General features: G+C 38.4%; 1 protein-coding gene and 1 pseudogene across 1 annotated transcript; both read right to left on the minus strand.

The window, feature by feature from the left end:
* Positions 1 to 27,885: 27,885 nt before the first annotated feature.
* On the minus strand, positions 27,886 to 49,539 carry LOC149253545 (uncharacterized; annotated as a pseudogene).
* Positions 49,540 to 69,639: 20,100 nt separating this feature from the next.
* On the minus strand, positions 69,640 to 70,903 carry LOC149253546 (F-box/LRR-repeat protein 4-like). Its single transcript, XM_089459954.1, has one exon. The coding sequence runs from the start codon at positions 70,724 to 70,726 to the stop codon at positions 70,019 to 70,021; it is 708 nt and encodes a 235-aa protein (XP_089316080.1). The 5' UTR covers positions 70,727 to 70,903; the 3' UTR covers positions 69,640 to 70,018.
* Between the last annotated feature and the right edge of the window lie 1,186 nt (positions 70,904 to 72,089).

Here is a 72,089-nt window from a genome sequence, read left to right on the forward strand (position 1 = left end):
TTATGGAGGGCTACATAAGAAAATTAAGAATGGAAAATCAAATAAGTAATAAAAATTGAAACTCGGCAAAAATTTTAACTATTAAGGATGAAAGGATTTTTTTATGCTCAATAAGAAATTAGACTAGTAAGGTAAAAACACAAAGATACGGCGACCCTCATAGAATTTGAAATAAAGTGATAAAAAATTCTTAAATGTGATCGTCATTGAAATAAAATAATGTTTGTAGAAACTCTCTCTCATTAAATCCTCAAAGAAATTTATCAATTTTCAATTATAATTTTGAATAAAGTTATGATCGATAAATTATACATAACAATTATAAATAAAATCAAAGAATTAGTCTTGAATAACCTTGGCTCTAAACTTGACCTATCTCTAAGTAGAAAAATCCCAAACATTGTTGGAAACATCTTTTTTGAAATAATAAACCCATTAACAACTTATAATTGAATGAATGGGCCAATATTGGTTTCATAAACAATGCCCAAATCTATATGCCTTCGTAGATATAGTAAAAATGTGGAGAGAAACAATTGGGTTTGAAAAGTCCATTCATGTATAGAATCTAATATTTTAAGGCCTAACTTTAGTATCTATGATCAAAAAATTCTTTGGGCATTTTCCTAGCACTACCCACTGAGTCAACCTTTTTATATTAAGTGGTCAAGTTTATGATACAATACAACATAGTTGCAAGGTGATTCACTTGGATTTTCTTTCTTTGACCATGGTTAGGATGTAAAACCCTAAGCATATAAATAATAGTTCTCATAATTATGAATTTAATGTAGATATTATCATTGTTTCATGTATAATAATGAAAAAACCCTTGTACACAATCTTATGCACGTACTCAATAGTGAATTTATACATTGTTGTACATGTTAATGCATCGCCAATTGTTTGTTGATATGGAAAAAGTGGATCAACAAACTAACACACTCAAATTTAACCACTAATTGAAGTACTTCAACTCAAAGTTATTAGGAACCAATGTCCTCAACACAAGTTGGGAGCACAAACACTAAGCAATGTGAGGACCAAGTGAAAATCTTGTAGGACATTGGTCATCATAATCAATGATCACAGTGGTTCAATTGTTGAAAATAGCAATAAGAAATGTTAAAAATAGAATCTAGAAATTCCAATTTAATTTGTCCCTGAATTAAATTGTAATTCTATTCTCATATCAACTTTTAAATAGTTAATTAAGTTTAATTAAATTAATTAGCTTAGGAATTTCTAGTTGGAAGTCTTTTTGTAGTCATGTATCTTTTCTCTCTAAATTTTAGGGGTCTGTTGACGGTGTTGGACCCGCCAACATGTCAAGGGGATCTCCCAGGTAAGAAGTCCCAATTAGATCTTAGACTGTTTGGTGTAGGAGTCCCAGCAGTGGGTCGTAAGGTAATGCCTTGACCGCAATGTCGCACAGAGGCAAGTAAGATAACTCTGTCAATAGCAAGGTTGTGATTGATGCAGTGAGTCAAGGGATGTGTATGAGAGGTTCCAACACTTCAAAGGAGGAAAGGAGGTGAAGGTGAGTTCCAGGTTGAAAGGGATCAGTCCCAGCTCGGCTAGGAACACACAACACAAAGGACATGCATAGCTTTCGGCAGAGCAGTTGACACGGATGTGGCAGTCACAACATACAAGGTAAGATAACACGAACAGCACTCACGGATCAGTCTGACACAAGTGTGTCAGTTGATATAACAAGGTTCATGAGAAAGGTCTGCCTGGTGTCTGGAAGAGCAGTCGACACGGATGGTGACAGCATTAACAACATATGCAACACATTAACAACAAGATTCATATAATTGCATACAAATCAATTCATATACAAGTACATAAGTTAAACAACATATATCATTAAGGCAACCGAAGCAGTCCAACTACAATAACAACGTATGCATGAAAATGTGTTGGCTTTTATTATATAAAGAAGTGTAAGTCACAATCATACAATACACCATGTAAACCTGCTAGCCCCATCAGTAAAACGTTATAGCCACATCCGCTTGCTCCTCCAAAGAGATGAACTAGCTCTTTGCAGTGGAGAAGCCAAGGCGCATTACAATATTGACCAAGTCTTCTTCAAGATAGTCTTAGTAGAAGCTTGCCTGACCAAAATCCTATACAATGAGTTATGAGGGACTATTTATAGCAAAGGGTGGGGTGACCTTTAGCATTCCCCTTTGTGACAGTTCAACTACCCTCATGAGCCTTCACCTACTCTATGATTGCGACATCCAACTGTTGACACTCGACTTACACTTGACATGACTCAACATTACAATGCACATGTACTCATGTGAGACAACATGGCTTGATCAAGCCTTACGAGACATCACTGACACTCGATCTGCTGTGGTGAGACCAACTCTTTGACATGCTTGTGATGGTGAAGCTGGTGAGTTGATGCCAAGCATGGTCGTCCGTGATGGTGTGCATGCACCTCATGGTGACATCTTGCTGAAGCGAACTCTTGCCTCCATTGCAACTGGTACATTGGTTCGGCCCCTTCATCCAACTCGTCTTCTAACATGCGCATGGTCTTCTTGGGTACGGTTGAACCAGAAACACATTGATGCATAGTGTCCATGCTGATCTTCAAGTGTGTGTTGGTGATCATGCGCATCAACTTGTCGAAGTGCATTTTCAGCCCCAGTTGGACTTGCTTCTTTTCTTCGCCTTGGTGAGTGTGTTGAATGGGTTCGATTGAATGCGTGCGCTCAACAACATGCATGTTGCTGGATCCTTTGCATGCGATCAACAACACTGCTCACCATGTTTTCTCTGTGTTAGCTGCTGGGATGGATCCTTAACTTGTACTAGCACAGTTTCATCCGTGAGTGCATGTTGCGCCCACTGTTGTTCATGTTCCTGTTGCAACTCATTGGTCTGTCTCTATGGCTTCATGTTCTTCCTGAGTTGCTACTTCAACACATGCAACTCCTTTGTTCATCTTCTGCCTTCACACGATCTTCATGTCGCGTTCTCACTTCATAGCCTGAGTCTCCAAAGTTGCTTTCATTATCAGTGGATTTGCTTGATCTTGCAACTTTTCTCTGCCTCTATGTTGTCAACAACCTTTCTCTTACATTCGCTGTGTTCGCTTCATTTGTTGCATTCGCTACATTCAGTGTGTTGCCTTCAGTTGTCGTTCATGATCCTGCTCACTGTGATGTTGTTGCTTGATGTCCTTGTCCATAAAATACTTGATGTCTTCATGAGTAAGTGAGCCCATGGACACTTGATTGACTGCATTCCCAAGCGTGCTTTAAACGGTGTCTTTGTCTCTTCTCTCCTGGAAGCCATTATACATGTACTGCTGAGAGGCAGATGAACACCTGCAATACCTGGAGACATGGCAACACTCATAGCAAGAAATCTATCAGTTGAAAAACAGAATGAGCATGAGAACTGACTTGCAACATACTTGGGTGAATGATCATGAAGGTTGCGCACTTTTTGCCGGGAGGTCGGGAGACCGACTGACAAGACTGCATGAGGCATAGTCCAGGCTACTGAGAGACTGACTGTCTGCTAGAACTACGAAATGCATAGTCCAGTTGAGTAGTTGGCTACTAGGATTGCGTAATGCGTGATTCTAGTTGGGAAAGACTGTTGGCCCAAGGACAAATTTACGCAAATTTTTGGGCCAAGAAGCCACTGACCTCCAGAAATGTGCAATTCAGTCTAGGAGGCCAGTGCTGGGCTAGAATGCGCAAATCTGGAGAGGAAGGTGAGCCTTCCTTCTCCAGATTGCGCAATGCAGCCTTAGTGAAGGCAAAGACCGGGCCAAGGTTGGCCCGACTTGCCAACGGGCAACTAAAAGCAAGTAAGTCGATGAAATGCATGGTGACACTAAGTGATAGCAGAAGTGATAAACAGTGCATGCAAAACATGAATGGAAGATTCAGCAAATAGATCAACATGCATGTGTGTGAGGTCGTTTGCTAGTTGGACGAACGTCCATGCAAAAGCAGTTTCATGCAAGCGACAATGGTGAGATAGCAACGAAAACTGAAACAGAGCTAATACAAGCTAAAATACATGTAAACGACAGCAAGCGTTCAAAGAAATCAAGAAAAAATCACTTACACAAGCGAATACACAAAAAGCGACAAAAATGTAGCACAAGGCATGGGAAGCGAGCTTACCCCAAAACAACTGAGTTGAGTGTGCCAAATTCTCTTAGATGTGATGTGGGATGTCAGAGCTACAAGGTTGATGTGAGGAATGAGCTCTGCAGCGTTTGGTTGATGAGTTTTGATAACATCGAGGTTGTGGCGCAGAAGCGACACTTGGAGGGAGGTTTCTAAATTACTCCTTGCATGTAACCTCCAACTGCTAAACATAGATCCCTGAAAACAAGGGATGCCTTTGCATGTTGCTTTGGGAGAAGTAGCCTATGCATGCAAGTCTGTTTTGCTCGGTCCCGAAGGGAACAAGTCAACTCCGCTACACATGCAAGCGACCGCTCGACTGCAGGAGAAAAATGTGCATTTCTGGATGTAAGTTGCGCTGACTGTCTAAGGGGATTGCGCAATTTCTGGGCCCGGCAACTGACTGCTGCCCAGATTTGCGCAAATCCTTGGCTGAATTGCCTGTTGATGGGAAAAATTGCGCACATCCTGTTGGGAGGGTTGGCTGGTAGGATTGCGCAATCCTGGAGCCCAGCAAGCTGTCAGAGGGAATTGCACAATTCCTGGAGGGAATGGCCGGTTTCCCTCCAAAAATGCGCAAATTTCACTGGGATGATGCTCAGCCTACAGTTGGACCAACTCTAGGTGAGCAGCTTGTGAAGGGAAAAGATCAAATTGTGCTCGACAGGCTGTCTTTGAGCAAGAAAGACATTGAAGCTTGAGGACTTGACGAAGCAAGGCAAGCTACTGTGAAGGTTGCTAGGGAAGCTCCAAAACAGGCTAAGGAAAAATTTTGGAGGGTGATTGTAGCCGCTACAACACTTGGCGACACACTGGTAGAACTCCAGCTCTCTACATAGTCCTTGTTTGTGAAAAGCAAGTCTAATGCCTCCAGAATCATTTTTCATTTTTTAGCTCATCTTGGCTTCACACTAGCTTGATATAAGATGTAGCATCTGCCAGACTCTTGGTCGATTGACACACATTCCAAGCCAAGGCAACATAATTGTTTCAATTTGGGTTAATGGGTATATAGGTGAACAAGCAGTATAGTTAGAGTCTTAGTTTCATCTCTGGTGTTTCTCCACTACCAGCAAACCTGGATAGTACCCCGATGGAGTCACATAGGAACACAAGCATGGCTCCGCTGCCAGTGAGCCTGGTCAGTGCCCTGGTGGAGTTTCTGGCATCACCTCCCTATGCAGGAAGCCTTTCTCTTCTTTTTCCTTATTCATTTTTCATTTTGAATTTTTTACTTTTCATTTTTTTTTAATTTTCATTTTCACTATGCATAGCACTTATTCATTTCAGAGGCAGAAGAGGGATCCCAACTTATTGAGAGCAGAGGAGGTTGTTCCAGCAGAGAAGTGGTTTATTATATCTCTAATGTGCTTGTTAAGGTTTTCCCCCTCACCTTACTATAGTTGAATGAGCTGACAAGGGTTAACCCAAGACAATCGACTAGAGAAGGTGACACTAGTTAACGCACAAGAGTTGTGCTTACACCAAGGTTTGCTTCAAAGAGTACATATTTTCTTTCGACGTATCATGGACTAAGAGTAACAAGTTCATCATACAGAGGCAAGATGACAAATAACCAAGTAGCGATAGTTGTACAAACCCTCTTGTACTTTACCTAGCTCGTTTCATGAGTCACACATGGTTTCATACAAAACTAACCTATGAACGAACGAAACAAACAACAAAGCAAAGCAAGAGCAGAAAAAATGAAAGCAAAACAAGTAAGCAAACAAGCAAGCAGAGCATGTAAGCAATCAAGCATGCAAGTAAACAAATGAAAGCAAACACTACTCCTACTCCTATACTAACAGTGCATGGGCTTGATCACGTGAAGTGATACTTCCAATGTAGCCACCAGCGCATTGGTAGACCCATGTGGGTGAAGGCTTGGTCCGCGAGTAACCTAGTTGTGTGGACCAGCATACAAGAAAGATATGACAATGAAGACAGCCACACTTCATGTTTCAAAGTGCCCACGGGACATAAGTGAGTGCATGTGCATGATGGACAGTCCATGGACTTATCATGGTGCTATGTGACACTATGTGCAACTTTGAAGCAAAATCACACTCTTGACTGAGACATGCAAGCAAACGAAAGAAACAAAGATAACTTGTGTTGCACACGATTTCTTGCAATGTAAGACTCCTTCAAATGCATGAGCAATGGGATCGTGCAGTTCGAGTGGAGGAAGTGTGATCTGTGTGTAAGATGGATCTTCAATGCATACAGACGAGTGATGAGGAGCCTTGGGTGATTGAACAGTTTTATGATCGGAAGTGAGACTAACCCCAAGAGAGCGAGGACCTGACATAACCATCAGCTCGGGCTGAAGTGCCTCAATAGTCTTGGTTGTCTCAACTTCATCATCAGGTAGATTATCATAAACCGGTGGCTTCGAAAGATCAACTGCGATAGATTCATGATCGTGATCAAAAATGGAAGAAAATGGATCACGACCGCCATGATCAAAAAAATTAATGAATTCTTCGACATCCTCATGATCAGATGAATCAAACAGAGGGGTAGATGAAAATCAAATGAACTCATCCTATGTGTTTCCAGAAAAGACAGATGAAGGATCAAGTGGATCTTCAATGAATAACTTATCCTCTCCGTTGTCGAATGATGGACTAGCATCCGGTGAGTCCTGCAAGTGATCAACAATGGGTGCATCCGTAGATGAAGACACACATACAAAATCATGGATGGCAGGTTCACCAAAGAAGCTAGGAAGGAACGGAGGGGGCTCGGACGGAAGGGAGTCATCCTTTGCCAAGTGTTGATGTTCAAGCTCCCACTCATACTCTTCATGAATGACAGCGCATGTTGGTTGTGAAACACCAACTCCATTAGTGGGTTGTTCCTCGTTCACAACAAGTGAAGAGTCCGAAATGGACGAACACAAGACAACATCATCCAGAGGGACACCTGAGTGCGAAGACGGAGGTCGAAGAAAAGAATGCATATGGGAACTCGCAGGACTCACAACCAACTCTGCGCAAAAATTAAGTGGAGTGATGTTGGGGAGGTGTGAAGAATGAACAGATGTGTGAACATGATCCTCAACATCACTAGGTGATGGTGGAACTATTGAATGAAAGGGAGGTGGACAGTCCGTTGAGACAATGCCTACTCCCACATGGGATTGCGTAGTTCCATCAACAAATAAGGTTGAGCGAGGCTTGACATCAAGATTTCTCTTGGGATGAGCAAATTTTTTAAGACAACACTCAAACCAGTCCCAGAGATAAGTGAACTTCATCTGGCTCTTCGGAGCTTGAAATTGTAAGTCACAGAAGTGTTGCCAAAAATCAATAATGGATTCATGCGGAGCCCTCTGTTGCTGTAACAGTTTCCGATCAAGATGGTCTAGATCAAAATGATGGAACGTGTCTTCAATAAGATCACAGAAGTGCTCACATGAGTGCACGATGTCAGCCAGTAGGCTGAGCACCCAACGAAATGGGGATTCACGAAGTGTGAATGCAAGAAGCAGACCGTCTATTCGTTAGTAAACTCATCTTCCTCATAAATCATGGAAAGGAAGTTATGTAAGTGCTCAGGCCAGGCCACTTCGCCTTCACCATCGTACGTGTGAGTGGACAAGAGATTGAAAAGCTTCCCCGAGATGGAGACATCTTCACGATTCGAAAAACACCTCAGGGAAGAAGAATGCAAGACTCCATGAAAGATATGTAGAGGTTCAAAACTGGATGAGAGGACACTGCTTATCATTAAGCCCTCCTTCTAGCGCCAAAAATGTTGACAGTGTTGGACCCGCCAACATGTCAAGGGGATCTCCCCGGTAAGAAGTCCCTAGACCTCAAACCATTTGGTGTAGGAGTCTCAGCAGTGGGTCGTAAGGTAATGCCTTGACCGCAATGTCGCACAGAGGCAAGTAAGATAACTCTGTCAATAACAAGGGTGTGACTAATGCAGTGAGTCAAGGAATGTGCATGAGAGGTTCCAACACTTCAAAGGGGGAAAGGTGGTGAAGGTGAGTTCCAAGTTGAAAGGGATCAGTCCCAACTTGGCTAGGAACACACAACACAAAGGACATGCACAGCTTTCGGCAGAGCAGTCGACACGAATGTGGCAGTCACAACATACAAGGTAAGATAACACAAACAGCACTCACGGATCAATCTGAGACAAGTGTGTCGTTGATATAACAAGGTTCATGAAAAAGGTCTATTTGGTGTTCGGCAGAGCAGTCGACACGGATGGTGACAGCATTAACAACATATGCAACGCGTTAACAACAAGATTCATATAATTGCATATAAATTAATTCATATACAAATACATAAGTTAAAAAACAAATATCATTAAGGCAACCGGAGCAGTCCAACTACAATAACAATGCATGCATGAAAATGTGCTGGATTTTATTATATAAAGAAGTGTAAGTCACAATCATATAATACACCATGTAAACCAGCTAGCCCCATTAATGGAATGTTACAGCCACATCCGTCTACTCCTCCAAAGAGATGAATTAGCTCTGTGCAATGGAGAAGCCAAGGCGCGTTAGAATAATGTCCAAGTCTTCTTCAAGATAGTCTTAGTAGAAGTTTGGTTGACCAAAAGCCTATAAAATGAGTTATGAGGGACTATTTATAGCAAAGGGTGGGGTGACCCTTGGCATTCCCCTTTGTGACAGTTCAAATACCCTCATGACTCTTCATCTACTCTTATGACTGCTACATCCAACTATTGACACTTGACTTACACTTGACATGACTCAACATTACAATATACATGTACTCATGTGAGACAACATGGCTTGAGCAAGCCTTGCGAGACATCACTGACACTTGATCCATTGTGGTGAGACCAACTCTTTGACATGCTTATGATGGTGAAGTTGGTGAGCTGATGCCAAGCTTGGTCGTCTGTGATGGTGTGCATGCACCTCATTGTGACATCTTGCTGAAGCGTACTCTTGCCTCCGTTGTGATCGGTGCATTGGTTCGACCCCTTCATCCAACTCGTATGCTAACATGCGCATGGTCTTCTTGGGTACGGTTGAACCGACAACACATTGATGCATAGTGTCTGTGTTGATCTTCAAGTATGTGTTGGTGGTCATGCACATCAACTTGCCGAAGTGCATTTTCAACCCCAGTTGGACTTGCTTCTTGTCTTCGCCTTGGTGAATGTGTTGAATGGATTGGATTGCATGCGTGCACTCAACGCCATGCATGTTTTTGGATCCTTTGCATGTGATCAACAACACTGCTCACCATGTTTGCTCTGTGTCAGCTGCTGGGATGGATCCTTAACTTGTACTAGTGCAATTTCATCCTTGAGTGCATGTTGTGCCCATTGTTGTTCATGTTCTTGCTGCAACTCATTGGTTTGTCTGTGCAACTTCATGTTCTTCCTGAGTTGTTGCTTCAACACATGCAACTCCTTCTTTGTTCCATCTTCTACCTTCGCACGATCTTCATGTCGCGTTGTCACTTCATAGCCTGAGTCTCCAAAGTTTCTTTCATTATCAGTGGATCTACTTGATCTTGCAACTTTGCTCCGCCTCTATGTTGTCAACAACTTTGCTCTTCCATTTGCTGCGTCTACTGCATTCGGTGTGTTGCCTTTAGCTGTTGTTCATGATGATGCTTGCAGTGATGCTGCTGCCTGATGTCCTTGTCCATGAACTATTTGATGTCTTCATGAGTAAGTGAGCCCATGGACAATTGATCGACTGCATCCCCAAGTGTGCTCTGAACTATGTCTTCATCTCTTCTCTCCTGGAAGCCATTGTACCTGTACTGCTGAGAGGCAGATGAACACCTGCGATACCTGGAGACATGGCAACACTCATAGCAAGAAATTTTTCAGTTGAAAACCATAATGAACATGAGCACTAACTTGCAACATCCTTGGGTGAATGATCATAAAAGTTGCATAATTTCTACTGGGAGGTCGGGAGACCAACTGCCAAAACTGCACGAGGCACAGTCCAGGCTACTGAGAGACTGACTGTCTGCTAGAACTGTGAAATGCATAGTCCAGTCGAGCAGTTGGCTGCTAGGATTGCGTAATGCGCGATTTCAGCTGGGAAAGACTACTGGCCCAGGGAAAGATTTGCGCAAATTTTTGGGCGAAGCAGCCACTGAACTCCAGAAATGCGCAATTCAATCCAAGAGGCTAGTGTTGGGCCAAAATGCGCAAATCTAGATAGGAAGGTGAGCCTTCCTTCTCCAGATTGTGCAATGCAACCTTGGTGAAGGCAGAGATCAGGCCAAAGTTGGCCCGACTGGCCGACGGGCAACTAAAATCAAGTAAGTTGATGAAATGCATGGCGACACTAAGTGATAACAGAAGTGATAAACAGGGCATGAAAAACATGAATGGAAGATTCAACAAATAGATCAACATGCATGTGGGTGAGGCTGTTCGCTAGTTGGGTGAACGTCTGTACAAAAACAGTTTCATGCATGTGATAGTAGTGAGATAACAACGAAAATTGAAACGAAGCTAGGACAAGCTAGAATACATGTAAACGACAGCAAGCATTCAAAGAAATCAAGAAAACAGCACTCACACAAGCGAATACACAAAAAGCGACAGAAATGCAACACAAGGCATGGGAAGCGAGCTTACCTCAAAACAATTGAGTTGAGTGTGCCCACTGCTCTTAGATGTGATGTGGGATGTCAGAGCTACAAGGTTGATATGAGGAATGAGCTCTGCAGCGTCTATTTGATGAGTTTTGATAACATCGAAGTTGTGACGTGCATGCCACAAATCTAGGGGAAGCGACACTTGGAGGGAGGTTTCTAAATTACTCCTTTCATGTAACCTCCAACTGCTAAACATAGATCCATGAAACAAGGGATCCCTTTGCACGCTGCCTTGGGAGAAGCAGCCTATGCATGCAAGTCTGTTTTGCTCAGTTCTAGAGGGAACCGGTCAACTCAACTGCAGATGCAAGCGACCGCTTGACTGCTAGAGAAAAATGTGCATTTCTGACTGTAAGCTAGGCTAAATGCCCAAGGGGATTATGTAATTTTTGGGCCCAGTAGCTGACTGCTGCCCAGATTTGCACAAATCCTGGGCTGAACTACCTGTTGATGGGAAAAATTGCGCAAATCCTGTTGGGAGGGTTGGTTGGCAGGGTTACGCAACCCTGGAGCCCAGCACGCTGTCAGAGGGAATTGCGCAATTCCTGGAGGGAATGGATAGTTTCGCTCCATAAATGTGCAAATTTCACTAGGAAGCTGCTCAGCCTACAGCTGGACCAAGTCTGGGTGAGCAGCCTGTGAAGGGAAAAGATCAAACTGTGATCGACAGGCTCCCTTTGAGCAAGAAAGACACTGAAGCTTGAGGACTTGACGAAGAAAGGTAAGTTGTTGTGAAGGTTTGTAGGGAGGCTCCAAAACAGGCTAAGGAAAAATTTTGGAGGGTGGTTGTAGCCGCTACAACAAGGTCGAGTATGAATTTAAATTGAGTTGTAATTAGATTAACTCAGTTTACTGGGTTATGGTCAGTTAAATTAGTTCTAACTATTTGTGGAACTAATAGAGGACTAACAATCAGTTGGTGCACTGGTGCATCCACAAGTGTTACTCCAGTTAACTGGAGATTCCCTCATGAGAAACTCATGCACGCAAGTTCAGAGAAAGACCCAGCTGAGACTAGAGTGCACGGACAGTGTATTATCAGTTATATGATTTACTAAGTTGTAAATATCATGTATGCAATCAAAGAATGACCTATGTTTGGATTGTGCAATTTTGGAAGCATGAATTCCCTTTAAATACGGGTTATTCATACTAGGAATTACACAAGGAAATAGGGGCTTGGAGAGATGTAGAATAGGCTAAGGATTTGGCTTGAGCTAGCTTGTGAGCTGAGAATTGATTATACTTGTGCAAAGATTGTTCTTTTGAGAACAAGCATTGTATCTTCACTCATATTTCTGATTAATGCAATATAGATAGTAGGGGTTTTGAGTTGTGGCTTCCCCCGAATAAATATTGTGTTATGTGCCATTGATTATCTTCCTCTTGTCCATTACTGTTTTCATCGATCTTTATGGGCTTCCACTATAAAGAGTAAGATTCTTGTCTTGTGTTTTAGGAAATTACATGAGTTGTGAATGTATAGGAAAATCTACATGGTATCGGAGCACGAATTTTTTGGGTGGCGAGTTTGCAAAGCAGATCTGAAAATTTTTATTGAAAATTTTTGAAAACAAAATAGCAGATCTAGCTTCCTTGCAAAAAAATACTCAAATTCAAACAGAAAAAACGTCTGAATCGAAGTTCGGTTGAGGGAGATATCATTGATTTAAAATCAGTGTTTTTTCATAAAATCTTGTGACGGCGGGGCAGATGAAACATATTGTTGTGTGAACCAAGAACATGTATGCTCTTGAGGTACAAGATGCATGCAAAGCCTTGAGGAGAAGAAAAACGTTGGAGACTTGGTGGTTGAGAGGGAGAATGAATTATCTCTCAACATGCAGCCCCAGAAGAAGCCTCAGAAGTAGTCTCAGACAATTGTAGAGCAGCCACAATTAGAGAAACAGAGAGGACACTGAGTGGAGGCATCCACTCAAACAAGACCTCCAATAAGGGGAAATTTCGAGCCAGGTGGGCATAGGGAGCACATGCAGCCATACCTCCAAGTGAGAGGTGGGGCGATGTAAAGTGATAGTCCCAAGAGGGTTGAAATTAGGCAAGGTCCATTGAGAGTTTTATCTCATGGATCATACCTTGCTACGGGAGCCCAATGTACATAGTAGCAGGAGGAATCAGTGGTGGTTGATGCAGTCAGAGATCAAAGTGACAGAGGCTATAACAGTCACATATTGAAGAGCGCATAGAAGGGTTGACAACATTGCAGAAAGACAGAGTCAGCAGAAGCACAGAGTTTTCAATCGACAAAGGTAGTAGCAATGAGAGACTTTGATGACAGATGCATCATATTGATTCAGGTTGGATGTTTTTTTGTTTCTGGAGTTGTTGTAGCAACAACATTAGAGATAAGTGTTGCATGCAGAACATTCCAAAGGTTCAGGATTGGGATCGAGTTGAATTCCTTTCTTGTTGAGAGGGAGTGTTGAAAATAGCAACAAGAAATGTTAAAAATAGAATCCAGAAATTCCAATTTAATTTGTCCTTGAATTAAATTGTAATTCTATTCTCATATCAACTTGTAAATAGTTAATTAAGTTTAATTAACTTAATTAGCTTATGAATTTAGCGAAAGTCTTTATGTAGTCATGTATATGTTCTCCCTAAATTTTAGGGGTCCAATATGAGTTTAAATTGAGTTGTAATTAGATTAAATCAGTTTGCTGAGTTAGGGTCAGTTAATTAGTTCTAACTGTTTGTGGAACTAATAGAGGACTAACAAGCACAATCAGTTGGTGCACTGGTGCATCCATAAGTGTTACTCCACTTAACTGAAGATTCCCTCGTGAGAAACTCATGCATGTCAGTTCAGAGAAAGACGCAGTTGAGACTAGAGTGCAGGGATAGTGTACTATCAGTTGTATGATTTGTTGAGTTGTAAATATCATGCATGCAATCAGAGAAGGACCTATGTTTGGATTGTGTAGCTTTGGAAGCATGAATTCCCTTTAAATGTGGGCTATTCATCATCGGAATTGTGCAATGAAATAGGGGCTTGGAGAGTTGCAGAATAGGCTAAGGATTTGGCTTGACTTAGCTTGTGAGCTTAGAGTTGATTATACTTGTGCAGAGATTGTTCTTGTGAGAATAAGCATTGTATCTTCACTCATATTTATAATTAATGCAATATAGATAGTAGGTGTTTTGAGTTGTGGCTTTCCCCGGATAAATATAGTGTTATGTGCCATTAATTATCTTCCTCTTGTCAATTATTGTTTTCATCGATCTTTATGGGCTTTCACTGGAAAGAGTAGAGTAGATTCTTGTCTTGTGTTTTAGGAAATTACATGGGCTATGAATCTACAGGAAAATCTACATCAGTGAGATCCAAACAAGTATATCAAGTCACTCTTCATTTGTTGCCAATGGAGACAATGACTATGTAGACAATGTGTAATAGTCTTACATGCAAGGCAAGAAAATTTTTAAGTATCTAACATGACTCGAGGTAGCCATAAGCTATAAAATGTATTGGGGCCATTGAGTCATACATGACCGTTAAGTGAGCCCTAGGTTGTACATGTAACATACAATTCCCTTATGTTATATTCACAGTGTTTCAAGGAAGAGAAGTGTTTAGCTTTTCTACAAATCTATTCAGCAATAGTGTGTAAAATTTATTTACATTTTTTTTGTGATGATCTTGTTTATTTGAGCAAATAGCTAATTTAGTTCACATCATTTTGAATTGTTGTCCCATAACAAGATAGATCTTAGTGAGGCAACTATGAATGGGAACTCTTTTAGTTCCATAATAACATAGATCTAAACAACGCAATTATCTGTGGGAGACCTTCTAGTTCCACAATAGCATAGATATAAACAAAGCAACTATGAATTCAAAACCTTCTAAATCACACCAAAAAATTCAATGGATCTAACCTTAAGTATCTAAGCATATAGTGGATGATAAATGTTAAAAGATAACTCATTATTCTCACACATCCAACAAAAAAATTCAAATTTGTGTGTAAGCTCAATTTCATAAAAAGATAAAATATAATATTATCATCCACTTGAACCAATCTAGCATGTCAAACATGTCAACATGTGTTAAGTTCATTTTAATTTTTTAATCATGGTGGACTGTTAACTCATTGGAGAGATTTGGGCTATGCCTAGGATCAAACCTTTCAACTACCACTATACCATCAAAGAGTATATATGATATGCCTATAGGATGAAACCAACTCCACAAGGTCAAACACCTTCCCCACCACCCCAACACATACAAGGGTTATACACCCATTAGTGTTTGACCCTAAATTGTTTGCATAAAAATTCCCCATCTAAACCACAGTCGCAACCCAATAGATATGATTATGTCAATGTTATAAAAAAAATTAACCATGTTTTTCTTATAGGGCTTGCTTGCTTGCTTGCTTTTATATATATGTGTGTTTGTGTGTGAGTTAGAGATAGCTAGTTCCTAACCCATGGGAGTGGATCTATAAATTCATTTTATATAAATTATATGCCTTATACACCCACCTACTTTGGGTGACAAGCTTGGCTAAGCTAGTGTAATCTAGATGTCTATTCAAACTAAGGAAATAAGTTATTGATGTGGGTAGTTTTTATTCAAGACATTGATATAACCTTCTACATCTTTAAGTTATTACTTCTATATAAGAAATGTGTACTTGATAAGGGTAGTTTTAATTCAAGGTATTGACATATTCTTCCTCGTCATTATATTATTATGCCTACTCACTTTCTTTTAAACTTCACACTTCAATAGTTGTTGGAGAAAATAACAAGGACAATATTAAATGGATTCTCCATATTGAACCTCAATGGGTTCCTTGAGGTCTTACAAGACGAGACTTTGATTTGGACACATCTCCAATAAAGGGGTTAGAGGCAAATAATGTTAGTGGTTTGTGGTACATAAAAATTCATATCAACCTCGTGAGGCATCACAACACTAACGGAGGACCTAGGAACTCCACTAACATTGAACAATGCAACTTTAGGAAACGTTTATAACAAAATCCTACTCCTTAAATATAAACACTACTCAAGGGTGTCAACACATCCACAGACCAAAACATAAAAACATTTCACCCATGAACCAAAAACATAACACATAATAAATGCCTTTTCTTTATAAATAGAAACCTTTTGGTTTGGTCAGTGACTCTCTAACTCTCTAACTACAAGTCCCCGTTGTCAATGAATCTCTAGCCACAGGTCCCACATTTATAAGAGTTGATAAGAACTTTGAAAGATGCACCCTAAAAAATACTTGTTTAGAAAAAAAAATCTACAATTAATCACAAAATTATTTATATTCATTTTCTTAGTAAAAACATCACATCCATATAAAGTTGAGCCAATCTCAGTAATAAGGTCGAGGCAATGCCTCATGAATCTCTTTGTAAAATAAGGCTCTAAACCACTCTAAACCATCTTGGAAAAATATTTCTCTTTTTCAATATAACAAATGTATCATGTTTAGAGCTTCAAGTTGAGCCTTTTTTTAAATTTACTCTCAAATGGAACTAATCCAACTAAAGCAAAGATGTAATTAGGAAGGTTAATGAAATGAACTTGAGCAAATAAACATACATTATAAAATTGGGACGTGAGATCATTTCATTTACTTATTGTTTTATCTATTATAAATACATTTTTATCTAAAAACATATCCATTTCCTATATTTCCCTTCACACTTGAATTCATTTTTGTAAAGCATCATCAAAAATATAACGATGCATTATGTAACTCAACCTTAACCAAAAAAAACATCGTACTTTAAAATAAAAGTTCTCATTAAAACAACTTTCTATAAATAAATAAATAAAATCATGCATGTTTTATTTAAAAATGAAGTCTTACATATAATTTAAACATATATAAAATTGTCAAAAACTTTTATAAATATAAAAGTTACTAAGTTGTTACATATAAATTTAAACATAAAATATTTAAACGGAAACAAAATCTATTATTTTTATACTTGTCAAAGTTCAATCAAAATGCTTTGACTCTTAATTAATTTGCAAATTTTTAAAGACTATTTGTAAAGTCTATTAAAGTTATGGTAAAATTCCACATTAAAATTTATTTTTTTAGAAATTGAAAATTAATTTTTGAATTTCTAATTTTTTAATGGAGGATCACTAATTTTAGGCAGTTTAAAATCAATTTATCGGAATTAAAAATTGTCTAAAAAGATTAATAAAAAAAAATTCTAATCTAATAGCCAAGTGTCCTCATAAATTAATTATCCAAATATATATATATATATGAGAATTTTTCCATAATTAATATTTTATTTCTATTCATTATCATACTTATTTGTAATAATAAACATTTATTAACCTATAATCATTCTTGGTTTGTTTTTCATTAATTGTTATATTTTTTCTAATAACCCTATATTCACCAAGAGTTCTTTTATATATATATATATATATATATATATATATATATATATATATATATAATCATATTTATTTTTAACAATAAATATTTATTAATCTATAATCATTTCTTGCTCGATCTCTATTACTTGTATTCTTTCTAATAGCAATGTTCTTTTTAATAAAAATGATTTTTCCCTACAATCTTTAATATATTTTATTAATCATAATTTTTTTAATATTTAATTATTTAATTATTTGTTACCCTTATTTCATAAAATCATATTATCATGTATCAATAGATTATTATCAATTTCATTTCCCCTCTATCAAAATTGTCGTGTTTAAATCATGCACTTAATATAATTAAATTATATAATCACATTCATCCCCTAAAAATTCTCTACTTTTGCATAAAACACTAGTATTATATAACAACTACATATTACATTGGCTAAAGAAAATCATAGACATATAATTGTTTATTACATATAAATTTATAAGTATATAAAAGTATTCTTCATCTAAAATTTAACTATTATTAAATAATGACGTAATTTAGACTTATTATTAAATATATTTAATGATTTATACTACTACGAACTAAAAATCTAAATTGTTTATTACATATAAATTTATAGATATATAAAAGTATTCTTCATCTAATATTATTAAATAATAATGTAATTTTCAAACAAAACTCACTTTTTAATTAGACTTATTAATAAATATATTTAATGATTTATACTATCTACGAACTAAAAGTAAAAATCTAAAAAGTTAGTATCACGTACCATTTCATTTCACCTTGGCTACTCCTTTTTTTAACATTCCCTTTCACTATGTTTTCGATTCTCATTTCCCATATAGAATGCAAGAGTGTTTATTGTATATTATAATTACAAATTTTTTATTTAACAATGACATTACCTGACATTTCGCACCATCTTTGATAACCCAATAATGCAAACAGAAACTATTTCACTTTGAGAAGTTTCACATCACTTATGAGAAGTTTGGTCTTCAATCGAATTTCAAGATACATTTGTAGTATCACATACAATTTCATTTCACCTTGGCTACTTCCTTTTTTTTCTAACACTCCCTTTCACTATGTTTTCGATTCTCATTTCCCATAGAACACGAGTGCAATTTTGTATTTAACAATGAGATTTCTTGAGATTTGGCACCATCCTTGATAACCCAATGTTGCCAATAGAAACTATATTGCTTTGATAAGTTTCACATTACTTTGAGAAGTTTAGTCTTCAATTGAATTTCAAGCTTCATATCACTTTAGAGCATATTAGGAGGTACTTAGGACCCCACTTGAGAGACGGTATTTTAAAGGTCTATCATTGAAGTTCGCCTCGCATTTTCGATTTTGTTGAGAGGCATATTCTACAATCCAATCAATCCAATATGAAGGTGATGTGTGATTTTGTCTATGTTCAAGATGGAATTGACACATATCCCTTTAAAAAAATACTCTAAATAAAAACACAATGTAAGTTATAATAAAAGCAAAATAGATTACAAATATTTGATTAAGTTTAATTAAGAGCATCTTAAACCATCAATAATCTCATTTTCATTGTACTCACTTGGTTCATTGTTAATATTGCAATCCACTATGAAAGATATGTGGAAAATTTATTTCACTTTTCACTCCTAGAATTATAAATAAAATATTTCTCTATCTATGTTAAATAATATAATTTTATATCAACTTTCCATATAAATAATTAAAATAAAACTTTTATTTCTCTTTAAATATTTGAATATAGAACTTAATTATTTGAATATCCTTATTAACTAATATATCTTTTTATGAAATATATAGAGAGTAACTAATATATTTTAATATGAAATATAAACTGAATGTGTGTGAAAGAGAATGTTGACCCTAGTAGAATATTTCAATGTTCAAAAGGAAGAAGTAATTAAAAGTAAACTTAGTTACCTCTTAATAAGAGGGAAATGTGTAATTCATTCAATTATTAATATAAAATATTAATAATAATAATAATATTGAAAATTACAGTTTGAAAAATAAAAAATTACATGGGGTGTGTGTGTATAGAGAGAGAATGTATATATAGTGAGAGATAATCACTATAGATCCATCTTAAGCACTAAAAGGGATTAAATTTCTCAACATGTAAACCCTTTTTCAATTTTTGCATTCCAAAAAAGAGAAGTTTGCATATCATGAGATTTAATCTTTTTTAGAGTTTGGTACAATTGGAGTTAAGATAAATCTAGAGTGATGGCTATTTACAAAGGAGTTCTCTATGTAAAGACACTACTATTTATGGATTCTTAGAAAATACTCCTTGAAAAGACGTTACATGCACTACTATTTGTGGGTACTTAGGAAATACTCCTTGAGAAGACTTACTATTTATGGGTACTTAGGAAATACTCATTGAGAAGACTTCCCATTGCTCATTTTTTGGGTTTATTCATGCCATTATTACTAAAGGTTAATATGCATGGAATAAGTAAGATATTTTTAGAGCTCAAAGCACCGAGAGGAGCACCCACCTTTTGACCTTAGCATTTATGGTCCTTTTCTTGGTTTCTATTTCTCAAGGAAAACATTCAAGATGTTCTTGGAGCCCAAAGTACCAAGAGGAGCACCGACCTTTTGACCTTAGCGTTTATGCTTTTCTTGGCTTCTATTTCTCAAGGAAAGCATCCTCATATACCCTTGAAGAAATACGAATGCTTTGAGGTTAATGTTGGAGACTAGAGGGTTACTCTCACACCTTGGCTATTCATAGAGCAAGGCTCATATACCCTTGAAGGAATACGAATGCTTTGAGGTTAATCAGCGTTTATGGTGTTTTTCTTGGCTTCTATTTCTAAAGGAAAGCATCCTCATATACCCTTGAAGGAATACGAATGCTTTGAGGTTAATGTTGGAGACTAGAGGGTTACTCTCACACCCTGGCTATTCATAGAGTAAGGTTCATTTGTGGAGGCTAATTCCTCGCAGAATTTTGTCTACCATGATTCATAGAGCAAGGTTCATTTATGGAGGTTAATTCGTAGCAGAATTTTGTCTACCATGACGGGTTTTCAACTTTTCCTTATATTGCTCGCAACATAGTTGAGAGTTGATTTTCTTCCCCTTACGTTTATCATTACCTCTTCTACTCATAGTGATGTTCTTTGTACACCTCCCAGGGAATTCAATGAACATTTGAGAGGTGGTGAGAAGAGGTATTTTTCTTCGATTCCTGGATTCATAGCTCAAGTTCTCTTGTTCTCTTATCCTATCAACATATTACTCATTGACAAAGAGGGGTTGCTCTCATCGTGTTCACATTGATTCATCCCTGGACTTGACGACAGAAGGTACTCTGCAAGTGATTTGACATCCCCTGGATGATTTTGCTTGAATTTTCTGAAGCAATCAACATTGTTAATTACTCTGATTTTGCTTACTTGAATTTTCTAAAGCAATCAACATTGTGAATTACTCCAGCTTAGTTGATTTTCTACTCCATCACCAAAAAATTCAAGGCACTTAGATCAAAGTGACGACTTTCCAGATTTAAACGCTGTTTTTTATATTTTTATACACATATTTGCACATTTTAGGGGTTCTAACAGCCGATTTGCAGAAATACCGAGGCAGAATTAAATTATTCGGTGTAAATATGCACATAGCTTGATACCCAAATTTATCACACAGATTTCAAGGCTGATTTTTATAATAACAGCACATACATTTCACATTTTGAAATAATATTTGGCCTCCCAGGTTCATATTTTGTTTCCAGATTATATAGATATTCCCCGTAAGGTTAGCAAGCAGTAACTCTAAGTGCGGAGATGACATTGACACGTTCCCTAGTTACCTTTTAATTCATCCAGTTTGAAGCATTATAGCTATTCTGAAGTCTATATCTGAAACCAAATGATTTTTAATGTTAACACAACTTTGCAACCAAAATGTCCTTCCTCATCCATGTTGATTGCAGGTTGATTTTGTAATTTTTATTGTATCAGAAAATCATCCACAAATTTTCTCAATGCAATCCTGTAAGCTAATTACAACCTCGAGATCTATCACATAATTCCCTTCAAATGATTGAGGATGCCAATGGAATGTTACAGCTTGTATGGGATTCTACAATCAATTCCAACTTTTTTCCACAAATTACCAAATCATATTGTAATCCTCTTTGACTAGTGAGTCATTTGATTTTCACTTTTGCTCTATCAATACAATCATATTATTAAAATCTAATGTTCTATGCAGTAACAATCACTTATTACAAAACTTCCTTACGTTGCAATATTAGTTAAGCAATTTAGATACAAAATATGTTCAAGAATCGTTGAAGAGTATAACTAGTGTTGGTCTTCATAATTGTATTTGATGAATTAAAAAAAAATATTGTAAAAAAAAAAAAATATTTTGAAGCATGGGTTTCATGCTCTTTTATTTATTTTCTAGTTCAAAGTCTCCATTGAAGGCTTCTAGGTTTTGTCTTGAGTGAATAGAGTTATTGTCATTTTTATTAGACCCTTCTTGGGCTTTTCTATCATGTAAAAAGAATTATTTTTCAGTAGTGTCATTTGTCACCTCCACACCAAGTCGGCCCTGTCCTCAAGAAGTCGGTCTGGATTAGGGCTATTCGACCCAGTAGAAGTAGTATATATAGGGAGGTAGCTCGACTCATTTGGAACACACACTCAACAAGTTTGATCTACAAGAGAAAGAGGCTGAAAAGAAGAGGGGTTGAGAAGAAAGAAGGAAGAAGCTAGGGAAGATAAGAACCGAGTCTTTTGGCATCTCTCTCTCACACAAGCAAAGTTACTAGACTGAAGTTGGGGCCGAAATTTTTGAATCAATAACAGTTCCGAAATTCTAAAGTTGGGGGCTGATATTTTGGATTGACGTTGCATTTGAGAAGCTAACACTTCGAGACTTTGGCAGGGATCATCTACTAAAACGAAGGGTTGACTTGGCGATTGAAAGAGGTCTTGGTTCCCCTTGGAAGGGTTTTGCCTTGGCTGAGTGCCTACATCTTGTGTCTCTTGTTATCTGTAGTCTTCATATACATTTAATTTGGTCATTGTTTGACAAAAGATAATTTAACATAGAAGTAAAAGAAACCAACATAAATCACAAGTAATTATCAAAGAGGAGGAATCAAACCTTAATTCCTATAAGCATTGATTTCTCAACGTGGTATCAGAGCTAAGGTGAAAGGACTAATTGAAGATCACTTTGTTGGTTATCAATTAAAAAAAGGAAAAGCAATTTTGGAAGAAAAAATCACTCTGTCAATGGCAAGTTATTTGAAGATGGGACACAAGATCATGAAAATTATAGGAAGTTGGGTTGGAAGGATCATCTACAATCTATCTAGGAGAGTCAAGAGTGAAGGATTCTTCACCGCACTTACAATTATACTTGATGATGACAATGCATGGATCATTGATAGTGGAGCCTCAAAACATATAACAGAAGAAAGTGAACAACTTCATACTTTATCAAGAGAATCATCATCACATGTAGTGGAGCTTGGAGACAACAACAACTATGCAATCAAGAGCCTTGGATCTACATCATTGAAGCTAAAAAGTGAAGTGAAGCTACACCTCAACAACATCCTCTATGTCCCAGGTTTGAAAAAGAATTTACTTTCCATTCCTTGTTTAGAAGATAAAGGAGACAGGATTATTTTTGTAGATGGTAAAGTTTTGGTTTCGGAAAAGGCTTCAAGTATTGAAAAGGCAAGGGTTATCGGAATTCATGAAGGAAGACTATATAGAGTCATAACACCATCTCCTCAAGCCCTTGTTCACATGGAGATTAATCCTATCGAACTTTGGCATAGAATATATGGACATATTCATTACAAGATAATACCCTCTCTAAGTCAAAAGGTAAAGGTCATCCCCAACATCAAGGAAGACCATGGAGTATGCAAGGGATGTGCTTTGGGAAAAAACACTAGAAAACCTTTTACAAATAGTGACACAAGGTCTAAAGGCGATATTAGGCCCCATTCATTCTGATGTTTGTGGGCCCACGCCTAATAAATCTTTTGGAGGCCATCTTTACTATGTGATCTTCATTGATGATCACTCTAGAAAGACATGGCTCTATCTTCTCAAGACAAAGGACGAAGTATTTGAAAAGTTCAAGGAATTTAGATCCAAAGTTGAGACCTTAATTGAAAGAAAGATAGAGATTTTGACATCTAACAATGGAGGTGAATACACTTCAAAAGAACTTACATCATATTGTAAAGAAGCATGCATTAAGATGGAGTTCATTGTTCCCTACAACCCTGAATAGAATGGAGTAGCAAAAAGGAAAAATAGAACCATTAAACAATGCATAAGGACTATGATATTTGATCAAGACCTACCTAAATTTCTATGGGAAGAAGCAACCATGACAATAGTATACATACACAATAGATGTCCTCGTAGAATCCTTGATAATATGACACTGGAAGAAGCATTCACAGGGAAGAAGCCATGTGTAGACCATCTCCAAATCTTTGGATGTCCCGCATATATTCATGTTCCAAAAGACAAGCAAAAGAAAGACCCTACAAAGTATAAAAGGTATCTTTGTTGGTTATAACCTTTCATCAAAGGCTTATTGAATCTACATCAAAAAAAAAGACAAATTGAAGTTAGCAGGGATGTTATATTTGATAAAAACCATGCCTACAAAAGGTCCAAGGATATGCCAATCAAATCTAATGAAAAAGATGTACCTCTATTTGAAGAAGAAGAGCAACATGACAAGACACCTACAAACCAAAAAGAAGGACCAAGTGAGCCTATTCAACCTATAATCATTCCCGCAACAAATAAGAGGCCAAGTTGGTTAAAAGCTACACTTGAAGATGTCGAAGGACATGAAGCAACTAAAGGAACTTTCAGAGAAAGCAAAAGACCAAAAAAATACTCAAGATATGCAACATACATGACAAAGTTAATCGAAGCAGAAACAACTACCTTTGAAGAATCCGCTCATCAAGAAGAATGGAAAAAACAATGCAAGAAGAATATCAATCCATCATGAAGAATGGGGCTTGGGAAATTGTTCCTAGACCTAGTGACAAATTTGTTGTCACTTCAAAGTGGATTTACAAAATTAAACATGTCATTGATGGAAGCATAGGCAAACACAAAACAAGATTTGTTGCAAGGGGTTTCTCTCAAAAGGAAGGAATAGATAATGAAGAAACTTTTGCTCCCACTACCAGATACACTTCTATTAGATCTTTGGTTTCGCTAGTTGCTACTATGGGATGGAATATTCATAAAATGGATGTCAAAACAATGTTTCTAAATGGAACCATTTATGAAGAGGTATATATTGAACAATCAGAAGGCTCTGAAATAAATAGCAGGGATACTCATGTTTGCAGACTAAAGAAACTTCTATATGGCTTGAAACAAGCTCCTAGGGCTTAGTATGCAAGGATGGATGCATATCTTTTAAGGATTGTGTTCATCAAAAGTTTTGTTGATGCAAATATCTACATCAAGATAGTGAAAAATAAACCAGTTGTTATACTTTTATATGTGGATGATTTATTTATTACATGTAAAGCGCAAAATTCTAAAATGCAAGAAAATGTTGGCAACAAAATTTGAAATGAAATATTTGGACTCATGCATTATTACTTGGGCTTAGAGTTTTGGAAAAAACTTGGTGAGATATATCTTGGTCAAGGAAAGTACATAATCAAGATGTTACAAAAGTTTGGTATGATGGATTCCAAGCCTATGACAATTCCCATGATCACAAATCTAAAGAAGTTGAGAAGCTCTGACTCTAGTCTCATCAATCCTACAAGCTATAGTAAATTGGTGGGCTTTTTTATGCACTTGGTGAATACCAGACCTGACATATGCTTTGTTGTAAATGTTCTTAGTCAATTTTAGATGGAGCCTTGTCATGACCACTGGATAGTTGCCAAGCATATCTTGAGATACCTTCATCGAACAATTCATCATTGCCTAAAGTATGATGGGAAAGAGATTAAATTGATTGGTTTTACCGACTCTGATTGGGGTCATAGTTAGAGGAAGAAGCACTGCCAGTAGCTATTTTAGTTTGGGATCTACAATGACTTCATGGAAGAGTAGAAAACAAAATCAAGTTGCTTTAAGTAGTATTTAAGTTGAATATGTTGTTGCATGTGAAGTAGGAAAAGAAGCAGTTTGGTTAAGAAAATTGTTGTCAGCTTTGTTTGGAAGGCCATTAGATCCTACTATGATAAATTGTGATAATCAAAGTGACAACAAGATGTTTGAAGACACCATGATTCATGCAAGGACAAAACATATCAATAACAAGTACCACTACATTAGAAGTTTGGTGGAGGATAGGGTCGTGAAGCTCCGACAAATGCATAGGTAGCTAACGTGTTGACGAAATCTCTTCCAAATAAAAAGTTTGAATATTTCATAAGAATGTTTGGATTGATCGATATTACAGATTTGGTCGATAAGGAGAGATAAAGCATCTTGTAGCAACAAGATGCTTGGGAGGACATCTGGTCAGCCTATGTGTTGATGTCTAGATCTTGAAGTAGGGAGGGTGGCGTTGGTCTTGGAGCTTCGACCTATACGCACCTAGATCCTTGGGTTGGTGTTAATGCTTAAAAGCCTGATGGTACCTAAAGTGGCTAAAGCTTGAGTACACCTTAGTCCCACCCAATTAGAGTATACCCTGGTCAGGTATCTAATCTGTAGCATTGTGTGTGTTATGACTCTTCATAGTTCATATCATTTTGTGATCTTCCATGTACTTATATATGCATGTAATTATGAATACCTCCCTAGTTAAAAGGGGGTGTTGAAGAATGTAACTAGTGTCGGTGTTCATAATTGTATTTGATGAAAAGAAAGAGAAAATAAATTTATTGTAAAGGAAAAAATATTTTGAAGCATGGGTTTTATGCTCTTTTATTTATTTTCTAGGCTAAAGCCTCCACTGAAGGCTTCCAGGTTTTGTGTCGAGTAAATAGAGTCATTGTCATTTTTATTAGACCCTTCTTGGGCTCTTCTATCATGTAAAAAGAATTATTTTTTAGTCAAAAGTGTCATTTGTCACCTCCACACCAAGTCGGCCCTGTCCTCATGAAATCAACGTGGATTAGCGCTATTCAACCCAGCAGAAGCAGTATATATAGAGAGGGAGCACGACTCATTTGGAACACACACTCAACAAGTTCAATCTACAAGAGAAAGAGGCAGAAAAGAAGAGTGAAGTTCAGGAGAAAGGAGGAAGAAGACAAGGAAGAAAAGAATGGAGCTTTTGGGCATCTCTCTCTCACACGTGCAAAGTTACTGGACTGAAGTTGGGGGCCGAAATTCTGAATTGAAGCTACATTTGAGAAGCTAACACCTGAAGACTTTGGCAAGGATCATCTACTAAAAGGAAGGGTTGACTTGGTGATTGGAGGAGGTCTTTGTCTAGGTCTAAAAGGTCTTGGATTGTCTAAGCTTGATTTGAATCTACTAGTGGAAGAGTTGGACAGAGTTTCCCCCTTTGAGGGGTTTTTCCCTGGTTAAGTGCCTACATCTTGTGTCTCTTGTTCTTGTGGTCTTCATTTACATTTAATTTGGTAATTACTTGATGAAAGATAATCTAACATAGAAGTAAAATAAGCCAACATAAATCACATGTAATTATCAAGGAGGAATCAAACCCTAATTCCTATAAGCATTGATTTATCAACAACATAAACCAAATGCACAAAGGAAGACAACCAAGAATAAAATGAGACAGAGAGAATTTAGGTCCAATGACCAAGGAAAAACCCACAAGGGGAAAACCCAACCAGATTCTTCTTCTATTAGATATCAATTGTTCAGCAAAGATACAAAGTACAATGAGAGATCAAGAGAATGAGTAAGTTCACCCAAATTTGAACAAGCTGTAGCATGAAGATCACTGATAGCAACAGTTGATGCAAACACTGAATCAACCTTCAAGTTTTTCTCTTACTCTCCAAGTCTCTCTTCCTCACAATCTTCTTCAAGTCTCTCCAACTCTCTCTCTCAATTTTGAATCCTTCTTTCACAATGCACAAGTAGTGAGGGGAGAAGATATGAGGCACATATATATATAAGAGCAACGAATTCGTGCCATAAAGGAGGAGCATGTCTTAAAGTAACTTGTATGCCAAATAGAAAAGAGTAACTTAAGCCATTATGGAGAGAGGCAACGCATGCCTTCAATGGAGGAATCTCGCATACCTTGAGGAGTGTAACCCATGCCCTTTTAGGAAGTGTAACTCATGCCATTGAGGAGAGAGTGTAACGATTGTCATTAAAGGAGAGATACGCATGCCTTTGTAACATTTTCATTTACGAGAGAGTGTAACATATGCTTTAAAGAGTGCGTAAAAGGAATCTTTTCTGACATGCCTTCAATGAGTGTGTAAGAGAAATATGTCAAGTCTTTAATGAGAGAGTAAGAGAGAGAGTAACGTAGGAGTATGAAGGTAAGGTGACTTGAATTTCTTTTTGATAATAATATTATAGTATCATAAGGATAATGATAATATTGATAGTTAAGTCAAAATTGAACTATTAGGATTGATTATCCATAAGTTGAGTGATTTCCGAGCAACTATACTTGATTACCAATTGATACAAGGTGATTTGTTATTTTTGGAAGTCATACTTGAAATGTTAGACATGACTTTCTATTTTTAGAAAGTCACTCCAGAATTGTCAGAGATGAAATTCATCCTTGAGCTACCAATTTTCAACACATGTTTGGCCCATGATAGCATTGTCAACATCAACCAAACAAAGTGCAACAATATTCGATTTTTTCTCTGATCCTTTCTAGAATGCAGATCCCACGATTAGTTTCGTAACTTGTGCCAAATATTTTTGAATGTTCGGACATTGCCCATTCTCTTCCAACAAGCAAACTTTGCAAACTTCCTCCCCAATAACCAATTTTTGTGTGTAATGAAATCAGTTGCAAAGAGTCTTGAGAGGAGTAATTAATTCTCTTGATGCAAATTACCAGTCCATGCTTGAGCTAAAGACATTGTTTTACCATAAACTTGATCATTCTTACATCACCATAGATTGCACCCAATTGAATCTACCCAAAATATTCTACAAGAAGATAATCACGTGTTACAACTGAAAAAATAAATAACTTTTGCATGAAAATCTAAGCTGCCCCCTACAAGTTTCAATATTGTCAGCCACAATATGAACTATATTTCACCCCAACATATGATATCACCTTCTCGAGTTATGCCACCAATATGTTCATGTTTTAGATCACCTACATCCACCACCTTCAAAAGCATAACTTCATGTGGATGATAGGCCAAGACACTAGCAAGAGTGTCTTTTTTTATGTGATGGTAAACCGTGTTTAGCCATGATTCCATGAATTGAGTCATCTGCTTTTTGAAAACATTTGTTCTCAATTTTTCATAAAATGGAGGTTGCACTTGCCACCACCTCTACAATTTTTAACAGTACTCGTCGTCCCCCAAAAGAACAGACACTGAGCCTGAAAGGATAGAACACCATTTGAATAAAAGTACATCCCAACTGCAATATTTGCTTATCCCTTTGCTTTTGTTTTTCCAATATACATTTGGAGTGGTTGATTCAATTGAAAGAAATAGACAGCAGGATGTCACAACCATGAAAATAAAATAGACTCAAATGAAAATATGTCAACAGAGACACCCACAAAATTTCAAGCAAGCAAAAACCCACAAAAACACAATAGCAAGGGCAATTCTAGAAGGTCAACATTTCCCTTCAACTGCAGAGGACTTACCTACAGCAGACAGTTAAAAAGTAACTATTTAAGAACCATCATATCTCACAAAAGAAACAGAATAAAATTTGATGACAGGGAGTTGAAACATAAGGATTTCGTATTTTTCTTCTATCTTTTTCAGTTCAACAGTTCTTGAAATGATGGATATAAACAGGCCATTAAAATTTAGTCCCTCACAAAGCACCTCCCAAATTCAATACTTGCTTCTTTCATTGTTGTTGTTTTCCAAGATACATCTGAAATAAGCTCATTACAAGGGATTTCAATGGCAGCATAAGAAAAACCACGCATATCAACCAATCTACTGAATCATAGGCTTTTCTTTATGGAAACACTTTTATGTGCAAACCTGTGACACAAATGCTTCGATTATCCCAATCACTACGATGCAAGCAAAAAAAGGTGTCATTCTATTCCCAAGGTGGCATTTTCTAATTCTTGTTAAAACCCGTGCAATTAACCAAAACAGAATTATTACTGTATGTTTTCTTTCATGTTATCAAAGCAGCTCACAGTTACAATATGAACTCCCAGTCTTGGGGGTTTTCTTCCAATTTGGAGTTGTAGAGCTTCCATCTTTTCTAAAAACAAATCAAAGGAAACACAAAATTGACTTGCAAATCAGCAGTAGAAAATCAGACAAGAAAACGCTCTCTAGGAATAAGAATGCATTGTGCATACAATGGGATAGCACCCTAAACAAATGGATATAACCCACGCACACAAATCTGCTAGGATAGCATACACGTAAAGGAATATGTCAGTAAACAAGAAAGACGCAACAGATGACAATTGAAGAAAAAAGCTAGCAGATGCCACACATGGAAATGCAGTAGAATCAAAACATTTGCCTCTCACTTTTCATAAGATGGAGGGTGCCACCACCTTTACAAATTTTACCACTCACCATCCCCCCAGTTAACAGACACTAAATCCCAACTGCAACATTTGCTTCTCCCCTTGTTCTTGTTTTCTAATACACATCTGCGGTGGGTTGATTCCAAGGGCTTTGCAATGATGACATAGGTGAAACCATACCTGTCAACCAATCTATTGAGTCCTTTGCCTTCTGTTTGTGTGATCCTTTTGAAGGCTTTGATCATTTCCATCATTTTTAAAGCTATGTAACAAAACCACTTTGATCGTCTCAATCACTATGTTGTTGCAAGAGAGTACACCACTATGCTCCTAAGAACAGTATTCCTGACTCTTCCCAAAGCCCTTGCAAATCAATCAACACAGAACTGCACTCGTATCTTTTCTTTCATTTTGTAAACACACTGCATAATTCCATTTTGGAGCCCCCAATCTGGGAGCCATTAAAGATATTTTTTCCAATTTGGGGTTGTAGAGCTTCCATCTTTTCCAAGAAAAATTACATTAATAACAGAAAAAGTGGCAACCTCGAGTAACTCATAAATGAGCAGTAGAAAATCAGACCACAAAACATTATTTTCTCAAGGAATACCAATGTGTTGTGCAGAAAAGGGCATAGCATGATCCATAAATAAGGGACTTATATCCCGCTTGCTTCACCAACACAGATCCTCTGCTGAACCCTCTTCAAAGCTCTGCTCTCAAGCTTATATAAAGAGCTGTGTGTTCTGAAAGGTTAATAGGCCTCTGTCTTCTGCCCTCTACAAGGATCTCTCTTCCTCTCCTAGCTGCAAGCTCTTCTCTTGGTTGTAACATGCATGCAACCACCAGATAGCAACACAATGGCAATCCAGTCAATAACAAAGAATACTCTGCAAACAACCAATGCACTGTGAATTCTCTGTTCACAGTGTCACCTGCACATGATAGTTAGCTGCAGAAACAAAAACCACCAGGACTCTCAGAAAAAGGTTCTCTATTATCAACAACCAAGCAGGCATACACCAAGTGGCTGCAGTTCTTGGCTCCAAGGCTTGCTCTAGATGTTGTTCTGAGTGCCAACTTCTCCTTCACTATTCTATGATGGTCAGGAAAGGATGGTTCTGTTTTCAAACCAATTACCCAACATATGCTCACTCTCCAGAGATGACACAACCAAAAAAACAGTTTCAATATGTGTACTGTTGTCAACTATCACAGTTCAATAGCCATTGCAATTGTTTGGTATCCATAGTCGCACCAAGATGCAACGTTGTCATTCTCATCAATATTGTGGCTCAGCCATGCATATGCTTCTAAAAAATCATCATAAACATGAACTCCATCACGCATATGAGATGAAATCACAATCCATGGAGATGAATAAGCTTCTGCTGCAGCCTAGACACAATGAATCACATAAAAGCTTCCCCATACAATAAGTAGGCCTCTTCTTGTGTTCCTTCTTATCCAAAATCTTTTGCACATTCTCTTTTTCTTTTAATTTTTAGAGTAGTCTAACTAGGCCAAAGAGATTTTTGGAAATCTGAATTACAGTTGTCAAGCTTCAGGATTTTGGGTGCCCCAAGGGTTCTTGATGGTGTTGAATCCATTTCCACCATCAAAAAAGCAATTCAAACACTCCAGCAGTTGGATTTTTTGAAATTTCTCACCGAATTCCAGCAAGAAATTTGCCATCTGGGCGAAATTGTGGCCTTGGTAGACTATTCCTTATTTTTTTTTCCCTTCTTTTTCAAGGTCGTAAGGATTGGAGAGTTAAGTTGCCTCCATGGCACCCCAAACATGTTCCATAGAAACAAACAGTTGCATCAAAATGAGATTGTCTCTCTACCAAGGGTTTCAACTAAACGGCCAACTCCATAACAGAATCCTACAATGCCTAGTTTCTCTGATAGTCCAGCTGCACTAAACCCCTCTAAAAGCCATTTTGCAGATATGTCAGTCACTCACAACTGTGTGGTAGATGTCTCCCTCACCATTCTTCAAATTCACTTTCAGGCCTATCCTTGCTCCAAGGCTCTCCTCGGTATAAGTCTGGGACCAACACATTATACGCATTGCATGACAGGCGATAAGCAAAGTCTCTTGTTCCAGAATCTTCAAATCCAAATACCTACCTCAGAAAAAGTACTGCAGCTCCATTATTGCTTTTCATAGCATTTAATAAAACCAGCTCAAGACCATTGACTAGCCCAGACTTCACCAATGTCTCCCTTAGACTGCACTTGGTTACCAAGCACATATTTTATTACACATATTACTGGGGATGCATATTTTAAATGATTTTGAATAAAATTGTTCTGCAGGATGAGGTGAGTTGGAGAAGGACCAGGTATGAAATCTAATCAACTAGATAAGGAAAATCAGCCTGGCAAAGTAATGAATCGACCAGGCTGTCAATTGAGTTGCGGAGGAAAGGTGAAGCCCACTCAGGCAACTGGGCAACGACCCAGGCAATAGAATTTTGACTCAGAATAAACAGTGGGCTCTGAAGAAAGAGAAAATCACCCAACAACCAGAATACACCAAATTAGAAACTCCCTAGGCCAGTGCAACAGCTCTGGAATGAGAACCATTGATTTCCCAGCTCTAAAATCACCCAACAATGGAGGATAGAGAGCTGTTGCTATGTGTATTTGCCATTAAACACTGCAATACAAAGAAAAAGTTCCACACTATGGAGATAAATGAGTTCTCAACTCAATAATTAACACAACAGCTATTAACAATCCTCGGAGCAGGCCATTAAAACCCATGGAAATCTATACCTTATCTCAAAAGTGAAGCAAGCAACAAAATTATGCACAGAACAGTTAATTCAAACAGATTGTTCCTCACAAACACAGAAATAACCAAACCATTCAAGACACAAAGGCCATGATGTTTAACCTGGAAACCCAATTGGGATAACCAGCTTCCAATGGGCCTCAGTGATTCATTCGAGCAATCTCTGGTTACAACGCTTTCATGGCTCTCTATGCCTATTACTCTCTTAGCCAAAACACCTCTTGAGAATGAAGATGAAGAAGGGAATAGGGAGAGCAGGGGGGTGAAGGGAAGGCCAACAACCATGACCCTTCATTTCCCTTCCCTCAGCCTTCTCTCCTATTTTATTTTTTATATTTTAATTGATCCCTTTTTCCTTTCTTATTTTCACAGTCTTTTTCAACTTTTACATTTACAATGATTTCCAATGTTTGCTAACCTTCATAAATTGCCAAATTAATCTTGCAAGTACGAAAGCCTACAACCATGCATGGGTTCAGATCCACTTCGGATCACACCTCCACATTGACAGGTTTTTTCGTCTCCAAAAGATTTAAGGAAACTAATCTGGATCAATGTACCTTTTGCCTGCTTCTCTAAAATGTGGCTCTAACTCTAGCTCCTAGCTATAGCTCTGACTCGTGGCTCTAGCTACTACCTCTAGTCTTGGCTATGACTTTAGCTCTAGTTGTTGGCACACTTGTCCCTGCAATTCAAAGTTCGCTCACTATCTCTCAGCGTGTTTACTCTTCTCTTCTCTCTTCTTTTTTAGCACTTCATTTCTCTTCCAGCCTTCCAACCCTGACCCTGAACTGCTTAATCTCTCTCTCTTCCAGCCCTTCCCCTTTAGTACCTCTCCTTCTTTCTTTTACGTTATTACTTCGGGCAATTGGAAAACCCTATCCAATAATATGGGAACTTCCCATTTAGCTCTAAGCAATCTCCAGATCCAAACTTTGGAGTCAACATAGTTCATTCACTATCGCTCGGCCTGTTTACTCTTCTCTTCTCTCTTCTTTTTTAGCACTTCATTTCTCTTCCAGCCTTCCAGCCCTGGCACTAAAGTGCTTAATCTCTCCCTCTTCCAGCCCTTCCCCTTTAGTACCTCTCCTTCTTTCTTTTACGTTATTACTTCGGGCAATTGGGAAAACCCTATCCAATAATATGGGAACTTCCCATTTAGCTCTGAGCAATCTCCAAATCCAAACTTTGGAGTCAACATTCATTCCCATCTCCATCTCAAACTTGGAGACAGTGCATCTTGGTAATTAGTGAAGCCAAGTCGAATGTTGGCCTATGTTTAGTGTGACACCAACACTTTCCATCGCATAACCATTCCACAAGGAAAGTGTGGTTTGCATTCTACTACTAGGTTTTGTTGCTTCCTGACATGGAAATAACTCTTTGGTGTTTGCACATGCTTGCAAGCACATCATGGAGTTCTCAAGAACTCCCCAAGGTCATTTACCTCCCTACACCAATGTCTAACATAACTCCACGAGGGGGGTTTTTTAGATGTAATATTGGAAACAACCACTTAGTTGTGGTTACCCTCTACATCAACTTGTTGTCCATCTTGTTGGTGTCACTAAACTCTTTTGTTGTTATAACTCCTTGGATAGCTTCTGCTATTTGAAGGAAACTCTTCATCTTCTTCAATAGTCACTCTCCACAACCTTATCTTTGTTGTACAATTTCTAGGGTGAAGCTCTGGATGAATTCACCGACACTTTGCTTCCCAATGGCCACACAAATTGCAGTGGTGGAAAAAAAATTTGGCATTGTGGCATGGATTGCTTGATATGCTTTTCTTCTCCATGTACCTCTAAGTTTCTTGATGTGTGAGGGATATTTTTCTTCTCCGTGTACCTCTTGAAGTGTTAAGGAAGACCTCTTGTCCTTTTTCCTCTAAAAAAATTGAAGCGTGTGGCATATCACTTGCTTCTCCCAATAACATGCCTCAAGCCAGCCTTTATTCTTGTAAAATAAGCATACCTCCAAGTAACAATGTTGTGGCCTTTCTTCTTGTAACAACCTCAAACAAGAGATGCCTTATTTGAGGCAAACCTATTGGTTTTCCTCTTCCTCTTTTGGTTGTTCTGCTAGTTCCTTCTTCTAAGTGATGGTGCAGGCTAAGTCTTAAAGCTCTTCTTATCACTACCTTTTTGCAATCTAGCACAAGAAGGCTAAGATGGTAGCATGTTGCGACCTTCGTTTGTTGTTACTCTTTCTCCTAATGATAGGCCAACACCGTCATGTCTTTCACCTTCACCAAGGTGGTCTTCATGATCATTAGCTCTGCACCTTTGCAATTGAAACCTAGGCCTTCATGCTTGATCCGCAATGTAACTACAATGGGGCCCAAAATGCCTTGGCTTCTCTTTCCTAGCTCTTGTCCATCATGGCCCATCTACCTTAAGAGCTTGGAATCAATGCCTCTAGTGTGCTTTTCAAAATTCCCCAAGCACTCAAGAGAAATGCCTAAGGAAAATAGACTTACCAAAGTGGTCTTAGTATTGTTGTTGGCTTCGATAGTGATAATGGAAAGTGGCCTTGCTTCCTAGTGCTCTTAGACAGTTGCTTGGAGCTTTGCCAAGGCCTACTCCTTTGTCAACTCTTGTTGCAACTAAGCTATTGTCTGAGTGAGTCTATCTTCTTACCAACTATCCAACTAAATGACCTTCTCTCCCAAACTCTATACTTGTCCCAATGTGCCATAACTCGAATGAAGGAATCTTAATGTTCATCGAATTTCTTCATTAGCAATGGAAAAGATTCCAAGGTTCTTCTCCATCCCTAGCATCTTCTAGTTGAACATTTGGACCTACTTATTCAAGTGTTGGTTCTCTTGTCAAAGTTGAGCATTGTTGTACTTAAGTCTTACAGCATTCCTCTGTTTCCTTTACCCATGGTGAGGTTTGCAAGGTTATGGCCAATGTCACATGGGTTCAGTTCAAGTTTGAATTCAGCAACAAGGAAGTTTGAAATGAATTTGAATTTAGCAATGAGGTTCAAATTAGGTTCGGCATTGGGTTCGACTATATATATATATATATATATATATATATAAAGTTTTCAAAATATATATAATAAAAAAATTATATATATAATATAATTTATATTTTTACTTTTTATGTACTTATAACAATATATTATATTAATAATTTTATAATTTTTAATAAATAAAATTTATATTAATTTATGATATATATATATATGAGATATAATAATTTATAATATTATTATACGTCATATTAATAAAAATTCAAAATATAATTAAATTTATTATTTGAAATGTGTCTTTATATCAATTAATGAATCACCTCATAACTCCCAGATGCAACTCACGTCAACTCCCATAACCTGCCTCGCGTAATTCACGTTTATTGTTGGAAGTTGGAACCTTCCCTGTGTGATTTTCCTTGACCCTCAGTGGACACGTAACATGCCCCATGTAATTTTCCTCAATTCTATTCATGCATAACCGGCAAACGCATCAAAGCGTCTTATGGCTTCTTTGGTTTTGTTAATGGCCAAGCCCTTCTCATGGGTAATGAACTACAAAACAATGATAGGTAATGTTGCTTAATCAAATTGTTTGGTCATGCAATCACCCTCTCCATCAACAATATTTGAATTTGGTGGGGATTTGATGATTGTTTTATGTACGCCTTGAACACCCACCAAATTTATGTCAAAACTGTATTAAAGTTCTGCGAACTTGAACCAAAGTTTTTAGATTCACCTAGATTTGAACCTCATCCTTTAAATTCGGCAAACCCTTAGGTTCGGGCAATTATGTCACAGTCAAGGAGTCTTATCTACCTTACCACCACCAAACCAGATATTTCATTTATTGTGGTGATTCTTTCCAAGATTGTGCAAAATCCTTGTGAAGGACACTGGTCAACTGCAAAAAGAGTGCAAAAATAATTAAAAGGAAATCAAGACTTTGGACTCAAGTATTCCAAGGTGGATGACTTCAACCTAATTGGATTTTGATTCAGACTTTGATGTTGATAAAGAAAATGGAATTTAGACTTTAGGCTCTCTCATTAGTCTTGGATCAGTAGTTGTCTCTTGGAAGTCACAGAAATAGCCACTTCCTGCATATTCTACACTAGAGGTAGAAGATGTGGCAGCTGCAAAAGCAACAAAAAATATTTTGTGGCTCAGGAAAATTCTTGAAAACTTGCAGGAGAAACAAGTGAATTTTACTCCTCTGGTTGACAATAATTTTGCAATCAAGTTGGCCAAGAATCCCAACTTTCATGATCGTACCAAGCACATCAACACAAAATACCTATGATTCTACATCATGTTGAGCCCAAGATTATTCATCTCAGACATTATTCCACAAAAGAGCAAATTGTAAACATCTTCACCACAGCACTTGAAAGAGAAAAGTTTCAAAGTTTCAAAATGTTGCTTGGACTCACAAACACCCCTTCGACATAAGGGGGGAAATGTTAAACACATACGCCTTCAAGGTTATTGTAATATTATTGTACATAATACAGAGGTAGATGAAATGAAGAGTTATGAGGAAGACCGAGAGTCCCTCATAGAAGGTGAAGTGAATAGCCACCTCCTTTGTATATGCAGCTTCGAGTTAATGAAATAATCATCAAAGGTGGAGTTATTCCTCTGACCAATACGAATGTCTAGCATGGTTCATTGGTCGAAGAGTCTTTTCGACATTTCTCTAAGAAACACAAACTTCCAAACAATTCATTATCTAGTTCTGAAAGGAATATGGTTGGCCAAAAGCTCCTCTCTCTAAGGGAAAATATGTTCCTATTTTTCAAACATATGCATAGGTTCATGCATTTACGTAGAAGTTTTCAACTCGACATACTATGCCAATCCTTAGCCAAATTTCAGAGGTTATGGTTGACAAATCCATGTATTGGGGATATTTTGATGGGACTTGGAAAATGGATTTTGGAAATGCCAAGAGAGTTATGTTTCCATCTGATGTACATTAGATAAAGTTTAAGGACTAGGGTTGATTAAAACAACTATCCTGAATGTAATGCATTGAAGCTCTTGATGAAATGTGCATTGGAGTGAGAGGTAAAGAAAATACAGATCTTTGATAATTCTATGATGACTATTGACTCGACGAATGACAAGACAAAGCTTCATAATATTATGCTCAGACGATTAGGTGCTAATTTAGACGAGATTGGCTCAAACTTTGATTTCATCTCCTTTAAGGAGTTGAACATGACTGCAGATGCTCTTTCAAAAGCTACTCAGGTTTTAAAAAATGGTCATATGTAGTGTCTCCTCCCCCTCAACGAGGTGTATAAATAAGAGTGACCTCTCTCTCATTTGGACATCATTCATCTCATCACATATCTCTCTCTCCTCTCTTGATTGGTTCATACCAGTGTTGCGAACATCACGATTTAATCACGATGTTTTCAAAAAATCGCGATTTTTTTAACTTTGCCAATAAAATTGCCCGATTTTTATGAAGTTTTCTTTTCCGAAAAAAAATAGCGATTTTTTCTGAAAAAATCGCGATTCGATACAAAAAAATCGTGAACCTCCGGGACAACATGTTTTAAAAGCGATTCCATGGGTTTTATTTGTCATTTTTAGCAGATAGCGGACTTGTTTGAGAGTTGAGGAGGAGAGGAAGGCAACTACTAGGGTAGAGTAGGAGAAAAACAGAAGATTTTAACATCCCAAGCAAGAGAAATTCGTGTTTGGACCAAATTTCTTCGGCAAACCGTGGTTTCAGGTATAGGCACCAAATTTGGCCATTTTTTTCTTGTTTTTGCTTGGGTTTCTATAACCCATTGATTATCAATGATTTTTGAGTGGATTTGATTGTGTTTTTCTTTTCATTTTTGTTGCATAGAGTAGAGAGGGTTCATTTTGGTCAAAAATACAAAAACTTGATTGTTAGATTTATTAGTTTAATTTTTTCTTGTGCTCTATTTTTTTTGCATCATTTTTTATTAGGTTTGAATGTGCATTTTTTCTATTATTGTTGGATTGAGTTGAGGTTTTTTTTTATTTTGTCAAAAATTCGATGTGTTGTGTCATGTACGTAACTTCTTTTTTTTTTAATTTGCAATTCTTCTTCTGCCATAGGTTCAAGTTTCAAGTTTCAACTTCAAACTTCATCTTACATTAAAACTCAAGAGTTCAACCAAGTTACAAACATACCAAGGAAATTGGACCCTCTGTGTGAATTTGGTGAACCTAATGGAAGGTTTGATAGATCAAACTTGTCTTGCAAGTTGTGTGGGCATCATATGACAGGGGGGTTTATAGATTGAAGTATCACCTTGCAAAAATCCCTAGAAATGAGGTAGGGCCTTGCACTAATACAAATCCGGAAATCATCCAAAGAGCCCTCAGATCATTGAAAGAATTAGAGCAAGTCAAACTGTCCAAATCAAATCTGAGGAAGCAACTAGCAGGGAGAGTGTTAGGAGGTGAATATGAAATTGGCACTGGTTCTACTTCAGCGTCAATATCTACAACCAACCCTGTAGCTACCTCATCATATTTTGTTCCTAGAACCACGACTGGTTCACAACCATCTATCTTTTCAATGCTTAAAAAAAAGGAGAAAGAAGACGCTGACAAGTTGTTGGGCAAGTTTCTCCTTTGGAGTGATATTCCTTTCAGTGTTGCAAAGAATAATCCATTTTTCTAGCCTATTGTTGATGCTATTGCAATTGTTGGCCCAGAGTAAAAAACCCTTCTTATGATGACTTTAGAGGTTGCATTTTTCAAGATGAAAAGGTTGACTGCACCAAAAGATTGGAGGAGTTTAGGGCATCATGGGCACAAACATGATACACTGTGATGTTAGATGGTTGGACCAACCAAAAGGGGAGAAGCCTTATAAACTTCTTGGTTAATTATCCCAAGGGGACAATGTTTATGAAATCTGTTGATACATCTGCACATATCAAAGATGCAAAATTATTATGTGATTTATTGGATGTGTTTATTTTGGAGGTGGGTGCAGAACATGTTGTCCAAGTCATAACGGACAATGCTGCAAATTATGTTGTTGCTAGCAAGATGCTTATGGAGAGGCATCCTACTTTATTTTGAACACCTTGTACTGCACATTGTATTGATTTGATGTTGGAGGACATAGGAAAAATTTCCTTTGTCAAAGATATTGTTGACTCATCAAAAAGCATTACAAAATTTATATATAATCATGCATCTGTGCTTCATTTGATGAGAAAATTCACCAACAATAAGGAGTTGGTGCGCCCCGCCATTACACGGTTTGGCACCAGTTTCATATCTCTTCAATCCCTCTTGAATTCTATGTGGGATGTGAAGAGAATGTTTCTTTCAAATGAGTGACGTGCTTTGACATTTCGCCGCAAATCAAAGGGAGAGGCCATATCCAGATTAGTTTCATACCAGGGAAACTTATGGGCGGGAGTGTAGGAGGTGTGCAGCATTACTGAACCTTTGGTAAAGGTTCTTCGATTAGTTGATGGTGACAAGCCCGCAATTGGCTACTTGTATGAGGCTATGGACAGGGCCAAAGAATCCATTCGGGCCTATTATGATGATAAGGGAGATGAGGGGTTTCAGAAACAACTCCTCCTATGGAAGTGATTGATGAACAATAGAAGTCCCATTCATGTTGCAGGGATCTACTTGAACCCCACACTTTCTTACCTCTGTGGGTTCTGATTTGATGCTGAGATCATGGATGGATTCTTCACCTGTATTCAAAGGATGGTGCCATCTCCAGCAGAACGTGCAAAAATCTCCAAAGAAATGGAGATATACAGGATGGCAGGTGGCATATTTAGCTTTGAGATGCCTTTGGTTGATAGGAAGACTAAAATTCTAGGTATTTTTTAGTTTGTTTCAAATTTCATTGTCTCTTCAAGTTCATAACTTCATACTTTGCTTCAACTTTCAAATTTCATTTTTTTCTTATGTTTATCTTATTTGTAATTTTGTTGTAGATGCATGGTGGAGAAGCTATGGTGCCAGAGTACCCCATCTGCGAAAGCTTGCCATTTGAATCTTCAGCCAAACATGTAGCTCCTCAGGATGCGAGCGCAACTAGAGTGTATTTGAAAAAATACACAACAAGAAGCGCAATAGGTTAAACTTAAAACTTAAAATATTCCAAATTTCCAATTAATTTTTTGAATTCATTAAATAATATTTTTTTAATAATTATTATTTTATGATCTTTGTACAGGTTGGAGTCCCAGCGACTTAATGACATGGTCTACGTTTACTACAATCTTCGATTGTGGGTGAGGCAACTTGAGAGGATACCTGACATGGAGGCCATCTCATTGGATGGGATTGACACCATTGTTGCATGGAGGGTTGAGGCCGAGAGGCCTCTCATGGAGTCTATCGATGATTGGTTAGAGCAGGAGGTAGTGGAAGGTGTCGAGGGAGCGGAGGAGGCGGAGGAGGAGGAGGAGATGACACCACCTACCCAAACTACCCCTGCCACCAGTAGAGGACGTGGTCTACCTCCTGTAGCTCCTAGTTCTTCAGCTTCTAGAGCACAGCAGAGTCCACTGCCAACTCCATCGGCATCTACATCTAGAAGGAAAGGGAAAGCTATTGCATTTCTCGCAAGAGGGGCAGAGGAAATCAGTGGTATTAGTTATTTGGTTTATTTCATTGTATATGACATTATGACTCAGGATATGAGATACATTATTATATTTTTTGTTGATATTTTGAGGTTGAGTTAGGACTTAGGAGTCGAGACTTACTATTCAAGACATGATTCACTATTATGTGTGATGTAGCACTAAAAATGATATTACACATCTTATATATTAGTTCTTTTATCATATTTATGTGTCAATGTACTTATTTGATGTTGTAGATGCTTTAGATATTAAAAAAAAAAAAAAAAATGAATATTTTTGTATTCTTTGATTTTTTTCTTGATTTTTATCGATTTTTCCCAATTTTTACGATTTTTCCCCTTGTCGATTTAATCATGATCGCGATTTTCGCAACATTGGTTCATACAGCGTGGAGGTTTCCCTACTTCGCACATGTGAAAGGAGGACGAATTTCAAGATTGTTTTGGAGGCTGAACATTTCAAGAAACAGGACAGCATTGACCAACGTTGACTGGGGTGACTTTGACCAGCATTGACTTCATTCTTGCGGGCAGAATTCTGATTTTTTTAATGCCGCATCGATTGGCACGGCTTTCGAGGTGATTAGGACAATTTCACTGGTTTGCCTTCAGTGTTGACTTCAGCGTTTGACTGCAGAAATTACAACAACACTTAACTTGGACTGAACTATTTTTGCGCTGACTTTGACCCTCTTGGAAGGCCAAATTCTTCTGCTGTTGACCGAGTTGTTTGGAGGACATTTTGGAGCTGCTTTGACCTCTATTGACTTTCTGGTTAGGGCTGCTGATTTGACAAGATTGTTTTGGGTATGTAATTCTGATATTTGTACTCTCTCTCTCTCTGTGCTGAACTATTGAAGAATAATAAGAAGATTTGATCAAAGGGTTTCCCCACATTGGGGTCTGTCCCTGGCATCCGCCATATCTTGTGTCCTCATGTCTTGGCTTGTCTTCTACACATGTTTTTATGTTCTATCTGCATTCACTGTCAATGTGCTTAAGTTAATGTGATTGCTACTGAATATAATTGGAAATTGTCATTGGCCTGATAAAGAACATTGAAGTAAATTGTGCAAAAGCATAGAACATACCATTGTTATCTAAAATTAACATGGAATCAGAGCTCAGGTGAAGACAAGGCCCAAGCAAGAGTGAAGCAAAGCAATCACTAAGAGAAGTTGTTGGACAACGACTTGGAACTAGTCCCAATGACGACTACATATTTCTTCAAATCCGAGGACAAGCTTAAGGACAAATCCGAATACCATGCATGGAAAATGACTATAGATTTGACATTGGAAGAAAATGATGCTATGGACTATGTCAAAGGAAGAGTAGCAGAGCCTCCTTCAAATGCATCCGCAACTGCACAAACAAAGTACAAGAAAAGCTAGGTTAAATCTAAGAAAATTATTGTTGATTCTATTCACAAACCTTTGGTTGCCTATATTTCTGATTTGGAAACATCTAAGGAGATGTATGACAAGCTGGTTGGGATGTTCAAAGTAAATAATGCAAATCAAGTTCTCTTTCTCAAACAAGTTGAAAGACATAAAGATGCATAGAGGAGAATCTATCCAATCCTACTTCATGAGGATTACCAAGATCAAGAATGATCTCCTATCTATTGGAGAAGTCATTGGTGATAGGGAGCTCAAACTTATTGCACTTGGAGGCTTTACAAGAGAATGGGATATGTTCAACACTACAGTCCTCAACAATTATAGGATTCGGAGATTTGATGAATTATTGGCTAGATGCACTCAAGAAGAAATAAGGATGATGGAAAGAGACAAGCCCTCAAATGGAAACAATCATATTGCCTTCTCTGCTCATTCTAAGAAGAAGAACAATGTTGGTCCAAGAAATCAAGGTCAAGGGTTCAAGTGGGGATTCAAAGAAAGAAGAAAAGGAAGATGCTTCAATTGTAACAGGTTTGGCCACTTTGTTAGAGAATGTCCTCACAAGAAGGATACTCCAAGAGATGATGACAACAATAACAACAACTACAAAGGCAATGGCAATCAAAGGAACAACTTGTTCAATAACAAAGGAAAAAGGAATGCCCCCGGTGCTCGAAATGGAAATGGTCGTCCTCCCAAAAAGTCGAGAAACTCCAGGTATGAAGAAGTTAATGTTGTAAAGCAAAAATAATTTTATCTTGTTTTTGCCCTCACCACCGCCTCTCCTTCGGATACATTAGATCATTGGTTGATTGATAGTGGTGCCTGAAGGCACTTCACTAGGTACAAGATGGCCCACTCAAACTTGGTTGAAAAGAAGATAAATATGGAGATTATACTTGGGGATAATGCCACTTATCCCGTGAAAGGAATTGGGATTGTTACTCTTCACTTAAATCAAGGTCAAACCCTCCACTTACAAGAAGTACTATATGTACCTGATCTAAATGAGATAGAAATAACAAAAAAAAATAAAAAATAAAAAAACTTGGTCTTTATGTCTGCGATGAAAGACAAAGGTTTCAAGGTGACATTCATTGACGGGAAAGTTTGTGTTTGGCAAAAAAACTCAAAAGATGCATTCACTCTTGGATTCAGGGTTGAAGGTCTCTATCAGGTTGGAGGAAGTCTGTTGGGAGCAATGACTTGTGATACATCTCTTCAATCCGAATTATGGCACTGAAAATTTGCTCACCTTCATTTCAAAGCCTTACCTGATGTAAGGAAGATGGTCACAGGTATGCCCGAATTCAATTTAAATCATGAAGATGTTTGTTAGGGAAGTGAAGCCGGAAAACATACAAGGGGACCATTCCCCTCAAGTGAAACTCAAACCACCGATATTCTTCAATTGGTCCATTCTAATCTATCAAGTATGTTGCTCGTGACATCTTTGGGTGGATATTTGTACTATGTTATTTTTGTGGATGGCTTCTCTTGCAAAACATGGATCGATTTCTTAAAGAAGAAGGATGAAGTGTTCAAATGGTTCCGCTCTTTCAAAGCCTTAGTCGAGAATCAAACAGGGAAAAGGAACAAAATATTGAGGACCGATAATGGGACCGGATATGAGTCAAATGAATTCAAAGACTATTGTAGAGAAGCTAGCATTAAGAGGGAGACCACTACTGTATATACTCCTGAACAAAATGGTGTTGCCAAAAGGAAGAATTGTACTATCATAGAAGCCACTTGTGCCATGCTTCATGACCAAGGTCTTCCGAAGTTCTTATGGGGAGAAGCTGCAAACACCATTCTATATGTTCAAAATAGATGCCCACATCAAGCGTTGGACTTCAAGACACCCAAAGAAGTTTTCACCGGTAAAAACCTGATGTTTCTCATTTTAATTTTTTTGTTGTCCCGTATATTTTCATGTATCGAAAGAGAAAAGAAACAAACTAGATGCATCTGGGAAGAAAGGAACGTTTGTGGGCTACAGTGAAACTTCGAAGGCATATAAAATATATGTGTTTGGTCAAAGAGAAGTGAAATTAAGTTATGATGTCACTTTCGATGAAGATTCTACTATTAGAAAGATTCGGGATCTTCCTATCCCTAGGAAGGACAATGATGATGCTGATGCAGAAAAGCAGGATGAACCTCCATCTGATGAACCAATGCCTGATGTGGAAGGCCCGATGGATCCCATTGATCCACCTCCTAGTGAGCCCTCTACTTCAAGAAAAAGACCTTTGTTGCTCAAAGATAGTCTTGAAGATGCTAAAAAACATATAGCACCAAGATGGATCTCATTGATCCACCTCCTAGTGAGCCCTCTACTTCAAGAAAAAGACTTTTGTTGCTCAAAGATAGTCTTGAAGATGTTAAAAAACATATAACACCAAGGGGGACATTTCGTGAAAGCAAGAAGCCGAATAGGTACCAAGGGTACTTAGCGGCCATGAGTACCATTGTACAATCTGAGCCTTGCACATTCGAAGAAGCCGTGAAGAAACAAGTTTGGAAGGATCGATGAACAAGGAGTATGAGTCGATCATGAAGAATGATGTCTGGGATGTGGCTCCTAAACCCAAGGACAAGTTTGTTGTCACTTCAAAATGACTCTACAAGATCAAACATGGAGTTGATTGGAGTGTTGAAAAGTTCAAGACCAGATTTGTTGCTCGAGGCTTCTCTCAAAAGGAAGGAGTAGACTATGATGAGATATTTGCAACAGTTGCCCAATATACCACCATCTCTTTGATCATAGCCCTTGTTGCCTCGCAAGGATGGAGCCTTCACCAAATGTATGTCAAAACTACCTTCTTGCATGACTCGCTTAAAGAGGAAGTCTATGTAAAACAACCTGAAGGGTTCGAAGTTCAAGATCATAAGACACATGTAGGAAGGTTGAAGAAAGCCCTTTATGGGTTGAAGCAAGCCCCTAAAGCTTGGTATGAGAGGATTGATGGTTATCTTATGAAGTTGGGATTTACAAGGAACGATGTTGACCCGAACCTATACTTCAAGGTTGAAAAGGACAAGCCTCTCATTCTGATCCTTTATGTGGATGATCTCTTTCTCACAGGTGACGACCCTCTCATTCATCAATGCAAGAGGAAGTTGGCTTCCGAATTCGAGATGAAGGACCTAGGACTAATGCACTAGTTCCTAAGGTTGGAGATCTGACAAAAGCCAGGGGATATTTTCCTTTCTCAAGGAAAATACGAAAGGAAAATACATTGTAAAGCTACTTGAGAGATGTGGGATGGTGGACTACAGGTCCGTATCTACTCCGATGGAACTCAACTTCAAGAAGCTATGTGGAAGTGTTGTTGGGCCCAGATTAGCGAACCCCTCCGAGTATTATCAACTTGTGGGGGGGCTGATGTCCTTGGTGAACTCTCATCCTGACATATGCTTCGTTGTGAACACGTTGAATCAATTTATGATCAAGCCTCATCACATTCATTGGATTGTTGCTAAGAATCTCTTGATATATCTCGAAGCACAATCCACTATGGACTGAGATACACTATCGGGAACTTGAGGCTACATGGATATTCAGATGCTGACTAGGTTGGCAATGTGGTGGATCGTAAGAGCACGTCTAGATGTTGCTTCTCTTTGGGGTCTGCTTCAATATCTTGAATAAGCAAGAAACAGAAATCGATTGCACTAAGCACCGCCGAGGCCAAATACATTGTTGCAAGTATGACCTGTTGTGAAGCAGTTTGGTTGAGGAAGCTCTTTAGTAAGCTATTTGAGCACGTGTTGGATACCACTGTGATCTTCTACGACAACCAGAGTGGGATTTGCCTATCAGAGAATCTCGTGTTCCACGACCGCTCCAAGCACATTGATATCAGGTACCACATCTGAGATATGGTATAACAGGGAGCAATAAGGCTCCAACACATCAAGACGGATGAGCAGGTCGCAGACATTCTCACAAAGCCTTTGGGGAAGGTCAAATTCTTAACCTTCCGGGAGAGACTTGGAATCGTGGAACGACCCTCCTATGAGGGTCCTGTATGAGTTGGACACTGAGATCTAGGAGCTCCTAGGGGCTTGTGGTACTTCTTGGAGCTATGAGCGACCATAGGGTAAGTGGTTCACCTTCCCCTAGAGGTGCACTGGATACAAGGTGAATGGTTCACCTTCCCCTGTGATACCCCATTATGGTTGACATGTGTGTAGGGTGATTGGTTCATCTTCCCCTACTCGGACACATGCATGTAGGGTGAGTGATTCATCTTCCCCTACGATTGACATATGCATAGGATGAGTGGTTCACCTCCTATGGCATATGAGCAGGACGAGTGGTTCACCTTCTCCTGTCGTTGCCCCGACACACATCCTACCCATAAATTCTGGGACTCATGGGAAGTACCTCTCATCTGGCCAAAGAGTTGGGAAAAGATGGTTAGGGACCATAGCACTACCGATGAACGCATCATGTACTGTCGTACTCCCTATGACTAAGATGCATGGTGTTCAACAACTTGATCTGGGATCAAGGACTGACTTTTGTCAATGGAGAGTGGTATGATCTTATGACTCACTTTCGATCACTTCTTCTTCATTATTACTTCATGGTTCAACAAGGCAGTGATGATAGGGATGGCATGATGATGACAGATGGATTGGCAGGTGGAATTCAAACTAGTTGAGAGGGAGTGTTAAAATTGGAAACTAGGGCCAAATTCCACCTTAGGACAGCTCATATGATGGAGATGATTATTGCATTGGATTCATCTTTTCGAGAAGTCCATATTTGATATAAAGATCATCTCATTCTAACAAGCAAAAATGGAATTTTGAATTTATTCTCTCTCATGCACAAATTGTCAAGGTCGGCCTCAGTCAAATGTAGGCCCATGAAGCCCAATAGATATGTCTCCTCACCCTCAACAAAGTGTATAAATAGGAGTGACCTCTCTCTCATTTGGACATCATTCATCTCATCACATATCTCTCTCTCTCTCCTCTCTTGATTGGTCCGTACAGCTTGGAGGCTTCCCTACTTCACACGTGTGAAAAGAGGACGAATTTCAAAATTGTTTTGGAGGCCGAAAATATCAAGTAACAGGACAGCGTTGACTTGGGTGACTTCAGCGTTGACTTCGTTCTTGTGGACAACATTCCGGTTTTTTTAAGGCCGCATTGATTGGCACGATTTTCAAGGTGATTGGGATAGTTTGACTGGTTTGACTTCAGGGTTGACTTCAGGCTTTGACTACAGAAATTACAGGAGCATTTGACTGGGTTGACCGAACTATTTTTTTGCTGACTTTGACTCTCTTGGAAGGCTGCATTCTTCTGCTGTTGACCGAGCTGCTTGGAGGACATTTTGGAGTTGCTTTGACCACCGTTGACTTTCTGGTTAGAGCTACAGTTGACTACTAATTTGACACAACTTTTTTGGGCAAGTAATTCTGATATTTGTCTCTCGTTCTGTTAAACTATTGAAGAATAATAAGAAGATTTGATCAAAGGGTTTCCCCACATTGGGGTTTGTCCCTGGCATGCACCATATCTTATGTCATCTTGTCTTGGTTTGTCTTCTGCACATGCTTTTATGTTCTATCTGCATTTACTGTCAATGTGTTTAAGTTAATATAATTGTTACTGAATATAATTGGAAATTGTCATTGGGCTGATAAGGAACAATGAAGTAAATTGTGCTAAAGCATAGAACATACCATTATTATCTAAAATTGACAAGCTGAAGTGCAGGGAGGGCTCATCAAAGCACATGGCTTTTCTCTTCTGATATTTTTGACTCTCGTGCCTATTTAATGCATATTTTTTCTTAAAATATTTGATGTTGGTTTGACTTTCACTGCTTGTTCCTACCAGCTTATATTGTAATACATAAAAAATAAAAAATAAAAAATAAAAAAAATAAAAATTGTAATATTTTCTGGATGGGTAGGAAGGAGATATTTTTCTGCCATAGTAGAACTGATAGAAGCCATTAAGGTGATCCTATGACAGCTCTCTTTCACGTTTTTATTATGTTCTTGAAGACAGTCTAGATGTTTTGAAACATATGCTTCAACAGTGATAGAGCACATGAAGAAAGTAATTCACAAAATTACACTTTTTTCCTGTGGGACAACAAAAACATATATATTACTTACATAATTTTAATTTTAAATTATCTAGTTTTTTTATTATATAATATAACTTCTAGGATGATAAAAACAATACATTTAACTATCACGGAAAAAAACAATGAACTTTAAATATATATATATAGAATTATTAATATATATAACTTTATTAAATATATTAGAGTTTATTATTATAATATATAGGTGATAATAATTAACAATTGAAACTTTAGTTTATAATATATCTATATATGCTAGGCTATGTTTCCAGAATATGGATATGGATCCGCTAGACTTTTGAAAAGCTAAGATCCAGATGCAACGAGGATATGTCTAGTACAAAAAATATAAAATATTTTTTAAATTTTAAAAAACATATTCAAAGTTGAAAACCAAAACCATTCATGAATCAAAAAAATATAACTGAAATCATTAGATACTCTATAAATCTAAACACTAAAATGATGCATCCTGAGTCTTGATTAACATCTGGCCCACTCTGCCCACAATGTGATGGTTCCATCACCAGATCAATGCGAATTGCAAGGTAAGAGACAAATGCTACGACAAGGTGGGTGCTCTACGAGAGCCTTCCTGTGAAATCCTGTGGAAAAAGAGCCTGAGGTAAAGCGAGCCTTCCTGGAAGAGTGTGGTATGTGGTCGGTAATAAGAATACCTTGCTGCATGGGGATTGACCACTTGAGCTGAAGCGAATGAACCACGGTAGACATGAATGTCTGATGGACTGCAACCAGGCTGTATCATGCATGATATTACTATTTGGACCACGAATTGAGGTATCCCGGAGGTGATGTCTCAGCTCTGGGAAGGAGCCAAGGAGGAGGAGCTGCAACAATTGGCTGCATGCCGTCGAATGAAAGGCACACTTTTCTGGTCGCTTTGGATGGAAGGACTATCGGTGAGTGAATTTTTTCAACTGTTGGGATTACTCATTGCAGCTCTTCTACTTATTGGTCTTATAGCGGTGGACATCAGTAAAGCATCTAAGACAAGAAAAAACTAAGCTGATATTCTTCTTCTTCTGAGTAAGGTATTTTCTTCACTAAGACTGCATGTATTCTTGGTATGGTTTGGTAGAAGAAGTCTACAATACCAAAGGTAAAGGTGGTATACTTGCATCTTGACATATAAACATTTGGCGCCTAAGGTGGAGCAGTGGCACATAAAAATTCTATGTTTCCCTGTTGAATCGGCACCTCAGAGGTCTTAAAAATTTGGTATTGGTATCTAAATCTAAAGTGCATTGTGAACATAAGTTTTCTTCACTGCACTCCATCTAGTGCGTGTATAGTTATTACTAAGATTTGGATTTCAGCATTTGTTTATTCAGTAATGACTGATGGACCAGAGGCAGCGGAAGGAAAGGTAGTTGCTAACAAGGGTGAAGTTGAAGGTTCTGAAGCTAGTTACTGCTGCAAATATTTCGAAGTTAATGTCCTGAATACAATAGATAAGATAAAGAACTCTTCTCTGCTAAGGTGGTGTGCTGAAAAGTTTGGTGGTAAAAATCTGGACAAGATTGGTCTTGCAGACAAAAAGAGTCGGGGTGGTAAAATAAAATGGATCTGTGGATGCTGCTGGATGAGCTGCACTTTATGCTGGTTTAGATGTTGTTGGTGCTGTGCAAGTTGTGCATGATCACAATACGAATCCTGCTAATAGTTGATACAAAGACATACAACGATCATACAGAGATCAGTGAAGTATCAATCTGCATAGCTCAGCCAGGGAAATAACTCTGCATACACAGGAGTGGCTGGTTTCATTCCCAGGTCTCTCTATCAGTCAAAAACAGTGATGATCAGGGACCATTGGATAGGAAAGGGTGGCGGCGTGAAGTGGAGAGTAAATGCGACAATTTTGGTAGTTCACCTACCACGAATTTGAATCTCATCTATTTATGATACCTGAGGCGCGAATGTGGAAAAATTCATGAATATAATTTTCACAGATCGAGTTTGACAATATTGGGGAATTTTCCTAATGCGGGAGTGCCATCATCCCCATTAGAAGCCACTGAAAACATCTGAAGGCCTATAAAATATTCCATTGGTGCAGAGGAAAGTCTGAATATAGCCAGCGTAAGTACATTTTCATCCAATAATAATCTACCTGGAGGAGATAAATTGGGATACAAGATCCCTGGCAACAGGATTTGGATCCTGCCAATGGCCAGAATGATCCTTCCAGATGTCAGAGAACAGTTCAAACATTAAAGATTATCGGCAAATATTGTCTTGATGCTGCTTTTTTGACAGTTTGATTGGCTATCGGTATCCATGATGGTGTGGTTCCCCGGATATCTATATCTGCCAGTATCATTGTGGGTCAACACATTTCTTTTTAATTGTTAAGGGTCCGCCACATCTTTGCTGGCAAATCAAAACATTTGGATTGGTGGCTTTGCTGGCACATGCTGTGATGGTTGGTCAAACTCCACTAATAGACCAGATTAATGATGTGGAGGCACTTATTGAAGTAACCATCGCCGCCAAAAACGAAAGCAAGGACCGACGAAGCAACGTTATAATTCATTCTTCGCTCAATGAGAAAGGAAAATCTGTGCAGGAGACTAACTGTAAAAAGCCTTGTAAAGCACAGGATGACAACCTTGCTTCCAGCAAAAATTCTTGGAGGAGGAAGAAGAAACCGGTCAAAGCACAAGAAGAGATGCAGAAACTCATTATGGGGGTTGATGTATACTGGGACAATGTTGTTAGGCGGAAACAGAGAGTTCTGGTAGGACGCTGGGAGTTTTTAAGAATGTCTGGCAGTCAGATGAAGGACTTGATCAACAAATGCCAGTCATCAATCATTGGATATCGTCCGAAGGTCAGCATATTGCTGAATGGGTGGTTTGGATTTCATTATGACTGAAGAGGATGCTGAAAATATTGGCTCCATGCCACGGGTGAGAGGCAGAGGATTCCTATGTCTTCAAAAATGGACTGTTGGTTTTGATCCAACTAAAGAAGTTCCCAAAAGAAAGTTCATCTGGGTAAAATTACCTGGTCTCCCAATGGAATTATGGTCCAAGTGGGCTATCATGGAGATTGCCAACAAGATTGGAAATCATTTTATTAAGTGGATGAAGGACGTGCTGATTTGTTGGACAAGAGAGTGGCTTGGGTCCTGATTGAAGCAGATTTCACAGGGGGTCTTCCAACGGCTCTGGATATATACTGGAGGACATTCTCAATCAGGCAGCAAGTGGATTACTGGGGAATCCCATTTATATGTCTGAGATGCCATGAAATTGGGCATTTGGTTGCTGAGTGTCCTCTCCGATTTGGGAGGAACCACTTTCGAAGGAATAGACGGGACTCTGGGATGAATTGGACCCCTACCTTTTCCAATCAGGCACTACGTGCATTGGAGGCTGCTACTGACCATCAATTGCCTACTCTTGAGGAGAATCTCATAAGGAATAATACCCACTGAAAGCAAATCTACACTCGACCTCGGCCCAGGTTGATAAATTGGAGGACCCTCACCAGACATCATATCAACATAGTGAGCTGATCAATGCCAAGGACAAGGACTTTAGACCATTGTCCTCCTCGCTATTTCAAAGATCCAAAGGCAAATCCATCTCAACTATGCCCAAACAGAGGCCTCCATCCACATCTCCTCCCTGAAATAGAGCATCATTTGGTGTGTTTCCTTCCCCCCCTCCCACTCTGCAGATACAAATCTGGAAAATCATGCCAGCGATGACTCGTTGAGCTTAGAACCTTTGACTGTCAAAAGAACATTTTTCCAAAACAGCAAGGCTTTTCTTTGCTTAGATCAGAAGAAGATCGGATATAACAATAAAAGGAAGGCAATCAAGTATAAAAAAAATTCCACATGCTTTGACCAGGGTACGGAGCTCAATACATGTTTCTCTGAGTCATTGGAAGCAGCCCTTTATCCTCCTATCGATTTGGGTTTATCCATCGACATTGAAGGCCCCCTGACTCTATTAATAAGTGAGACCTTAGAGCAGACTTTCCCGCTGTATCACATACCAAATGAAGATAATGTCTTTTAAGTGACTAACAATAGAGGATTGGGATTGTCAATTTCTCGGCAATCTCTTCATAATATTATCAATTCAAATCGACCAACTGTGGTTCTGCTTCAGGAGACGATGATTGACAAAGAGAAATCTCAGCAAATTCTATTGAAAATATGCCCAAATTAGGTTGTATGTGCTATCAATGCACAGGGGATCTCCAGGGGTTTAGTTGCTATGTGGAACCCCAAGCTTTTCTCTCTTAAGGCATACAAAACATTCGCAGGTATTATTTTGACTGGTTTCTACAAGGGTTAGCACTACCATATGCACATATTCAATTTATACGCTCCATATGCCAATAGAAAGCAATTTTGGAAAAAGCTGGAGGCTAGTGGGGTATTAGACTTGCATTCTCTCATTTCAGCGGGAGAATTGAATCTCACTATGAATATCGAGGAGATATGGGGACAGAACTGCAATCTAGACCCACTCGTTGGATATTTCAAGGCTCTATTCTCCCAGAAAATGATCATGGACATCGTCCCATGCCCCATTTGCCCTACCTGGAGGAATGGGCATACTGGTGTCGATAGTATAATGAAGAGAATAGACAGGATCCTAGTCCACTCCTCCCTGCACACAAGGATAAAATTCCTCAAATCTTGGACTTCACACCTGGGCATCTCGGATCACAATGTCAATTTTCTGGAATGAGTTGGTGAACAGGAGCCCACTGCTCTGCCATTCAAAATTAACCATTCGTTATTGCAAGATAAGGAGTTTGTGGATCTTGTTCGGCATTCTTGGTCGAAGCCAGTTGAGATTGCACCAAATAAGAAGATGGATTTGGTATCTCATAAGTTGGGGAGATTGAAATCAGAAGTAAAAGTTTGGGTTTGCAAATGCAAAAAGGAACCATCCAAGGAGTTAAACAAAATAGAGAAAGACATTGCAGCACTGATGGATCCTATATTTTCTGGAAATTTCTCTGAGCAAATCAAGAAAGCTCTATCAGACCTTGTGTGCAAGAAGAATAAAATCCTCAAACACCAAGAAGATGAATGGAGATTGAAAAGTAGATTAGCTTGGATTCAAGGAGGAGATAAAAATACTAAGTTCTTCCACAAGACCGCATCCAAAAGAAAATGCACTAATACAATCTAGCATATACGGAATCAGCAGAACTGTCTTCTCACGACCCTGAAAGAAATACAACAGGAGGTTGTTCGATATTTCAACAAGCTATATAAGGCGTCCGTAGCATCATGCATTGAAGACCAATTGGAATTGGCGCTTATTCCCATGTATGGTCAACGAGGAAGACATTGAGCGCTTGGATGAACCTGTTTCAGCAGAAGAATTGCATGGAATATTGAATGAGCTTGCAAAGGACAAAAGCCCAGAACCAGACATATGGCCAGTCGAATTATACCTTTTTTTCTTTGATATGACGAGACCTGATCTCATTGGGATGGTGAAAGAGTCTCGACTCTAGGGGCACATATCAGGTGCTATCAATACAACCTTCATCACACTCATTCCAAAAAAATCTAATTCATTTCATTTTTTATATTATAGACCAATCTCTCTATGTAATATGGTTTATAAAATGATTTCAAAACTTAGAGCTAACAAAATCAAGCAGTTTCTGTTTGAGCACATTACTTTGCAGCAATTTGGGATGTTGTTGGGGATCACATAAGAATGCTTACATTCCATCAAAGCTAGAAATTTGAAAGCATATCTGATGAAGATAAACCTCATCCAAGCCTATGACAAGGTTGATTGGGAGTTCCTTAGGCTGATCCTCCACAAAATCGGATTACAAAGAAAGCACGTCAACTTGATTATGGCCTGTGTCACGACAGCGATCTTAGCAGTTTTGATTAATGGGATCCCCTCAGATTTTTTCAGGATTTTTAGAGGTTTGCGCCAAGGTTGCGCGCTCTCCCCTCTACTCTTCATTCTAGTTATGGATGGGCTTAGCAAAGTAATTAGAGTTGCCAGGGAGGAGGGAAGAACCATTGTATGCAGGGTCTCAGCAAATAACCATTTGTCTCACATAATGTTTGTGGATGACATCCATGGTCTTGGGGAAGCCAAACTTTCAGAATGGCATACTTTTTACCAAAACATGACAAAAATTGGGTATGTTTCAAGTCTAATTCAGAACAAGGAAAAACCTGAGCTCATCGCTTATAGTATTGAAGATGAGGAGACTAAAAAAATTGTTGAACTTTTTGGGATCAAAGTCAGACCCCTGGCAGGCGGATTCAAATATCTGGGATTCCACTTGAAGCCTTGAAACTACAAGAAGTGAGATTGGACCAGGATCATAGAGAAATTAGAGAAGAAATAACCTTGTGGGAAAACAAATGGCTTACATTGAGCGATAGGATGACTATGACCAAGGTGGTTCTCCAAGGTATTTTTGTCTATTGGATGCATTTGTTCCATCTTCAAATGGCAATCATCCTTAGAATTGATTCTATAATAGCAGATTTTCTATGGTCTGGCTCTGGTAATAAATCGAAATTCCATCTGTCCACTCCAGCTTCCATCTGTAAACCCTCTAAAAATGGGCGATGGGGCATTAAGGACACACAAAAAATTCAACTGTGCGTTGCTTACCTAGAATCTTTGGAGGGCTTTCATGGGACAAGGTATCTGGCAAAGCATTATCACACAGAAATATCTTGACCACGGTAATTTGGAAGAATGGATCCTCGCTGGTGTGTCGTTGAAGAAAAAGGCCACCTTTGAATGGCGCAGCATGATGAGAGCTAGACATTAGCTGTGTAGTAACCTTTGATGGGTTGTTGGCAGGGGAAGCAATATCCTTGTCGGGCTTGATGCAATTGTTGGGTTGGAGGTGAACCACTCCCTCTCATTCCCCATTATTCAACATCTCAACAGTCGCAGTATCTTTTCATTGTCACACATTGGCTACTCATTTACTGACGGTTTCCCCTCTACTCAATGGATGCTTGCTGGCGAGCTGGATCTGCCTCCTGAACTCTCCATCGAATGGGTGTCCTACCGCACACATTTACTTCAGGCTGGCATCGTTCTATCAGAAAAGGAGGACAGACTCACATAGGGCAGATTATCCCAAGGTGGTGATATCATAGCTAAGGCAGCAGATTCTTACATTTTTTATTGATGTCAGCAGGATCCTACTACCATTTGGCTGGCCTGCATGTGGAAGTGGGAGGCTCCTGCAAAGCTGAAATGTTTTATTTGGCTTGTCGTTCACAAACGGATCCTTACTTGGGACAACCTTGCCAAGAGAGATTTTTTGGGCCTGGGATTCTGCCCTCTTTGTAGTTTGGCAAGAGAGGACACTGCCCACATATTTTTGTCATGTCCTATTGCTATCTCCATTTGGGAGAAAGTAACTTTATTCCTCAATATCACTCTGCATATGGACAGATCTTCTATTATTTTATGTCTTCATTGTTGGTCTTCTCGCCATCTGGAATACAGAGCAATCCCACTCTATATCTTTTGGGGTATCTGGTGTTGTTGAAATGCATGTATTTTTGAGAATTTTGTCCCAGATTTGAGAGCCACAACACTTAGAATCATGGATTACTTTTTGGAAATTGACCCTCAGAAATCTATTAACACCAGACATAGTTGGAATCATAAACCCCTTGACAATATATATCATATTGCTTTCTTCGACGACGCCTTTGTGAGTGGTGTGTGCGGATGTAGTGCCATTATAATCCTTAGCCCTTCCCAGACTTTCCACTTCTTTTGGTCTGTTGGTCTTGGCACCAATATGAGAGTAGGGGTGTTGGCTTTATGGGGTGTCTTGCAATGTGCCTCATGGTCTGTTGTGGATGAGATTCTAATTGTCAGTGATTCAAAGGTTGCCATTGACTAGGCCATGGGGCATCAATCTCTTACTGTTAAAATTGGCAACTATGGCCAAATTTCACCTTAGAACAGCTCATATGTCCTTTTGCTATCTCCATCTGGGAGGAAGTAACTTTATTCCTCAATATCACTCTGCATATGGACAGATCTTCTATTATTTAATGTCTTCATTGTTGGTCCTCTCACCATCTGGAATACAGAGCAATCCCACTTTATACCTTTTGGAGTATTTGGTGTTGTTGAAATGCGTGTATTTTTTAGAATTTTGTCCCAAATTTGAGAGCCAAAACACTTAGAATCATGGATTACTTTTTGGAAATTGACCATCGGAAATCTATTAACACCAGACGTAGTTGGAATCATAAACCCCTTGACAATATATATCATATTGGTTTCTTCGACGACGCCTTTGTGAGTGGTGTGTGCGGGATGTAGTGCCATTATAATCCTTAGCCCTTCCTAGATTTTTCACTTCTTTTGGTCTAGTGGTCTTGGCACCAATATGAGAGTTGGGGCATTGGCTTTATGGGGTGTCTTGCAATGTGCTTCGTGGTTTGTTGTGGATGAGATTCTAATTGTCGATGATTTGAAGGTCGCCATTGACTAGACCATGGGGCATCAATCTCTTACTATTAAAATTGGCAACTAGGGCCAAATTTAACCTTAGGACAGCTCATATGATGGAAATGATTATTGCATTGGATTCCTCTTTTCCAGAGGTCATATGATATAAAGATCATCTCATTCTGACCAGCAAAAACGGAATTTTGAATTTATTCTCTCTCATGCACAAATTGTCAAGGTCGGCCTCAGTCAAATGTAGGCTCATAAGCCCAATAGATGTGTTTCTTCACCCTAAACGAAGTGTATAAATAGGAGTGACCTCTCTCCTCATTGGGACATCACTCATCTCATCACAGATCTCTCTCTTTCTCTCCTCTCTCGATTGGTTCATACAGCTTGGAGGCAGCCTTCCCTACTTTGCACGTGTGAAAGGAGGACGATTTTCAAGACTGTTTTGGAAGCTGAAAATATCAGGAAACAGGACAACATTGACTTGGGTGATTTTGACCAGTGTTGACTTCGTTCTAGAGGGCAGAATTTCGATTTTTGAAGGCCGCATTGATTGGCACAGTTTTCGAGGTGATTGGGACAGTTTGACTGGTTTGACTTCAGCCTTTGACCGCAGAAATTACATTAGTGTTTGACTGGGCTGACTGAACTATTTTTGGGTTGACTTTGAGCCCTCTTGAAAGGCCAAATTTATCTGTTGTTGACCGAGCTGCTTGGACGACATTTTGAAGTTGCTTTGACCGTCGTTGACTTTCTGGTTAGGGTTAATTGACTGTTGTTCACCACTGATTTGACAGGACTGTTTTGGGCAAGTTAATTTAATACTTGTACTCTCTCTCTCTACTGAACTATTGAAGAATAATAAGAAGATTTGATCAAAGGGTTTCCCCACATTGGGGTTTTTCCCTGGCATCCGCCACATCTTGTGTCCTCTTGACTTGGCTTGTCTTTTGCACATGTTTTTATGTTCTATCGACATTTACTGTCAATTTGTTTAAATTAATGTGATTGCTACTATAATTGGAAATTGTCATTGGGCTAATAAGGAACATTGAAGAAAAATGTGCTTAAGCATAGAACATATAATTGCTATCTAAAATTAACATGGTATCAGAGCTCAGGTGAAGACAAAGCCCAAGCAAGAGTGAGAAAAAGCAATCACTAACGGAAGTTGTTGGACAAGGACTTGGAACTAGTCCCAATGATAACTTTATCTTTCTTCAAATCCGAGGACATACTTAAGGACAAATCGGACTATCATGCATGGAAGATGACTCTAGATTTGACATTGGAAGAAAATGATACCATGGACTATGTCAAAGGAAGATTAGTTGAGCCTCCTTCAAATGCATCCGCAGCTGCACAAACAAAGTACAAGAAAGGTGAGGCTAAAGCTAAGAAAATTATTGTTGATTCTATTTACAAACCTTTGGTTGCCTATATTTCTGATTTGGAAACATCTAAGGAGATGTATGACAAGTTGGTTGGGATGTTCAAAGTAAATAATGCAAATCAAGTTCTCTTTCTCGAGAACAAGTTGAAAGACATCAAGATGGATAGAGGTGAATCCATCCAATCCTACTTCATGAGGATTACTGAGATCAAGAATGATCTTCTATCTATTGGAGAAGTCATTGGTGACAGGGAGCTTACTCTTATCGCACTTGGAGGCCTTACAAAAGAATGGGATGTGTTCAATGCTACCATCCTTAACAATGACATGATTCCGGGATTTGATGAATTATTGGCTAGATGCACTTAAGAAGAAATAAGGATGATGTAAAGAGACAAGCCCTCAAGTGGAAACAATCCTACCGCCTTCTCCGCTCATTCTAAGAGGAGGAACAATGCTGGTCCAAGGAATCATGGACAAGGGTTTGAGCCAAGATTTAAAGAAGGAAGATGCTTCAATTCAACAGATTTGGCCACTTCGCTAGAGGGTGTTCTTACAAGAAGGATACTCCAAGAGATGATGACAACCATAACAATAACTTTAAGGGCAATGGCAATCAAAGGAACAACGGGTTCAATAACAAGGGAAAGAGGAATGCTCCCGCTGCTCGAAATGGAAATGGTCGTCCTCCCAAGAAGTCGAGAAACTCCAGGTATGAAGAAGTTAATGTTGTAAAGCAAAAAGAATTTTATCTTATTTTTGCCCTCACCACTGACTCTCCTCTGGATACATTGGATCACTGGTTGATTGATAGTGGTGCCTCAAGGCACTTAACTGGGTACAAAGAGGCTCTCTCTAACTTGACTGAAAAGAAGACGAATATGGAGATTATACTTGGGGATAATGCCACTTGTCCCGTGAAAGGAATTAGGACTGTTAATCTTCACTTAAATCAAGGTCAAACCCTCCACTTACAAGAAGTACTATATGTACCTGATCTGAAAAAGAACTTGGTCTCTATCACATTACATTTATAATTCGAGTATAAATTATAGGTTGATTTATAGAACATCATGGTAATAACAAGTAAGACAATAGAACATTATATGTAATACAGCAACATTCTAAAAGACTAACTTCATACCATAAATCGTTACTTAATTATGACATCTATATAAAATTTTATATTATCATAAACTTAATTTTATATTATTATCATATTATCATAAAGTTTTAACATATTATAATTATGACAATCATTATTATAAAGTTTATTATAATATTTATTAAACTACTATAATTATTTGAATTATTATTATAATGTTTAAACTATTATAAATATAAAATTTATAATCCCCCGAATAGGGTGAGAAGGGAAGCATTAAGGGCATTGCACCTCACTAAATGAGTGCAATAGACATGCAACCCTACCCGCAATGATGTCGCAATGTGAGAGGAATAATGTTGTTTTGTGGCAAGGCCAAGGTAGGATTTATGTTGGAGAGTTGGTTCGTAAGCGCTCACATGCAAGGAAGGCTATATCGCACTAACTTTGACTCTACATCCATCATTTTAAGTGTTGTCCTTGTCTGAGGCATTCATTTCCCACACCCGGCGTCCATCATTTCAAGAGTTAGCTTGGTCTGAGGCATTCATTTCCCACACCCCGCATCTGATCATAACCTTCAATCCATCCGCTTGTTGGCAATCTAAGTCGTTCCCCTGCTCAGTTTGTTTCCATTCCCACTCTTGCATGCCCATTGAGAATGCCAAGAGAAACTAAGTCCTTCCACTATCCTACCATTTCTAAAGCCTAAGGGCTTGCATTCTTTCTTGTTGCAAGTGTATCCGGTCTAAGCTCCTGTGCTCACTACTATGGTTAGGCAACAAGCTCATTGTCGTCGAGGCAGTGGAAGTTTGGGAGGGTTTGGTGGCTCCCGAACTAGAATGTCGGCAAATATTTTAGCTCGTCTATTTAGAGATCATGTTCCAACTGTTGAAAAGTAGCGAGTGAAAGTCTTCTTTGACTTGTACCTTAGTGAAAGAGACCTCAATGAGTCCTTATTTAGCATGCTACAGTTCCCTAAAAATTAGGACAAGTTGTGAAGCAGTTCGATTGATGAGCTAGAGTGGGAAGCATTAAGGGCATTGCACCTCACTCAACGAGTGCAGTAGACATGCAACCCTACCCGAAATGATGTTGCAATGTGGGAGGAATAATGTCGTTTCGTGTCAAGGCCAAGGTAGGATTTATGTTGGAGAGTTGGTCCATAAGCGCTTGCATGCAAGGAGGGCTATATGGCACTAACTTTGACTCTGCATCCATCATTTCAAGAGTTGGCTTGGTTCGAGGCATTCATTTCCCACACCTCGTGTCCATCATTTCAAGAATTGGCTTGGTCTGAGTCATTCATTTCCCACACCCTGCATCTGATCATAACCTTCAATCCATCTGCTTGATGACAATCTAAGTTGCTCCCCTCCTTAGTTTGTTGCCATTCTCACTCTTGCATGCCCATTAAGAATGCCAAGAGAGACTAAGTCCTTCCACTATCTTACCATTTCTAAAGCTTAAGGGATTGCATTCTTTCTTGTTGCAGGTGTATCCAATCTAGGCTCCTATGCTCACTACTATGGTTAGGCAACAAGCTCATTGTCATTGAGGCAATGGAAGTTGGGGAGGGTTTGGTGGCTCCCGAGCTAGAATGTCGACAGATATTTCAGCTCGTCTATTTAGAGATCATGTTCCAATTGTTGAAAAGTAGCAAGTGAAGGTCTTCTTTGACTTATGCCTTAGTCAAAGAGACCTCAACAAGTCCTTCTTTAGCATGCTTGAGTTCCCTAAAAATTAGGACGAGTTATGAAGCAGTTCAACTGATGTGCTAGAGTGTGAGGCTCAGTTTAGTGTCTCCTAGTGGGAGTTAGTTTTGGAAATTTACATGTGTGAGTCTCAAGTTCTAAATTTGGGCAAGACGATATACGTGAGTCAGTTAGACTCGGTTAACTCAATCAATCACCAGTTTGATTTCCAAAAATAATTAACTTTCCAGGTTTAGCCTTTTTTAGTTGCTTATAAGGAGGGCAAAGTCACTCATTGTAACATTATTCTTGAGCACAAGTTTGTGTGTGGAGCTTTTGAGAGAGAGTGAAAAGCCAAGGAGAGGCTTGTGCGAGCTTGACAGAAGGAGATTTTTTCATTGTGGAATGTGCTAAAATTTAGGAGCTCATTCCTAAGAAATAGGAGCAACACATGCACTAGGAAAGAGGGGCTTATTTCCTGGGTTTGCGCAAGGAATTCAGAGCAAAGGAAGGCAAGGAAAGAAGGCAGCAGAGATCAACATTTTTGCAAGGGTTTCAGTCTTAGAACAAGCAGGGAAGACAAGTGTGTTTTCTAATTGAAACAATTGTGCTGTAAGAGGTCTATTGCTCAATTTCTATCAACAAAATTCTCAAGCAAGCAAAGGGTTTTCCAAGTTGGGTGTTGAAGTTTCTAAGTTTACTCAGTTAGAAACCCTCCATGCACTTTATTTGATTTATTCCTAGCTACTTGTTATTTTTCCTTAACAAGTTATTTACAATGTAAATACTGAAAATAAACGCTAGTGCATGCTCAACATATTACAGATCAGCAACTAAAAGAAACAAGAACAAACAAACCATATGACACCATTATTTTTGGACTAATGTCCCTGGAAAAACCCAATGTGGGAAAACCGGTGCAGCTATCTGAGGATTTTCTTATTAATCAATATCATAGTACAATCTGGGCGCCGAAACTGGCCTACCCAACAAAGAATTTCCTTAGCAATAATACCTCTAGGTTTCTAACAAATCTACTAGCTGAAACCCCGGATAATCCTTCCAGTAGCTACTCAACACCAATCTGCCCCAGAAACCCCGGCGTCTGCCCAATCTGGACTGCGTCAGCCTCTCCTAGCCCAGCACTAGCACTGCGTCAGCCCCAGGACTGCGTCAGCCTCTCCTAGCCCAGCGCTAGCACTGCGTCAGCCCCAGGAGGCCCTGCGTCAGCTCTCTGAGCCTCTGCATCAGCTACGCTGGCCCCTCTGGTGCTCTGCGCAGCACTTAGCTGCCTCTGCGTGGCCCTGCGTGAGCACTAGCTGCTCCTACGTCTCTCTCTCTAGCTGCTCTACTGCTATCCCGGCACTATCTCTGCCTCTCTGTCTCTCTATACTCAATGCCCCTCAGTTGCTCTCTCGATCACTGATTCTATCTCTCTTAGCAAACCCCGCTCTAGAGAATAGAATGATTGATCACTCTGGTGCATTCTCCAAGTGACCCTCAAGCCTCCTCTTATACTTTTCCTATTGACATCTCAACGGCCGAGATTAAGTCCCTAATCAACAGCTAAGATTAGATCTGGCTTGATCCATGTCTTTTGGACCACTCTAACACAGATTCATATTAATACACATTAATATTTTATTTTCTCTAAGTTTAGACTTAGGGACTCCATTAAAAATATTAATTATTTTAATATCTCCTGATCTATTTAGAATCTACCCAAATCTTTTCTGGGTATTGGATATCTCATGTGCCCCAACCTCTCCACCAAATTTCATGGCTAGAGCACATCTGATGCTACCTCAAATCAACATTGGGTTCCCTTGAAAAATATTGTGTTTTGCTATTGTGTGACTATGATTTATTTATGTTCTATTCCGTTGCAAAATTAGTAAAGAAATTTTGTGTCTTGTGTTTGCTATTGTGTGACTGCGATTTATTTATGTTCTATTCTGCTGCAAAATTAGTAGAGAAATTTTGTGTCTTGTGAATAGAAACTAGTTTTCAGAATTGTTCATTAAGCAATTGCAAAATTTCAAAGAAATTCTACACCAACTGCAATACCAAAAGAATTGCAAGAAAGTGAAGTGGATGTCGAGGTGGAGTCAAATTGTCTATCGAATTTGAAGGTGCTAGAGGATATAAGGGAATGGATGTTTGACACAGGACACACCCATAACAAACAAAATTGTTAATTTTAGGTATGTTCTATGCTTAGAGCAATTTATTTCAATTTTCACAGTTAGCTCAATATCTTTTCCAGATTAGCAATCACATCAGCATGAAAGTAAATTGCAGATAGAAAATAAACATAGATCGCAAAAGACAAGCCAAGACAAGAGGACACAAGATGTGGCACTAGCCAGGGACAAACCCCAATGTGGGGAAACCCTTGATCAATTCTTCTTATATGTTCTTCAATAGTTCAGCAGAGAGAGAGAGAGAGATAATACATATACAACAAAAGTCAACACGTTGACTTATCTAAATAAGAGCATAGATCATCTCCAAGTAGATGATACATGAGGTAGTTGAACTCAGTGGAAGACATGTTGCTTCCACTAATTCTCCAAGGTGACTCCATCACCTATTATTGTGTTGCACCATGCTGCATCCGTCATCACTATGTTGGACCTCGTTACCATGCTGCACACATCATACTGTTGCACCTTCCTGTACTGCAACATCTTGTTGTACCTTATCATCTTGTTGCACTCACCAGTGCTGCCTCATATTGTACCTCACTGTATTGCATCATGTACCATTGTTGTCCTATGTGCCATTGTTGCACCATGTTGCCACACTGTTGTCCCATGTGTTTGCAGTATCATGCTTGCCACCATGTGCTTTCTGCACCTTGCCCAATGTGCTTGCCACCATGTGCTTTCTGCACCTTGCTTACCGTACTGCTGTCCCAATTAGCTATTGTTGCACCATGTCATGTTGTTGTCCCATTTGTTAGCATGCAATTATTGTTGTCCCAATCGTTACCATGCCATTGCTGTTGTCCCATTATTGCTACCATGCCATTGTTGTCGTCCCATTATTGTTGTTGTCCCAATTGTTGGCATTGTTGTGACTGCACTTCTAGTTAGCGTATGTGCCACTGCCCTTAACCCAACACACAACAAGACTAGTGTTGCGGTCAGCCTTGAAGAGGCTCCTCCCATGCCATGTTATCCTCTCAACACAACCATGAAATAACTCCAACAGCTTGTTATGGCCTGCGGCCTAGCTTGTTGTAGCTTTCAGCCTCCTCAACGTGACCAAATTCCAGCGTTTAGCTTCCCTCTACTCGGCCTAGCAGCCTGCCTTCTCGGCCCTAGACTTGGGCCTCCATCCATCAATTCGGTCACTTGAAGTGGCCTGTGGTAGGGCATCATGGACCTGCGGTTAGGGCATCATAGTAACCCTCCTTGATTGTGACTAGGGCTTGTAGAGACCAACGTATAGGGCAGCGTGTGGACTTCCTTCTTGATTGCGTCTAGAGCTTGTAGAGACCAGCGTATAGGGCAGCGTGTAGCCCTCCTTCTTAACTGCATCTAGGACTCATACTAGGGTTCCTTACCTTCTGCGTTTAGGGCTTCCTCTCTTAGATTTCTCTTCCACTAAAACCCAAAACAAGTGGAAAGAAATCAAGAGTGAAGTGTGTGAGAAATGACTCTCAAGTCATCTCTTTTTATACTAAAACGTTGAGCACATGTGGGGGTTATTTGGTTGCTGGCCGACCTTAACGAATTGTCCCATAACACAAATAAATTCATATCTCCATGAATACTTATCGGAATCGGATGATCTTTAGATCAATCCTACACCTCTCGATAAGAGGAGTCCAAGAAAAATACCAGCTGCCATAAATAAGATGACCCACATGGAGTTTGGCTCTAGTTGCCAATTTTAACAAAAACCAATACCTGTTAAACATTGAATTATACTGGAGAATGAAAATGCTACTAGGAAGGGTGATCATGGGCAGAAATGACGCGAAGGAAGAAATGTTGTTGATGCCGGATAAGATGGTGCTCAACCAGAAGAAAATGGGGGCACGACTCGAGAATTTAAGTTGCAATAGCTCCTGCTCTAGGCCGCAGTGGTTGCAACAAAGGGAACTTTAGCCCCATTGAGGTGGGTGTTTCCACTTCCTCTTGAATTCTAAATGTTTCAGACCTCTATCTCTCTGTCTAGTTTCTCTGTTATGACATTTCCCTGGGAGCTAGTTCACATAGTTTGCTTTTTAGTTATATCATTGGTTTTAATAGGCGGTATAGTTTATAGCCTTATGGTAGTCTAGAACTTTCTCTGGTTTTAGCAACTTCAACCAATTACAATTTATTTTGGACCGATACCTGTTGTTTTGTCAGTGGTCTAGTTTCCCAAGTGGTAGACCACTAGCAAGTAGGGTTATTAGGCAGGTGTAATATTTTCTGATAATAAAACTTAGCTTACAAAAAACAAAATTAAAAATTTTACAATAATATGTACAATAAAGCTTAAAGTTTAAAGTATTATAAGGTATTATTATTATTATTATTATTAAAGCTTATATTATAACTCAAAAATTTACCATATAAATTATTTAATTATGTGTCGTTATTACTCTACTGAACTGATTTATATTCATAAACCAGTTTACTAATTTATTACTCTACTTTGCTAAATTATCCAAATTAATTATATACTAGCACAACCATATAAATTAAATGGTTGGTAAATGTTCATTGGCATCAATCCATAAAAGCATCACTTCATCATACATCTCAAGTTGCAAAAATTAAAAAAACATAAGAAGTAACAAAATTATAACTTTATTTAAAAATATATATATTATTATAATGATAAAAAGAATTAATATACAAGTATAAATATATATATATATATATATTTTAAAAAAAATATGTAACAAGATTCTTAACCATGGAGATTCACCCTACTTTATCATGGAGATTCTTAATCTGTAAATAGGCTTTGCTGCAATACCATGGGCAAATAACATAATTTATCAATACCTCATGCCCAAAAAACCATAACTCATTTCATATGACACTTGTTCCTATGACATTTTTTAATTAATGAATTTAATTAAAACAGCAAAAAAAGAATAACTACTTTGGAAATAAATCTGTCTTTAATTTGTGTATACTGCTGAGAATATTCTAGAATATTCTTTGGAGGTTAAATCCCTACCATCGACTTAATAATTATTGATAATTAAATTAAAATTCTGGAAATCCTACTTCAAAATTGACATGCCCGTGGACATAATTAACTTCAATCCTTTATAAGATATTAGCCTACATCTACCGGACAGCAAGTGGCCATACTGAATACGACTATAATTTAATAAAATAAAAAATGGGTTAATCCATGCAGAATACCTGTAGCCTATTCATTGGCTGTTGGCTGCGATGCAGAGTTGCCCTCATACTCTCATGACAGTTAAAACACTCACCTGAAGTCAGCGTTCTCCCTAGAAATGTTTGCCTGTTCTCTACGTTCTCCCTGGAATTGCCTCCAATGCACAGGATCCATTTCCCAATCTTCTCGAATCATCTCTATAGCGGATCCAACATGGATCCAAGCAGATCTGGATCGATCCAGTTTGGATCCGTGGATTTGTGTTTTCTTTACCTACCCCCACAAATCCACTACGTAGATGTTAGGTCAATAAGAAATATATAGCATTCAATAGCATGGGTTGGTGAATAAAGGCATATTCTGTCGAATAAAAAATGACATTCCACCACCAATGAATGAGCAGAGGCAATCTGATGACCCTTCCGGCAAGCTGCGATACCTACAGAATCCATTTCAGCAATCACATAGCACCTTCATTGGAGTGCATATGCAGACGCAAAGCAAAGTTGAGGTTGAACAATCTTTCCAAAAAAAATCTACTCGAGAAGAAACCACAGTCAAGGATGAACAATCTTTCCAAAAAAAACCATACTCGAGAAGATACCACAGTCAAGGATGAACAATCTTTCCAAAAACACCATACTCATGAAGAAACCATAGTCGAGGCTGAACAATCTTTCCCCAAAAAGGAAAAAGTCAAACAGAACCACAGTGCTTGAGAGGGCATATGCAGACACATAGGACAGTTGAGGCTTGAGAGGGCATATGCAGATGCATAGGATAGTTGAGGCTTGAGAGAGCATGTGCAGACGCATAGGACAGTTGAGGCTTGGTTACTTTCACAAGGTAAACGTGAACACTATATTTTTCAATCTACGAGAAACGAATTTCCAGGCAAATTTTCTTTAAAATTAATGAACTTAAAGGTGAATTTAAATGCTGTTGTGGAAATCGAAATTCATTGGATGGAGCCAAATTTGAATGAACTTGTTTGCCATGTCTTTGAATTTGGGAAAACTAAAAAAACTTAAAGACTGAAGACAACTGAACCCAGTGACTTGGGTTGATTTTGAGGAACTTCAATGACAGCATGAGGAAGACCATGCATATCGATCAATCTACTAAATCCATGGGTCTGTGTTGGTGTGACCCCTTCTATTTTTGAACCTGTGTGACGCTACACACAAATGCTTTGATCGTCTCAAGCACCATGTTCGAAGCAAAAATTGCCACAATTCTCCCAAGAAAGTGTTTTCTAAGTATTGTTAATGCCCTTACAATCAATCAACAAATAGCTGCACTCGTATCTTTTCTTCCATCTAATAATCAATACAGTTTCACAATTTCATTTTGGAACTCATAGTCTAGTGGTCATTGAATATTTCTTTTTCCAATTTGGAATTGTAGAGCTTCCATCTTTTCCAAAAACAATTGAAGGAATAAAGGAAAAAGTGACGACCTCAAGTGACTTGCAAATGAGCAATTGAGAATCAGACAACAAAACTCTAGTTTTTATCCAGGAATAGCAATGCATTCTGCAGAGTATGGGATCTAACCCACACCCAGAAATTTGCTATGATAGCTCACATAAAAGAAAATAAATACATAAACAGGAAAGAAACAAAAGATGTCAATTGAAGAAAAATGCCAGCAGATGCCACACCCATGAGAATGTATGAGGCAATAAAGCCCTGTGAAAATGAAACAATAGAATCGACCTATAAAAAGAAGGCTCCACAAAAATGAAATTTCAAAATAGGCCCACAAAATGCAAGCCGGAAAATACCCACAAAAGCATAATAGCAAGGAAAATTTTAAAAGGCCAACATTTCTCTTAAACTGCATATGGTTTACTTACAGCAGACAGTTTCAGAACAACTAGCTAAGAACCATCTCAATTCAGAAAAGAAACAGAAGAAAATTTGACGACAGAGGGGGCTTAAACATAAGGATTAAGGTCTTTTTCTTTTATATTTTTCAGTTCAATAGTTCTTTGAATGATGGCTATTAACAGGTCCATTCAAACTTCCTCCCTCGGAATCAAATTTAGAAACTGTGATACCAAGTAAATACCAAGCGATAATATAAAAATTTCTATTAACAAGTTTTAATGCACAAGTTTGAATGAAGACTTCATGCTGATCAACATTTTTTTGAATTTACCTTTCAGAAACAATCAAAATGACAGAGGGCTCCTAAACAGAAGAAAAATTGATGACAGAAAAAGCTTAAAGATAAGGATTAAGGTCTTTTTCTTTTATCTTTTTTAGTTCAATAGTTCTTTGAATGATGGCTATTTAGTATTAACAGATCCATTCAAACTTCCTCCCTCAGAATCAAATTTAGTAACTATGATACTAAGACCAAGTTATAATATGAAAATTTCTATTAACAAGTTTCAATGCACAAATTTGAATGAATTTGAATATACCTTTCAGAAACAATCAAAATGATATAAATCAAATGACTCTCATTTCCTTCAGCAACAAAAATCAGTATCATGAATATTTTTTGCTCAAATACATGCCTGTAGTCTGTAAGAAGTATTATTCCAAGGCTACTATACCAATCAACTGAGCTATGTCAAGGTATAAATTGGATTCCCTGGGGCAGATTACTATCATCATTTTCTGCTTGATGTTATAAGTTGCAATAGAGTAAACTCTTAAATGACAATATAGGAAAAGGAGCGACCAATAAAAAGCCAATTGAAATATCAAATTAGCACAGCAATCGTGCAAAAGACAGTAGCTCAATATAATGTTTTCAATCTAATACGCACTTCAAAATAGAGGTCAAGCATGAATATAAAACTGAGACTATTACAGCTACAAGTCAGCAAATATACATCATCCATTACATAAAGTTAGGCAAGTTCGAATAATTGAAACACTTCTTGTGTCCCGCAAACATTATATGTCCGCCACTACATCATTCATATAGAATCAAAACGATGCCATCCATTCCTGCTGAAACACTAATATAAATCACATTTTCCAAGCCCTTATGATACTTATCTGTTCCAAAATATCCTCTTTGCAGCTACTTATCTACTGCTATATCAGATGCATATAATTATCAGGAAGAAAGAAAATCCATGTACTGTATCCAATTATACATAATAAAGCAATTTTGACTAAACCAGAGTTCATAACGCTAATAACTCTCCTAAGTCGCCACATCAGAACTTCAACGACAATTCCTGCAGATTGCGGCAGTGGGTGGCCAAAGACTGGAGAGCTAGGGTAATGTCGACGGAAGGCTCAAGCTCGAGTGAGAACTTCAGAAGCGTCGGACAATTCTCACCTATTTTTATCAAACCAAACGGAGTAAATCCAAAATGACCCTTTAAACCCAATTCTTGGATATTCTCACAGTTTTTAAGGCTTTTCAGGGTATCATCAGACAAACTTACGCAATCCACGAGACTAATAGCGTTAAGCTTATTACAAACCCTAGTCATGGCCTCAATACCTGAATCCTGCAAATTGCGTATGGAAGTCAAGGAAACATTCTCAAGCAAGGTACAATTTTTCACAAAACTCACAAACCCTGCATTTGAAATGCATTCCTGTGGTTGGTCAGGGTTCCCTAATGATAATATACGTAGGTTTTTAAGGCATTTGGAGGCCATCTGGAGATCTTGATCGTGCAATTGATCAGTGCATCGAGAGAGATTCAGCTGCTTAACATGTTTGAAGCGAGGAAGAAGAGAAGGGAGGAGTACACGCGACCTGATTGTCAACCTCTGGGCTAACGATGTCAGCACCTCGTTCCAGTCTTTGCAGACCATGGAAGCCGAGAGCTGGTCCTGGGGGCCTTCAATCTTCATTAACATGAGGGACAGCATTCCTTTGTCCCTGAGCGCGATCTCCATGCTGCTCTCCATTGCTGCTCTGTCTCGTCGGGAAAGAAAAAATCAGACAACGTTGCTCCCGTGGGTAGGTCGAAACTGTTAGTTAGAAAGAAAACTTCACAGAAAATGTAGCTCCCGTGGGTGAAGTTGAACCATGTGCAACGACCATTTAAGTCGGTAAACGTAAAAGTATTTGTGACAATGATTGAAGAGGGATATTTTCTAATGAACTTTCTATGAGAGTGCGGCATGGGATTCAGCCCACATATTGAATATCAATCCAAGGGTGAGTATTTAGGGTTGGGTTGGAAAACACTATTAAACTTAAGAGCTAAGCTATTCATGATTATATATATAATTAAAATATATATATAAATAATAAATAAATATATAAATTTATTTAATCATAAAATTATTAAATGATAAAAAGAGATAAAGAAATCATGATGGTTGTTGTTTTATTAGTGAAGAAAGAAAGAAAGAAATTATTTTAATGTTCACGAGGTTAAAGATAGCCTGTGGGACAAATTGCTTTTTCATCTGCTTGATGTATTCGGTTCTTTTTCTATGAAGTTTCACAATAAATGCTCCGAGCTTCTCGACAAACCCCTCGCTAAATAGATTATCCCAAGAGCTAGCTGCCAGCATATCTACATAACTTTCTCTGTTGTCTTTGAAGGCCTCACATTCTAAAATGAAATGTTTTTTTGTTTCCACTTTTCTGGAAGAACAAAAAATGCATACCCTTTCTCCCACACTTCCTTTGGCCTTTTCAAACGCCTGTTTCACAACGGAGTTGATGAGAATTAGTCCTTAATTAGCAATAAGAATTTTGGCTCTCCAAGAGATATTGGCCTCTATGTATGCTTTTGGTTGATGATTATGAGTGGGATTAAACACTTCAATATAGTAATTTTTCTTTCTTCCTAACTCCTTATCCCAAGTACGTTTGTGGAACTTTTCCATAACAAAAGCTTTTATCTCTTTGTTGTTTATGGGACACGCGTTTAAGCAAATACCCCATTTACTAAACCATTGGTTATTTTGCTGCATCCAAGTTTTTTTGCTCTTGCACAATCTATCATTAAAGACAACCTTAAGCCATCTACCCTCTTCCATTTGCTCAATTTTTTTTAAATACCTTATGACTCGCACCATAGCAATTGCTTCAATAGGAGCAGTCCATGTTTCACTTAACAAGATATCATAAGGAACTGCACTTTTAATCTTAAATTTGTTTGTAATCAAACACTTCTGAATTTTCTCAATTTGTCTCCACTGCATGTCGGAGGTACTGCTAGCCCATAGTTCACAACCATAGAGAATCACCGGAATCACTAGAAGACCAAAAAGAGTTTGAGTGGTCTTCCAGTCCCATAACTCTGCCTCTCTACAC

This window comes from Pinus tabuliformis, chromosome 7 (genome assembly GCF_031772625.1).
Source record: "Pinus tabuliformis cultivar Carrire ecotype Pingquan chromosome 7, CPIR1, whole genome shotgun sequence".
Lineage (NCBI taxonomy): Eukaryota > Viridiplantae > Streptophyta > Pinopsida > Pinales > Pinaceae > Pinus > Pinus tabuliformis.

Bases quoted from the DNA above. Each gene is read 5' to 3' on its own strand.
- LOC149253546 (XM_089459954.1), bottom strand. From the start codon at position 70,726: ATGGAGAGCAGCATGGAGATCGCGCTCAGGGACAAAGGAATGCTGTCC.